Here is a 72,089-nt window from a genome sequence, read left to right as displayed (position 1 = left end):
CTAGTGTTACTAAACTTAGGTGTATGTTAAAGGAAATTTAATCCACAGCTTGCTAATGCCCTTATGTTTAAGTCATCAAAATTGGATTTTGAGTCACCTTGCTTAATAAGTCTCTTCCATTCCCTTTTTCCTTAATTGGGAAGTTGGGCCTCATAGGAGGGGCCACAGATAATATCATATTGTGTTTGGAATTCAGGCTCCTGAGAATTGGTTGGCACCATTTTCTTTATCTACTCTGGAAAGATACTTTATCTTCCCCTACCTTGGAATCACTCTACATACCCCAATGGGCCCTCTATCCTTAGAGCCATTCCTTTCCCCCAAAGATATTTAGTATAAAAAGTTGAATAGGTTAAAAAAAAGTAATCTCACAGTACCTGCTTTTCTCTGCCTTAACTGTTTTCACTTTAAAGAGAAGCAAATCTGAAAATAAAATAGAAATTTTGCAAAGATCTGAACATGATATTACAAACCTTTTCAATGGTTTTCCCCAATATTTTCATAGGCATTGGCTTGAATTAAGTCTTCATTAGTCAATAATAAGGGAAAAAAAAGAGGATATTAATTCACATCTCATCAAAAATGTGTAAAGTATATATTTGGAAAGAAACTGTTAAGCTTAGGACTAGGCTGATGATGAATTTATTTGCAATATTTCTGGTAAATTGTTAGGAATTTTGAAGGTTTTCTGTTGAGCTGTGGTTGGTTGCCCTTTCCTCCACCCCAGCTCCACTGTTTTCAGACACAGCTGTATGTCTCGGAGTTGAGCTTTCATGTAGTTGAGTCTATCGTGCCAGGGAACAGGAGAGATAATCTCTGCTGCCAGTAAAAGAAATTGCTGACTTTGTTACATCTTAAAATTTTATTAGTTTTCATGGAAGTAAGCAACTTGTTTTGCCATATTTGCCTTTTCTGGCCCATTGGCTTTTGATCACATCTCATGGCTTTTTTAGCACATGATGTTTTATTTGCACTGATAAAGTTGTAATCTTGAACATGCAGATGAAGAGGGGGCTGAAGTATCCTATAAATAGGCTGTGATGGGATTTATCTATTATTGCATGGCTGCTATAAAATGTATAATACACATTGGATGACAGGCAGGGTGACAGTGTGGTGGGAGTCCAAGTAGAGAATAAACAACACAGTAATTCAGTAATACTAGCCAGATTAGGGGGGAAAACAACAACAACAAAAAAATCCCCTAATCTCCTTTTTCTTATTTTTAGCATGGAATTTCTGTAATATTCTCTGACTTAAGAGATATCAGATATGGTTTTTCAGGGCCAGCTTTAAAAGCAGAGAATTTTTTATACATACTCCATCATATACAGAAGACTGTGATTTAAGAGTTCTTGACATTTTTTTCCTTTGTTGTCTAAATATCTGCTCCCTCAATTTCCCTTTGTTCCATTGACAATCTTACTTAATTTGTAGTGAATGTGATTAGGAGAATGGCCTCTGTGGTTAAATTTGAATCCTGCTTCAACCATAAACTAACTGTATGATTTTATGCAAACTACTTGACCTATTTGCCTTAGTTCTCTTCTCTGTAACATGGTAAAGAGAGTATTACCCACCATGTAGAGTCATGGTGAAATTTAAGCTCATGGAAAGCAGGAGGGTTCTTGGCCTAGGGTTAATGCTTATTCAATGTTTGCTATTACTGCTATTCTTACTGGCACACATATTTGCTTAGGGAGTTTAAGGGAAACTGGGCCAGTCCATGCTCACATGATTCTAACCTGGTCATGTACGAATTACTAAACTTACTCAAATACTCCTGAACTAAGGATCTGAGATCTCCAAAGGCAAACTCTAAAATCAAGCATTTGGTTATATATCAGGTAGTACCAGTGTAAGCAAACTATTTTATGGTTAAGAAAAGCAGAAATGAGGAGTGCAATCTGGTACTGAGGGAGAGCGGTGGATTATGAGTTGGAAGATGTGCCACCAAAAAAAAAAAAAAAAAAAAAAAGTATGACCTTGGGCAAATCACGTATCCAAACCACGTATCCTTGAATCTCATCAGCCAAATGAGAACGGGAGTGATGAGACCCATGTGTTTCCCAGGGTTATTATGGGATCCTGTTAGAAGAAGCATGGGCAAAAGTAGGCACTCTGAAAAGATGAATGTGCTGTTCAGGCAGGAGGTGATGCAAGTTGAATGACAGAGCAGGTTTCTGCCCATCAATCCTGCATTTCCGCCTGTTACTTCTTCAGTCTGGGATGCTGGAGATGGCCCAATTGCAAATTCTAGGGCATGCATGTGGCCTGTTGATTGCACCAGTGCCTGCCATGGAAAAGGAGCTGGGGTACATTTTTATGTGTCAATTCCAGGCAGATAGTTTTGCTTTGGAAATAAAGAGGCTTTCCTGGGTGAAATGGGACAAATGGATATACCCCAAATCCTCCAAAACAGCGTCCAAATGTTTGAAACATTGTGCCCTTTGATGTCTGAATGATAGCTAGCAATTTTGTGACAGTATTCCTTAGTCAGAGTCGCAGAGTTCAGCAGCCACCCCTTAGAGCCCTGGCAAAGGCAGTTTCTGAAATTGCCAGAATAGAGAGGAGTTAATGTACAGTGCAGTAGAGCAAAGGCCCAGGGAGCCCAGATCCGAGCCAGGAGACAATGAGTGAGAGAGGGAGAGATGAAGAGAGAAGGAGAGAGAGATAGAATGAATATAAGGTGCAGATGAACAAGGAGGACCAGAAACGGGCCTAGGCCACTAATCCAGATGCAGAAATAAGAGGAGGGGGTTCGGTGGGGGCCCTAATCCATCACTCAGCCTGGCTCGGGCAGGGAAGTCACGAGCCTGGCACCAGCCGCTGTGCTCTGGGGCCGCCTCCCCGCCTTGGGCAGCAGAAGGGCTGCAGGCTGAACCGTGACGTCCTGGGCCTGTGCTCCTCAACAGATGGCACTGTAAATCTGAAATATTCCACAGGAGAAAGACAAATGGGAATCAGCCGAGAAGGCTTGGAGCCTGGCATACGGAGTGGAATAAATAGAGGCCCGGCATCCTTATGGAGCCGTTCCTTCCTCCTGCTCTTAAATATCACACTTCTGAAGTCATCTCCCACTGGAACTCCCAGCAGCTGAATAGGTCCATAAACACACTTCTCTCCAGGCAGAAGGAAACCAAAAACCAAGGCGGTACTCCTATAATTTCAGCCCACGGATAGGTGTGGGGATGTTTACCTTGAACTTTGAATAATTTCATCCCCCACCCAGCTCCTGCTGGTGACTCTGCCCTGAGCGCCAGTCCCCAACACTGAGATATAATAAGCGCTTCCCTACTTGTCTTTACTCTTCCCTTCAGGTTTTCTCGAATGTTTGATTCATGCTATATCCAGGGCACTATCATTTATTCATTCACTAGTCATTTACTCCCCCTTTACTGAGCAACTTCTTTATGTGGTACACTGTTCTGAGGGACTGAGGCCAAAGATGACTGTGATGGTGACTTCTCCTGAAGAAGTTCAAATTTGGTTCCATGGGTAGGTATTACACAGACTTTGGAAACCAAATAAAATGGTTAAAAGGGCTACTCTGCAGTTAGAGAAGCTCTGCATGTACTGATAAGATTTGGAGTCCAGTATTATCCTATCAGTGGTCTAATGAGCCTACTTATGACAACTTTCATCTGGGTGTTCCAGAATCTCTGGTTTGGGACTCATACACAGTTTTAAGAAAACATTAAAATGTTTTTACAATGCACATACAGAAAATAAAGTTCATTTCTTACCAATTATGCTGCGGCTTTGCCTGCCTTCTTGAATGTCAACTGCTTTGTTGCCTCTGGATCTTCATGCACACTGCTCTCATTTCACTGAATGCTCTGCCCTTCTTGTATGAACACCTCATTGAAAGCTTTCAGGTGTCAGCATAAATAACATTTCTCCAGGGAGACAGGATGGTGTGGTTGAGTGTAGAGTCTGGAGCAGTCCTGCCAGGATTAAAATTCAAATCTGCTAACTGCTAGCTCTGTGATCTTGGACAAATTCCTTAACCTATCTGTTAGTTTCCTCTTTTAAAAACCGTGGGTTTTTATGATATCTATCCCATAGGATTGTTTGGAGGTTTAAATAAGAAAATATTGTAAAATATTCAGAATAACATTCAATAAATACTAGTTTTTATTGTTCCTTGACCATTATATCTAAGCTGGTTTACTCCTGTTATTCTGTGTTATGCTCCTTTTTGGTTTCCACTACAGCATTTACCATACTTATGTATAGCAACTGTGTAAGGCAATTCTGTATTTATTCACTTGTTAATTATCTGTCTTCCTCACTGGATTCTAAGCTCCACAAAGATCTTTTCCTTACCAAAGTATCCCTAGCACCTAGCATAGTACTTGGATATAGAAAGTGCTAAATAAATATTTCTTGGGGTGCCTCAGTAGCTCATTCAGTGGTTGAATGTCTGCCTTTGGCTCAGGGCATGATCCCAGGGTCCTGGGATGGAGTCCCACATTGGGTTCCCTGCATGGAGCCTGCTTCTCCTTCTGCCTCTGTCTCTGCCTCTCTCTCTGTGTGTCTCTCATGAATGGGTAAAAAAAATCTTTAAAAAAATAAATATAAATAAATAAATAAATATTTGTCAAACAAGTGAATGAGTGAATGAATGAATGAACAAATAAATGAAAGCTAAATCAAAATATCCTTGGATAGTGGGGACATATAGAAGATGCAATGAGAAAGCTTCGTAGTGAGTACAGATTAAAACAAAAATAGTTGAGGATAGATCTTTGAAGTATGGGGCTTGAAATCATTCTGTCCTGGTTTCCCAACAAGGAGAGTTCTGGGGGCCAGACACAATTCCACAAATGTTCCCATGTTGTAATGGGCTTCTGGAGATATTCTGTATATAGCATGAAATATATGTGAAATATAGCATGTCTCAAAAGGAAAAAAAAATACCTCTATCTTTTTCAGATACAGGTGGGAAGGTTGCATTGAATTTTCCTAATGAAAATCAATATCCTAAAAGTTAAATTAAGTTGATGCAACTAAGTATACATTCAGTCCAACTTGCTTATTAGCAAACGCACCCAATCCACCACTGGGAGCCCTGTTGCTAAGTTGCCTCAAGAAACAAATTGATTAATGGATTTTCTTTTTTCTAAACGCCTTTCAAGTTAGCAGGTCAAATAGCTAAGATTTCATTAGGGCTACTCTAGTCAGCGATAGCTGTGCAGTTTGATTTCAAACACCCAATTTATAGATTGTCCTAAGCCCCACAGCATTGATTGTATTTGGGGGATTTTGGAAGCCTATGCATTGTCATTAACTATCTTTAAAGAATTTGGGGGTTGGGAAGGGGAGCTGGAAGCCCTGCCGAGAAGGGCTGTTCAGTGAAATGAAATGGTAGAGCCAACATACTCTTCTTTCCACCCTCAAAACCCCAATAGATATTAAAATTGTCTGTGAATGTCAGTAATGTTTTAAACGAGGACTTCTTAAGTGGGGAATTGGGAACCAACAAAATCCGGTTGCACGCTGATGGGGGATTCGGAAAGAACACAAAAGATGACAGTAAAATCCAATGGCTGAAATTTGATAGGGAGAAGTTTATTTTTGATAACTGAGACTTGTCTTATTTATTTATTTATTTATTTATTTGAGACTTCTCTTATTAAACTGAGTCAAGTCTTCCAACTATCTGCTTCATTTTGGTACCAGCAGGACTTTAAGGGAATAGCATTAGGACAATGAAGGTAAAGATCTATGTATCTATACATGTATTTATCTATAGAGGTATCTGCATCTCTTTATATGTACATCTTTGTCTATAACTCTCTATCTAACCGTACATAGTTGTGGTTCATATCATGAACCAGTGGTAGGTACATAGAAAATGGTTTATTTTTGATGTAGTACTGAAGGAATTGAAACTGGGAAGACAGCTAGAAGACCAGTGTGGAGAAGGAGGACCAGGAAAGGAAGGTGGCTGAAGAAACCCAGAGTAGGAAACCCCAGGATCCAGATGAACTTAATTTTATAAGATAAACCAATATTTGAAACTGTTTCAGAAATTAGAGTTTTCCTCTGAATTTCTAGGTGGAGTTGAAAGTCCATAAATGATAAATTACCAAAGTAGCTTTCTTTAAAGCATAATATCAAGTGCAATTTTTTAAGCTGGAGGAGATCTTATAAATTCTATTTAAACTTATTTAATAAACTTAGAATTTTACATTTATATAGAAGTTGCAGGAATTACAGAGTTCCTATACAATCGGTCCATAGTTTTCCCTATTGTTTTTTTTTTTTTTTTTTTATGATAGTCACACACAGAGAGAGAGAGGCAGAGACATAGGCAGAGGGAGAAGCAGGCTCCATGCACCGGGAGCCCGATGTGAGATTCGATTCCAGGTCTCCAGGATCGTGCCCTGGGCCAAAGGCAGGCGCTAAACCGCTGCGCCACCCAGGGATCCCAAGTTTTCCCTATTGTTGACATTACTATTGTACATTTGTCACACTAATTAACCAATATTAATACAAAGTCTTCTTATTTTGCAGACAAGGAAACTGAGTCCCAGAGGGTTAAATGATTTGTCCCTTGCCATAGCAAGAGGAGAACCAGGACCTGATTTCCTTAACTGTTAGCCAAGGGCTCTTTCTAGTAAATTGTGCTTCTCTATCTTGTGATTTCATACTTTTCTCTGTTATTACTGATGAATCTCTATAAACAAAGCAGAGGCCTTGTGGGTAAAGGTACCCTGCCCCATCGAAGCCTATTCCCTGGGGACACCTGAGGCATCTTTGAGTAACTCTCAAATATGAGTTCCTCAAAGTCTCAAAGGAGGGTAGTTTGGCAATAGCTCAGCAGTTCAGTGGCAGAACTTGTAAGTTAACCATCTGGCACCATCTGCCCTGTGAGGCTGTAGGTGGGACTCTGACTGAACTAAAAGCCAGCATGAGAAGGGAGGTAGATGAGGTACACAGGTCATAGGTGGGACATGCTATTTGGTAAGAAGTGTCTTGTTAATCCTCTGAGATTAAACTGATTAAAGAAAGGGCGAATCACATAAGCATATTTGAGTTCATATAAATCTCCTAACCGCATCTATAATATCTTGTATTCTAGGGAAGATTGACTGAAAGTATATATTTGGATTCTCTATAATGTATCCACTTTCTCTGCTTTCCCCATTCCTAGAAAAAAAATTATTCCTTCCCCTTCCTTATTTTTTCCTTTTACTGGTATGGGCTAGAGGAAAAGGGAGTGAATAAAAGGAAAAGAAAAAAAATGACAGTATGACACAGGCCTAAAGTTGCAGCTCAGAATGAGAAACAGTTGGGTTTAATGCCTAGCATTGCCATACATGAACTGTATGATCTTGAGAGTTATTCAATCTCTCTGTGAAACAGGAATGATAATCTTGTCATGTGCTCCAGTATGTTGCTACAGTAATTAAGTGCAATAATGGATCAAAATAGTTGTGTCCCATGATTGGGACATTGTCAGGTCTTGATAAACATTGGTGGTTATTATTTTTACTAGTACTAGAACTGTTTGTATTATTATCAAAAGGGGAATACATGCATGAGAGTGAATAAGCACCTTTTCAGAAATCAACCTTTTGATTTTAGTAGCCTTCTATGGAATGCTCACCTTTTCCAAAGTACTTGCTTATCCCCTTGAATCTTTTTGATAATTATTTATTTATTTAGTAATAATAATAATGATGCATTCTCTCAAACAGCATGATTAAGTTGCCAAAATTGAATTGACTAGTTTTATTTTATAGAGGTGCTGTGGTTTTTCATTTGTTTGATTTTTTTTTTAATAGTCTAATGCTCTACTAACCAAGATATCTGGACTATGCGATCTTTTTTAAGAACAGAAATATTTGACTTTTGGCAATGTTCTTGAAACCATCATTTATTCAACAAGTATTTACTGAGTCCCCACCATGTGTCAACACTGTTATGGTCATTTGGAACACACAAAACAAAGATCCATGCTGTGAGGCAGAGCTAAGCCTAAGATAACATAATAGTAAATGATATGTCAGAAGTTGGTAAGTGCCATGGAGAAAGAAAAAAAAGTAGGGTAAGGAGAATTGGGAGCACAGAGGTTGGATTTTATTTTGTTTTCTTTTCAATCAAATGTGACCCTCCTAAGACCTCATTGAGCTCTCTAGGCAGGACTGAGTATCTGGAGATAACTAGATGCTGAAAGAGCTATCTTTCCACCACCCTTGACTGTTTCTCCATTCTGTTGCCTTCTGAGGGGTCAGATTTTCCTGTGCTAGCAGCCTATCTCACATACATAGCTTAATTCTTGTCTACTACCAATCCCTGCAGATCCTTTTTTTTTTTTTTTAACAAGTCTGAACCAGGCCCATACAGTTATTCCTACTCAGAACCCAGCCAGAGGCAGATGAAAAATGATGTTCTAGAGCATGAGCAATTTCTCTCCTCTTGGTGGTTTTTCTAGGATTATGAACAAATGAGGGAACTCCATCTGGATGTTAGATGGAGGTCCCTGGGTTTTCTAGCCTCTCTTGTCCGAATCCTAGCTTTCATTCCCAGGTAAGCTTGCCAGAACACTCAGGCTCAAGGTAGTATTATCATTAATCTCCCAACCAGCACTCCTATTAATGTGCCACTGAAGCAACCTATTTTTTTTTTATACCAGTTCTTACCCCTTTGATACACTGGACATGTGTCAAAAAAATCAGAGGCCATCCATATCTTATCTTACATTAGGAAGAGTCATGAGAAATGTCCCTTCATTACCAGGACAGTCATGTCAAAAAGAATCGACTTATTGTCAACGTTTCTAACCTAACAATGTTAATGGAGCCTTTAGACATCCTTTCTCCTCATTTGTTTCTTAGATGCCTATCAAGGAGACAGTTGCACGAGAGTTTCCAAGCTCTGGGGAGCCCTGTGTATGTGTATTAAATGACAGCACTCTAGGCTGCTTATTATAAAGGGATATAGGGGTAGGTGGGAAGATTGAGATGGTGGGGAGGAAACGTGCTTTTGGGAGAGTGCCAGGGTGGTGGGGGACTCCAAGCAAAACCCAGGCTCCAAAGCTAGATATTATTTCTCCCCTCTCCTGTCCTCCCTCTAAAAATTTCCAGAATTGCATAATAAATATATTTACTGAGTGAAGGTAGCCTTTAAGACAGGTCACAGAAATGTTAAAATACTTTTCTCCCTTAATTTATATATATTGTTCATTCCTCCCTGCCTCTCTCCCTACTTTTCTTCTTTCCCTCCTTTCTTTCCTTCCTTTCTTTTCCTGAGGCAGAGGAGGAAATAGGGGAAGAAACCACTGGCTGGAGAATTTTTTAGGGCTTTCAGAAAGTACCTGGCGCTGGGTGGGAGGATTTGCAGGTCAGGGCCAATTTTGGAGGAACCAGCTCTCTGCCAACATGCCGTCGGCCATTCAGTGCTAATCAATAGTAACGAGATGACAGGTTGATATTAGTGAATAAAGCAATAAGCCATTTCCCCTGTAGAAGTTACACAAATGACTTGTCCTAGCAGCATGAAACTATTGGAATTTTTCTAGGAAATGCCCATGGGCTCTTACAGTAAATCTCTTTCATATATGGATAATTCATCCTTCTTTCTCTAAAAACACAATGAATGTGCTCCTTAGGTCTATAAGTCCTAATCAACCCCACTCACAGGCAGTTGAACTCTGTCCAGTCAGCATGATTCAGAGATATAACCGTCAATTGTGTACACAGTACTTTTATAGTCTTCAAGGGGGTATTCACCATTTGGAAGAATGCTCAGCACCCAAATATCTCTCCTCTGTAGAGATCTTTCCTACTCCTGGAGAAAGGTAGTGCTCTGCCTCCCAAGTTGGAAGCTGATAGGATCTAGTTCCTTTCTCAGCAACACTTGGCAACTAAGCAGAGGGCTGATGATCTAGATTCAGCCAACTGGATGTTCCTGCCTGGCCCTTTGGCTTGTGAGCTGGGTATGTAATTTAGATAGAATTATTCATAGTGGTGGATCTAGTGGCAACAGCTGCAACTTTCTGTAGTGATGGCACTGATTTCTAGCAGTGGTTGTATTCTCCATGGGGTGTTTCTTTTGAAAGCAGCTGTAGATCTCTTGGATATAGCTTGTTTTCTTCGTTTTTGAGTTTGATGCTGATACTTTGAGTCACCTGACACCTTTGTAAAAGTACGTTTCCACTTAAGTTAGCCAGAGTTGATTTCTGACCGTTAGAGAAACCTTATCTTGGTTAAGTCTCATTTAGTACTGACAGTATGGGATTCCAGATACCACTTTCTACATTTTATAAAGAAGAAAGCTTAAGTTGAGCAAGGCAAGTAACTTGCTTGTGTTTTTGCTAGTGAGTGGTAGAGTTGACACTTGAAGTGAGCCTGTGAGACCCATGGAGGCAGCGTTCATGGCTTATTTAGTGTAATATGTCCAGGACCTACCTGTGTGAAGGATATGGCAAAGGACCAGACTCTCAAGAATGTTTGCACTCCACATTCAGCCTATTATCTCTTTTTGATGGGCAAGAGACTGTGACCTAGAGTTTATCAGGGCATTTCTAATACAGAGGTGTTTGTCATTTTCCAGGAGAATGGACTTAGGAAAACTGAAGAACAACCACAACCACACCCATCATTTTGTGCAAATCGATCCCATTACTCAGCATTCCTAAAGGGGAGCATAGCTTTAAAGGACACTGTGGGAAGTGGAGACTAAAACATGGGGAGGGTGGAATGGCATTGATTTATGTAGTTTTTAGTGAATGTGCATAGAATGGTGACTCTGTGCCTGTGCTGTGCTAGGCACTTGACATATATCTATCTCCTCTCATTCAGCAACGGTTGGTTAACAATATGATTTAAGTGCTGTTGTTGCCCTTATTTTACAGATGAGGAATCTGAGACTTAGGGAGGTTAAGTTCCTTGCTCCAGATTCACAGCCAGTAAGCCATAGCACCAAGTAAGACTAATGTCATCACCGAAGCTCCTAACTGATATATTGTACCAATGGGGTTTGTTGATATTTAAATCTGGAGTTTGTTGGTGATCATTGCTTTTGTAGCACATTTCATTTTTTAAAAAATGTATAGAATTGCTTATGTAATTCCAAAGATCATGGTCTTTGAAAGAGATATTCCCTTCTCCACTATTTTTATTTTATTTTATTTTATTTTATTTTATTTTTTTGTGAGACAAAGCTGAAATTTGGAAGACTTGGCAAAGAGAGTGTTAATGTGCTAACATCAAATGAATTCCATGGATTTTCTATTCATTAAGGCCCATTTCCCTGCACATAACTCACCTCAGCTTGGTTATACTACTCCAGGGTATGCTAGTAAAAGGGAGAAAAATGGGGAAGCCAGCCAGAAAGAGGTGTTTTTGGCTGCAAAAATCAACTTACACCTACCAACAAAGAAAAACAGAGAGGCTTTGCCAAACAGTAAATATCGAGTTCATTGCCTAAGCCCCAGAAGAAAACGTATTAAGCAATTTATGATACCTTTTTGAGTCTGTGGTCACCTGGTACTACTTGCTTGTGAATTTTGGGAATTGCAATTCAGCAATTGGGAGATGAACTACAGCAAAAATTCTGGTCATTTCACACCTCTGATAAAGTATTGAGGATGACAAAGCATGAGCCCCCTTTGCCTGAGATAATGTACATTTATTTATTCATTCACTGAACTAATTTACTGAGTACCTACTATGTACCAGGCAATCCTTTAGCACTAGGGATAAAACAGTCACCTTGACTTACAATAGTTCTCCCTTATAGAGTCTAGCTAGGGAACATGGATAAAATTAAGAAAACAAATAAATTAATAATTTCAGAGAATGGTAAGTGACTTGAAGAACACCAATCAAGTGCTTTGATGGAGGGTGGCAGATGGAGAAGGAGTAATTGAACTTGGTTAGTCTGGAAGCTCTCCCTGTGCCCTGAATGTTAAGAAAAAGCCAGCCAATCAAAGGTGAAAACATTCTGGACAGGAGGATGAGCAAGTGCAAAGGACCCCATGGAAATGGAACTTGGTGTGTTAGAGAACCAGGAAGAACTGTGGGCCAGAGTTTAGTGAGAGAAGGGAGAGAGGAAAGGGTTGAGGGCAGAGGTCAACAGAGCAAATCATGTAGGGCCTTTGGTCATTCATGTTCAAGAGTCTATTTCTTAACCTAAGAGCAATGAGAGGCACTTGGGAGTATTGAAGAGAAAATATTGATGTCTCATCGACAATGATTGAAGGGTCCTGGAACAGTTTCAGTGCAAGGGTGATGGGGAGAGGCCTAAGAATAAAAGCAGGGAGAAGGATTAGAGCATTGTGGCCAGACTACAGAAGTGTCAGTGTTGTTGGACAGGAGTGTGTATGTCTTAAAATGTGTATTCATAATATTTTTCAACCTTGGCTGCACATTTGAACCACGTTTGAAACTTCTTAGAAATACAGCTACCTAGGATCTATCCCTGAATATTCTGATACAGCAGATCTGGGAAAAGTATCTGTCTTTCAAGAAACAAACAACAGGAGATTCTGAAGTGTAGTAAGGGTTGAGAACCACTGGTTTTAAAATGTTTTCACATTAACTATTTCTTTTGATTGTCTCAGAATCTGTGAGGTAGTTGTTGTTACTGCCCCCATTTCAGGGATGAAGGAATTGAGGTTCACAGAGGGAAAGCAATTTATTTAAGATCACACGGTGAGCAGAAGGCCGCATCCTGTTCTTTGTATTCAAACCCAGTGCTCTTTCTCTTACTCTACTACATATCCCTGAAAGTAGCCAGCAAACAAATTACTGTCTTTAAAAATCCAAGATAGAGAAGGTTGTTCATCAGCAAGCAGCAAACATGGAAATTTGGAGACCAGGTGGGAGCCCATGACTGGAGGGTGGAGTATGGAGGCATTCCTTCACGGTATCATTTAGGAAGGTGGATCAGATGGCATGGAATCTGATGGGGTGGTAAAAGCATGTTTGAGGGGATTCATGGAAGGGAGCCTGGTAGAGATGATTAGGTGTGGGAGATGAAGATCCTTCCATGAACCAATACTCTAGTGGGTGTCTGTTATTTTTTGGCTGTTTAGCATCCATTCCAATTTCTTTTTGGAGAGAGAAAGAGGTGGAAATTTCTTCTCCATTGGCTCCTCTACCAAGATGCTTTAAGCCACTTGGGTTCTAGTTGTTTTGAGCCTGGTTTTGCAACCTTCCTTTGATTCTAGAATACCTCTACACCTTCCAACAAATCCCTTTTTTGCTATAGGTGTCCAGAACCAGTTTCCATTGCTTTCAACAAATTACTCCCATCCCTGTTTGATGTGGTGACCATTTAGAGAAGGAGGTGTGCAGTTCCCTAAGTTGTCAAGCAGGGCTAAATTTGCATTCTCCTATCCCACTTTCTACACTCAACCTCTCTAGATATCTCTCTGGTTTCCACTTTTATAAAGATCACTGACTTTGTCTCTGGGATGCACACTCTTCTCCATTTATATACAGTGAAATGAGTGCCAACAAAGACAGACAATAGATACTCAAGAAGGATCATTCCTTCAAACCATTCTTTATTTAGCAGGTAGAGTGATTTTTTCAAAATGGAAATCATGGCACTCCCAGGCTGAAAACTCTTCAGTAGCTTCCTATTGTATGTAGGATAATAATGAAACCATTAAAGTGCTTACCAGGCCCCAGGAGATGTGATGCTTATAAGGATTCAACTTCATCTTGTCCCATCTTTGATATCTATGCTCCAACCACGTGTGCATTTTTGTAGTTCCAGATAGCTGCCAGAGGGCCTTTGCACATTCTTTTCCTTTACTCAGACTCTTCTTTTCCCATTTTGCCTAGTAAAATCCTTCTTTACACTTCAGAACTACACTGTTTCCCTGGATAAGCTTTATCTGATTATTCTGACTAGGTTAAATCCAAGCTCTCTTCCCCTCCACTCTCTCCTGTCCCTGGTCCCAGGCACCACACCCTAGCATATCTCATTGGAAGCACCAGTCACAATGGCAATCTCACAGTTTGTTTTGTGGTTCCCTATATATGAAGGATGTTTAGGCCACCACTAATCTGTAAATTTTGAGAAAGCAAATCCCATATTGGTTTTTTTTTTTTTTATCATTATGTCCAAAGTTCACAGTACAATGCTTGGTACATAATGATAAAAGTGGTAAGAATAGGAGTTATAGTAACAATACAAGTAGTAGCTACCATTTTTATTCTAGAAGTTATTTTAAGCCCCCTACATGTGTTCTCAACAATCTTGTGAGGTTCCACCATTATTCCCACTTAAATATGGGGAAGCAGATACAAAGAGGCTATATGACTTAATAAAGGTCACACAAGGATGCCTGGGTGGCTCAGTGGTTGAGCATCTGCCTTCGGCTCAGGGTGTGATCCCACAGTCCCGGGATGGAGTCCCACATCGTGCTCCCTGCATGGAACCTGCTTCCCCCTCTGCCTGTGCCTCTGCCTCTCTCACTCTCTGGGTCTCTCATGAATAAATAAATAAATAAATAAATAAATAAATAAATAAATAAAATCTTTTAAAAAAATAAATACAGGTCACACAGCTAAAAAGTATTGGAGCTCAGGTGACAACCAACACCATATGGTTGCAAAGTTGGCACTTTTAACTATAATGTTATCTTTCTTCTGTGTATAATATTTGTTCAATAAGTGTTTACTGAACGAAGAAATGAATGAAAGTATGAAGGAATGAACTCATGACCTCAGAAATCTGGAAATAAAATTCCAGAGACCTGAATTCAGTGCTAACTTTGTGCCTGATCCTTCATCCTTGAAGACCTCTATTCCCTTTGTGTGAACAAGGGGGAGTGAGGCAGACAAATGTTAAGCACATCACTCTGGGACTCTAAGCTGGCATGATTTAAAAGGCCACATCTGGATTCAGCTATGAGACTTTGAAGCCCTAAAACAAAAATGACCAAGGTGTAGAACTTATTCCTTAGATCATAAGGGAATTTGTGGCTCCTGGAGATGAAAGAATAAAAGGGAAGATCATGTGGATGAAACCTACATCATGATTCTGGACCAAGGAGACAGGAAGTTGTAGGCCTTTCTCTGTCCATCATTGTAGGTATTGTGCAAGGTGAGATTTAGGGGACAATTCTCAACAATCCCTTCCTTCTTGAAATATGTTCATTATTAGCAGTTATGAATGCCTGCTGGAGAAACCACAGAGCTAATTTTTCCCTTTCCTAAGGTAGTTATACAAAAGTCTCATTGCATTAATATTTTTGCAATTGTGCTGTAACTGAAGCCATAGAAAACTGCTCACCAGGGATCCTGAACCTTGCAAACAAGGCTCCCTAAGCCTGCATGGAAAATGCAGACGTGCTCTTCTGTTGCTAGTTAAGCTTGCTGGGACATTAATGCATGCCTCCTACAGCATTTTAGACTCAGGCCCCAGACCCAGGCCCCCTTCTCCACCCCCAAAGCTGCCACCAGGGTCCTATGTGCCTCCTAAACACTTGGCTGCAGCACTTGGGACATTTTATTGAGGCAGCTTTACTGGAAGGATCCAATTACAGGGTATAGCAAGTTAGATTCAGTGCCCCGGTTAACAATGCTATGGAGAACACTGAGGTTCCTTTAGCCCTTCCTGGTATAAAAGAAATGAACAGAGTAATGGCAAACAGCCCCTGAGATGGCTGCTGCTGCTGGACATGAACACTCCACTGGGTTTTTAAAAATCTTTATATTTTTATTCATGTATAAAAAGCAATACATGGGGAAAAAAGTCAAACAATAGGAAGTAGAAAGAGTAAAAAGTAAACCTTTCCCTTTTTACCTTTAAAATCGCACATACTTCCCCTGAGGTAAGCACTGTTTTCAGTTGGTTGTATATCCTTCCAGATCTTTATTTATTGCATTTACAAACAAAATTTTATTTGAAAAATTTCTGTCCACATTTTTATGCATCTTTATTCGTACCTTAACAATATGTCAAGGACATTTTCCACATCAGTGCATGTAAGTCTACTTTATTCTTTTTAATTGGTCCTTTGCAATTTCCAATACGTCTCTGCTATACTTCTCTTAACCAATTCCTCTTGTCAATGTATATTTAGATGTATCCAAAATTTTGGCTATTACAAATAATGCTGTGATAAATATCTTTGTAGTTTCTTTGAGTGTACTATGCAGACGTGAAAGTCTCTTTAGGGTAAATTCTAGAGGGTTATTCAGAGTTTTGAATGAAAATACTGTATTTGTTCTGGGATGTTCACGTTTAGGTTTCCTGTAGAGCAGAGATAAACCTTCAGAGAGGTTCATTTTTTTAAATCATATTTAAAAAAATTAAAAAATGCTACCGTCATGTGACAGATCTAAATGTTGCTGTCTTAATACTAGCCTTCAACTCAGCTGTAAACCACAGGTAATTACAGGTGTTAATCTCATAGATATTCTTCTGAAGCTTTTTACACATAAACAAATATGAATGTATTTTCTCATTTCTTCCCTTATCTTTTACATTAAAGGTAACGTATTTCATACACTATTCTGCTCTTGCTATTTTCTCTCACTCATGCATCTGATAAGTCTTTTCGTTTTGTTTTTTTTTTTTGATAAGTCTTTTCATATAAATATACAGAGAGCTTAGCTTCATCATTACTTTTAAAAATTTAGTTAATAGACTTTATTTTTAGAATGGCTTTCGGTTGATAGAAAATTTGAGTCAAACTACTGAGATACAGAGAGCACAGAGTCCCCATATGCTCCCTCTGTTCTCCCCCACATTTCCCTATTATTAACATTATACATTAGGGTATTACATTTATTAAAATTAATGAACCAGTATGTGATGTGAGGCTCAGTCTCAGGACCCTGAGATCATGACCGGAGCCAAAATCAAGAGTCAGACATTTAATTGACTGAGCCACCCAGATACACGGAGGGTTTTTTTTTTTTTTTTTTTTTTTTTGTATTTTGCATACAATTTTTTTATTGAATATGTTTAGCAAATATTTTCTCTGTAACTTGCCATTTCATTTTCATGAAAGTCTTTTGCAGAGCAGAAGATTTAATCTTAATGAAGTCTAACTTACACTTTTTCTTTCATGGATTGTATTTTTTGTGTTATATCTAAAAACTCATCACTGAACCCAAAGTCACCTAGATTTTTTTCTGTTTTCACCTAGAAATTTTATAGTTTTGTAATTTACATTTAGGTCTAAGATGATCCATTTTGAGTTAATTTGTATGAAAAGTACAAGGACCAGACCTATTTCTTCGTGTGTGAATATCCATTTGTTCCAACATGATTTGTTTTAAAAAATAATTCTTTCATTATTGAATTAACCTTTCCTCTTTTATCATGATCAGTTGACTATATTTGTATGAGTCTCTTTCTGGGATCTCTATTATTTTCTATGATCTACTTATTTTTTGCCAATACCACACTGTCTTAATTACTCTAACTTTGTAATTAAGTTTTAAATTGAGGTAGAGTTACTCCTCTGACTATTATTCTTCAGTGTTGGGTTGGCTATTCTGGGTCTTTTACCTTTTTTATATAAAATTTAAAAACACTTTGTTGATATACACAAAGTAATTTACTAGGATTTTATTGGGATTGCAATGAATTTCTAGATCAATTTGAGAAGAATTGACATCTTAATAATGTCGAGTCTTTCTATATATGAATGTGGAATATCTATTTACTTAGATATTTAATTTCTTTCATCAGTTTTGGAATTTTCCTTATATAGATCTTGTATATATTTTGTTGTATTTATACCTAAACATTTCATTTTAATGGGGTGCTAATGTAAGTGGTGCTGTGTTTTAAATTTTAAATTCCAATTATTCATCGCTGGAATATAGCAAAGTGGTTGACTTTTGTATATTAACTTTGTATCCTGCAACCTTGTTGTAATCACTTACTAGGTCCAGATTTTTTTCCAATGATTCTTTGAGGTTTTCTACATAAATACTCAGGGCATCGGGAAACAAAGACAGTTTTGATCCCAGTTGAATGATGGTCCTATTCAGTTCAACTATACGTTCACAGATACTCTACCTGCTGGATCTGTCAATTACTGAGAGGGGTGTTGAAGTCTTCAGATATGATAGCAGATATGTCTATTTCTTCTTGCAGGTCTATCACTTTTTACATATTATATTTTGACACTATTTTTAGGCACATACACAGTAAGGATTGTTATGTCTTCCTGGAGCATTGACCTCTTTATCATTATCTGATACCTTCTTTATCACTGATAATATTCCTTGCTCTGAAGTCTACTTTCTGAAATTAATATAGTTACCCTAGCTTTCCCTTGATTAGTATTAACATGTTTTGTCTTTCTTTATCCCTTGGTTTATCTATGTCTTATGCTTAGTGTAGATTTCTCGTAGACAGCATATAATTGGGTCCTGTTTTTTTTTTTTTTTCTTTAAACTCTTCTCCAACAGTCTTTGTCTTTTTTTGGGTGTATTTATACCATTCACATTTAAAGTGATTATTGAGGGGCACCTGAGTGGCTCAGTCTGTTAAGCATCTGACCCCTGATTTCAGCTCAGGTTATGATCTCAGGATCATGAGATCGAGCCCTGTGTTGGGCTCTGTGCTTAGTGTGAAATCTGCTTGAGATTCTCTCTCTCCTTTCTCCTCTGTCCCTCTCCTCATTTGTGCGCACATGTGCTCTCTCTCTCTCTCTCAAAAATAATAAATACAAAAAAATCTTTAATGATATAAAGTGATTATTGATATATTTGTATCTTTTTTGTTTTCCACTCCTTTTCTTCACTGTTTTTATCATTTCATATAATTTCATTTTCTTTGCTTTCTTAGTATATCCATCATACTTGCTTTTAAAATTCCTTTAGTGGTTTCCCTAAGTTTGCAATACATAATATATTGAAGTTTATTTATATATAGACACTATGTCATGGACATATATATATCTTTTTTATATGCTACATATATAAAAATTAAATATGTTGCTTCATGGGTAATAAGGTTCCTTTATAACACAGTATTCTCAATTCTTCCCTCTTATACCTTATGACATTGCTGTCATTTATTTCATTTATCTACAAATTAGAATCATTGAATATATATTGCTATTATTATTTTGAACAAATTATTATCTATTAGATGAATTAAGAACAAGTAAAAGATTTTATTTTACCTTCTTTATTTCTTCTCTAATGCTCCTTTTTAAATGTTCATCAGAGTTTCATATCATATTTATTTTTCCTAAAGAACTTCTTTTGATGTTTTTTGCAAGCCAGGTTTAATTCCCTCAATTTTTGTTTGTTTGAAAAAGTTTTTATTTCTTCACTTTTGAAGGATAATTATGTTGGCTACAGAGTTCTAGATTGGTGATTTTCTTCTTTCAGCACTTAAATAGCACTATGCTGAGACGGAGTATTTATATTTTAATATTTGATAAGGATAGAATCTTCTCATTGCTCTTGAAAGGTTCTACCCTTCCTTTTCCTCCAAACTTTTACCCGTCATCTTATGTATACACACACATACATATAGAGAGAGGGCAAGGGGGAGCTACCAAACTATCCCTATAAAAAAAACCCTTTTTAAAAAAATTGGGATTACAGTACATTTATAAATTAACAAAGAAGAATTGTTATCTTTATTATTTGAGTCTTTCTGCCCAATAATATGGTGTTTTAATTTATTTTAATGTTATTTTGTACCCTTCATCTCTGTTTTAAAGTTTCTTTTTACTTAGTGTCATATTTTTTAGTTAATTTATCCCCAATAATTTTATTTATGTTGTGCCAGTATAAATATGCTCTTTTCTCATCGTATATTTTAACTAGTTTTTGTTTATGCATATGGTTATACATATAGATTATTGATTTCTCTACACAAAATTTCAATCTTATTATTTCACTCAATGGTTATTTTATAGTCATTTTTAATAATTTTCTTAGGTCTTTTCAGGTATGCAAGTGTTAACTTAAAAAAAGTAGTAGATTAATCTCAGTTCTAATTTTCATACATTTATTTTCTTTCTCTTTTGTAACTGTGTTTTCTGGTACTTCCTATACAATATTAAAGAATAGTGTAATGGTACTGTATGCTTGTCTTGACTGACATTGTAGTGGAAATACTTACTGTTCAGTGGTTCTCACATTAGGGTAATATGAATTCCGGAGAGGGACCTTTGGGAATGTAGAATGACCTTAGGGAATGTCGGTATATATTTTGTTTCTATAATAATTCAGGAAAGTTGCTTCTGGAATTTAGTATGTGAGTGACTCAGGGGTAAAATGTCAATAGAACATTTGTTGAGCAAAATGACTCTCATGCTTTCCAGTGATCATTGGCTTGAGGAAAGATTTTTTTAATCCTATTGGATATTTTTGTTAAGAATGATCAAAGTTTTTGAATGACATTTCAGCATCCATTGAGATGATCACAAAAGATTTGTATACTTTAATCTATGTTAATATGATAGATCATATTAATAGATATCATTTTCTTAGGGAGGGGAGGTAGAGGAGAGGGAGAGAGAGAGAATCTTAAGCAGGCTCCACACTGGGCATGGAGCCTGATGCAGGGCTCAATCTCATAGTCCTGAGAGCATGCTGAGCCAAAATCAAGAGATGAATGCTTAATTGACTGGGGCATGCAGGTATCCCAATAGATATCTTAATATTGAAAATTCCTGTTATTATTAGAATAAACCCCACTTGGTCAGGTGTATTTTTTTAATATGCTATTAGATTGTGTTTGTTAATATTTGTTTAATAAACTTCAATATTAATAAGTGAGTTTGGCCTATAGTTTTCTTATTTGCGTATGTGTATGTGTGTCTATAGGTGCACATGCTTAATATTTGCCAGGTTTTCGTTTCATTTTAGGTAGTGTTAGAATTATTTACTTTTTTAAGATCAGAAGAATTCCCCTGTGAAATCATTTAGACATATAGAGATGCAGGAGTGGAGAATGATTATAACCAAACTAATTTCTCTATGTCTTCTTTGAAAATCAGAGTTTACATTTCTCTATCCTTTCTAGAGTCTGCTTTAGTAAAATATATGTTCCAAGAATATTATCTATTTCATATATGTTTTCAAACTTTTTTTGACATAGATTTGAGCAAAATTTTTTTAAATAAAGATTTTATTTATTCATAAGAGACACAGAGAGAGGCAGAGACATAGGCAGAGGGAGAAGCAGGCTCCCCACAGGGAGCCTGAGGCGGGACTTGATCCTAGGACCCCAAGATCACAACCTGAGCCAAAGGCAGATGCTCAACCACTGAGCCACCCAGGCACCCAAAGCAAATGTTTCTTACTTTTATTTTGTAATTATTACCTTTTATAATTTTATTTAAAAATTTGTTTTTCTCTTTTTCTTGTTTAGGCTAGGTGGTTTATCTTTTATTTTAGTTTCAAAATAACCAGGTTTTGAAAGGTCAAAAGAATACGTATACTCTTCAGGTAAGAAAGGAAAGGATATTTTAAAATACATGTGTCTTTTTATCTGGGCAGAAGAAATACAAGAAGGGCCCACCATAAAGCTAAGCTTAGATTGGTTATCCACAGGGATAGGTAGTAATGGAGGGAAAAGAATGAGGCAATGACAATGGGGTAAGAGAGCTGAGTGGGAACAATACATTACTAAGAATGTTTTTGTATAGCTCTGATGCTTAGAAACATTGTAATACTTAACATACTGAAAAAAAATTGTATCCACCAGAATATGGGTGGAATCCAAAATAGAATATAAAAATCACAAATGAAACTAACTGTATTACATATGAATAACAACCACACTGAGGGGCATGGGGAAGAAAAGAACAAACCTAAGTAACTTTGGAAACAGTATGTTTACACTGTAAGGCTAAAGGCAAAAAGAACTGTACACAAATACTGTATGCTAGGCACTAAATGTGGTTCTCACTGGGATATGGTGAGCAAGCCTGAAACTATGTGTGTACTAGAATTGAACAAATTAATACATGTAGTATATATAGATAATGAAAGAATTCCAGAAAAACAAGTTAAAATAAGGAAAGGGAGAAGGCCATGTGGCGCTAGGTTAAAATTAGAGATATCAATTTGAACTAATAGTTTTTAATATATACAGATAGGTAGATACAGAAGTAAGCATAGATATGTGTGTGTACGCAAGTGTTAGTATACGTACATATATTTCCTAGGTGTGTCCACAGAGAGGAGCTAGACACTCCAGAAGCAATGAGCACACCTAGCACTTCAGCTGTGCTTTCCACAGAACATTCTCCAACAGTGGGAACCAGAGCTTCTTTAAGAAATAGAAGATTTCAAGGATGTAGCATAGAAAATATACAAGATAAGCCTAGGGAAAATTGTGGCTCCAGAAGTAAGGAAATATTTTTAATTGATGGAGACACATTTGAAAGGACACTGGAAACAACTTGAAGAAGCTCCCAGTGTCCAAAACCGAGACAATTTGGACAAGAAAATTAATAATGATAGATTGCATATAATCTGTAAAATAGAATAAATTATCCATGGGTCCCTTTTGATATAAGTAGATGATTGAATGAATAAATTAGGGAGAGGCACAGCTCTTCCTTATAGTAGTATTGTATCAATAAATATAGAAGGAATGATAAAAATAGAAAGCACTATTAGCCAGAGACTACAATAATTATAGTCAAGAACCATCAATGGGTACTGAAATTAATCAGTGAAAGTATTATGAGAAATAAGATATTTACATGGTCTCAAAGTGTTTCCCCACAAGATATTTATTAGCTACAAAGGGAAAAAAATAGTAGCTTTACAATGCAGAAACATAGCATATACCTCCTTACCAAGTTAACATCATCAGTAATGAGACATACAGACATCGGGTATATTCTTGCCAAAGATACAAACTTGAATCTAATTATGAGAAAATACCAGAGAAACCCAAATTGGAGGATGTTCCAGAAAATAGCTAACAAATACTCATCAAAAATGTCAAGGTCATGAAGTTAAGAAAAGACTAGGAATTATCACATATTGGAGGAGACTAAACAACTAAATGCAATGTGAAATTGTGGAATGCATCCTGGGCCAGAAAAAAGATATTTGTGGGAAAACTGACAAGTTTGAATAAAGTATGTAGATTAGTTAATGGTATTGCATTTGTTTAATTGTCTGGTTTCAATAGTTGCATTACAGTTATGCAATATGTTAACATTGGGGAAGTGGAATAATAGGCATACAGGATCTCTATGTACTGATTTTGTAATTTTTCTGCATACCAAAAAGTATTGCAAAATTCAAAGTTAAAAAATAACTTGCTTTTGCCTTTGTCATTAGTTATCTTATTCTTTTGTTATATAACTCATTACTTTCTAGTTTCATTTGTCTTAGCTTCTCGTGCTGTTTGCTTTTGGTTTATTGTTTTATTTATAACTTAAAATCACGTAAAATTCTTTTGTTTTCATTCTTTTTCTTATTGATAGAAGTATTTGAGGCTAAGGATTCACAACTCAAATTTTGAGAAAAGCTAAAGGGCTTTACAATAAATATTTTATTCTCACCATCTGAATTTTACAATTACTATTTTATTGTATTTGCTTTATCACATACTTAGCCATCTATCCATCACTATGTTCATTCTTCAATCCATTTTATTTTTCCATGCATTTAAAAATAAGTAATATCAGTACAAACTGTCCCCCAAATACTTCAGCATGCATATTATTAACCAGAGTTCAATATTTGTTTACCTTTTTTTTTTTTTGAGGTAAAGTTTGCAAACAATGATATAGGTATTTCTCATTGTCTCTTGCTACTGAATAGTGAAGTAGAAAAATCTGAGAGTATTTTTCTCCACCTTATAAGTGATTTAATGTGTTTTACTGACTCCAGAGGATTCTTTCTTTGTCTTTAAAATTCAAGAATTTCTCAGATATTATCATTGTTTATCTTCTCGTATCAATTTTTTCTGGTACATGCTACCATCTTTCAGTGGGTAAATTCAATCACCTCTAAAAAATAAAGTTTTCTTAGATCTTATTTTCCATATGTGTTCTGGTCCATTGCTTTTGTTTTATTGACTATGGACTCCAATTACATGATTGCTGCATTTTCTTATCTTTTTTAAAATCTATCTTTAATCATTAATCCTTTTAAACTCTATTCTATATTGTGTGTCCTTCTTGTTGCTATCTATTATTTCCCTTACTGAACATCCTGCAGTGTCTTTTCTCCCATTTGCTTGTTCAATGGTAGATGGATTTTAGTCTAATTTTTCTTTGTATTTCTTATTGAACTTTCCCAGTTCATGTTTCATCTTCTATAGTCTTATCACCCATCATCTGGCATTCTGTGTCTCTGCTTTGTAGTATTCCTTTGTAGGCATGATTGCCTCATTATTGTTTTTAAATTCATGAAATGAACTCTAGTCACTTTAAACAAAATCTGTTTTTTTTAAAACACTTTTCCAGTGAGTGTTTTTATCTATTGGTGAATTTTGCTGCCCGTCTTCACTTTTTTCCCCACAGTATACTTGCATCAATGCTGTACTTATTCCTTTTTTATTATTTGTCCTTAAACCATTTGGATTTTTCTTGGCTAGATATTTGCAGGAGTTTCCAAGTAGGGATGCTAGATGGTTCTCAAAGTCAGGGACCATGTCTCAAATCTCCAACCAGGAGCAAATACTGAAATAATAGTGTTAAACATAATCAGGTATGAAGGAAAAAATTAAAAAAAAAAAAGAGTTTTCCCTGAATATATTTACACATGGTAGATTTAATAACTGTGTGGTGCTTTTGCTATTGGTAATAAATATGTGTTTAGTTAACATACAAATAAATGGAAAGCTTTGTTATTTGAAGCTGCTTGGGGTCCTTTTATGCACATCTAACACTGTCATTTGCTGGTGTGCAATGATTGAACAATTGAATTCTTGAGTAGAATGGATTATAATAGAAGAAAAAGAGAAAAAGTAAAACTGAAGCTCTTTCTTTTAACCCTATAGATCATCCTCATCAGCACTGGGTGAGGAGTTCTTCTATATTAAGATCCCACTGCAGACGTTTGTATAATTTAATGAAAAAGACAGATCTCATCTTCCAGCTAGTTGACAAATGACATGAAATAATAGTGGATCATTTCTAGCATCAGACCTTAGGTTCTTTATATTTTAAAATCCTCTTTTTAAAAATTTTTAAAAAGATTTATTTATGTATTTCAGAGAGGGAGCATGTGAGCAGGGGGAAGGGCAGAGGGAGAGGGAGACAAGAAGACTTCCCACTGAGTGGGGAGCCCCTCACAGGGCTTGATTCCAGGACCCCAAAATCATGACCTGAGCTGAAACCAAGAGTTGGAGGCCCAGCCGACTGAGCCACCCAGGTGTCCTTATAATCCCCTTTTATGATCTACAATCAACTTAATAGAATGGGCAGAGTTTACTCTCAGTTCCATAAATCCTTGTTGATTATTTTTTAAACAATTAACTTTATGTTTATGCTAAAGGACACATTCTGCAAGCAAATTTAGTTTTTGATTAACAAATTCAATTGAGGTGAGGAAATTCATGGCAGTCTTTTTAGTCTGCCCTTCACTCCATTGTTATTTAGCTCTATAATCATGGTGATGTCCTTCACTGTCTGATTTGGTATCTTAGTATATGAATTTTAAATATAAGAATAAATTCTTTTTAATTTTCTTCTTTAAAATAAAGAAGTCTTATCTTTGCAGTGTTTTCTTATTTGATTTATTCAAGGATAGGAAACACAAGTGAATAACCAGCCACCAGCTGTTTTCAGCTTTTCCAAGATTCAGAATCTTACCTGGGGTGTGAAGAAACAGAGCAGTCTCTTGGTCTGCAGATGAAATAATTACTGAAACTATCACATGCTGGCACTGTGAGCCTCTCCAGTTAGAGCATGTATTGATGCAAAGAATAAAGAACCATACTGGGAAGGCTAGGGTGATCAAAATCTCTCTGGTTCATGGATTAGGAGGTGTCAGACATCTCTTTCTTAAGAGAACTGCGGTTTGTGGACAGAGGGAGTATGCTTTTTTATTTATATGATGGATTTGAGTTTCTGAGATGTGCCTGTATTTAATTTTATGATAAGAAGTAGTCTGATAAGAAAAATCCTTCTCATTATGTTAAAGGCAACACCTGTTTTGCTGGGGAAGGGCAGGAAGGTACAGATGGACCATTTGGCTAATTCAGCTAAGTGGCCAAATCAATGCTCAGTAGCATATTTGAAAGCAACCAGTTTGAAAGTAGAAACTGACTTGTCTAAAAAAAGGGGTGGTGGCAACAAAAGACATCTTTGGAAATTAAATCTGCTTAATATGGCTTAAAAGCATTAAAGATAATAAAATAACAATGCTGTTTCCACAGACCGACTTTCTTGCTAAACCAACACCAAAGCATCATTCGATTTTCCAGATGCAGGGCCTAGTTTTCAAAAGATGGATTCATGTTACTCTGGAAAGCTCCCAAACAAATAATGTCTCTTTATTGGAAGCAAATGAAGAAAAAAGAGGATCTGTAGGGGAGTGAGAGCTACATAATTGTATTAGAGCATAAACTTAGCAGTTCAGATAGGGATCCGTGAGAGAAATAGTTGCCCCGGGTTTGAGCAGAGAGAAACTGCAATCAGAACCACTAGATAGGGTAGACTTATTAGTAAGTGAGAAGATGATGGGGAATAATGCCGAGCCCCAACTCAAGAATTCAGCCAGGATTGGAGTTAAACTAGTTTTGCTGTACTTTGGGGACCTAAAAACCTTGGAGATTGGTTGTCTGGGGAGGGAGGTAGGACAGGTACTTGGTGAGTTGAGAGAATGTAGCTTCTAACAATTCAGGCTCTGGGTTCCAGCATTCTTGGATATAAATTTTGACTCTGCTCTCTTTGGATAAGCAACCTAACCTCTCTGATTTTGTTTTCTTATCTGCAAAAGGGGCTAAAACCTATATTGACTTCATACGATTATGGGGGAGATTAAAAATGGTAATATGTACAAAGCACTTAGCCAATTGCAGAGCATGTGGTTAGAGTAAATAAATGTAAGCTACTATACTATTATATCTAAAATAATAACAATAATAATAGTAAGCCCAAGATTTAAGTTTTAGAGTCTTCCTTGTTTAAAAGGACTATTTCCACTACACAATTTTCTCTTACATATTCATTAATTATTCCATTAGTTTAGTTTTTGGGAAGCTTTCCCCAACATCTCAGTCCCCCAAATAGGACCTATGTCAAAGAATTTGTATTGAAAGCATGCATTTATTTGTCAATTATTCATTTATTCATTCATTCATTCATCCATTCATTAAACAGGCATTTATTGAGAAGCTACCGTGTGCTAGACCCTATTAGGAGACATGTAATAGTAAAAAAGGAAAATTCTTTCATTCTAGGAATTTATGTCATTAAACAAGCATTTATTGAGAAGCTACCGTGTGCTAGACCCTATTAGGAGACACGTAATAGTAAAAAAGGAAAATTCTTTCATTCTAGGAATTTATGTATTGGTAGGGGATATATATATTAAAACAGACTAATTGGACTAGGTTCTGGGTATTTGAGAGGAGAATGGGATTTGGGCAATGGCTTTCTGGAAGAAATAACTATCTAAGTTGAAACCTGAAAGATAAGTAATAATTACTCAGTAGAAGTGGAGTCAGGAATGGATAAGAACAAAGAGAACCATTCCAGGAAGGAGGAGAAGTTAAAGGCAATAATGTAGGTAAGAGAATGGGGCTCTGTCCTGTGTGACTAGATAAGGAATATGAAGAGAGGAGAGTCTAGAGAAATGGGGAGGGATGGAGTTAGATATGAAGGGCTTTGTTAAACACTTTCAAAGAATATTCATTTTACCCTAAGGGCAATGAGAATGGAAAGAGAGAATCCCAACATTTCAATGAAAACTGGTCTACATTTTTTTCGTGTCATTTTAGTTTTAGTTATTCCATTGTTTCCTTACAACAAGTCTAAGATATGGAGGAGGGCAGCTTTCTCTCCCTTTTTGTAGCCAAGGAAACAGTGTCAGAATCATGTCCTCCCAGGTAACTGCCAAATTCTACTTTATAAGGCAACCTGATGATAAAAAGCATCTCTTCCCTTACCCTCCAAAACACGCTATTTCTCCAAATTTAATTGATGGGATGTTGATACTGATACTGTTCAAGGAGAAAAATTTATAGAAGGGCAAGCCCTTTAGGAAGATAGGTGACCTGATATGGGCCCCTATAGCTCCCAAAAATCGTTTGATTCCATGGAGCTCAACATGCCTTGGCCTGCCTTCTCCATTTGGAAGCTCGGGCTGGGTCTGTTCTTGAAACCCATTGAGGAAACCATGTGAAGTTATTTCCATTATTCCCTCAAATTTTCCTCCCTTGGCACAGGGAAACAGTTAAAATGAGTGGGAATTTGAAAAAGGTCCAAGTGCAGCAGTGCATTGATCACAGATATCAGAGAGAGTCCAAAAGCAGTGAGAGCAAGCAATATTTAATCCAGTGATCCATGGCTCTCATCAGGCTCAGGTGACTGTATGTACATACAAACATACATATGTAAGTGAGTAATAACAAACATTAAAAATAGGGCTTTACCAGCTTGGAATTTTTCCAGCAAACAGAATTTTCCTCACTTACCCTCACCCTCTTAATGATTTCTTTCTCCCTTGATTTTTTGTCCTTATGATTCATGAACAAGGATAAAATCATAACAACCTGTGAAAGAGAATGAATAGGAAACAATTGTTATAGGGGACAACTTTTTTTTTTCACTTTTAATGACAAGCTTTTGGTGTGAAAGATGAATTTGGTGTGAATTTCTAGTAACCTGGAAAGCAGAGAACAGGGCTTTGCTTCTAGATATAAAAGTTAGTTTTGTAACCATATAAATAAACACTTGTTTACTTTTGGAAAATTATTTTTAATTTGAAATGATTTTAGATTTGTAGAAGAGCTGCAAAGAATAGTACCTATAGCTTTCATGCAGTGTACACTTACACTAACAGCTAACGTAACCAAGAAACTAATTTTGGTACAATACTATTAACCAAAGTGCGGAACTTATTTAGATTTTACTAGTTTTTTCACCAATGTCCTTTTTCTGTCCCAGGATTTCACACTGCATTTAGCTTTAGGTTTCCTTAGTCATTTCCAATCTGTAACTGTTCCTCTATCTTTCCTAGACTTTCATAACCTTGACACATTTGAAGAGTACTTGCAAATTATTTTGTAGAATATTCTACAATTTGAATTTGTCTAATGTTTTCTCTTGATTATATTGAAATTAGATATTATTGGGAAGAATACAGCAGAGGTGATGTGCCCTATTCCAGGCACATATTAGGGATACATGGTATTAATGTGTGTTATTGGTGATGTTAACCTTGAGTGCTTAGCTAACATCTGTTGTCTGGCTGGCTGGCTGAACTTTCCACTGTAAACCTAATATTTTCCCTTTTGAAGTTACTAAATATTTTTGAAGAGATACTTTGGGATTATACAGATATTCTGTTTCTGCCTAAATTTCTACTCACCGATATAAGCATCCATTGGTGGACCTTGCCTGCAGCAATTATTACTGTGATACTTCAATGGTGATTTTCTTTTTTTTTTTTTTTTTCTTTTTTTAAAATTTTTATTTATTTGTGATACTCACAGAGAGAGAGAGAGAATGAGGCAGAGATACAGGCAGAGGGAGAAGCAGGGTCCATGCACCGGGAGCCCGACGTGGGATTTGATCCCGGGTCTCCAGGATCGCGCCCTGGGCCAAAGGCAGGCGCCAAACCGCTGCGCCACCCAGGGATCCCTTCAATGGTGATTTTCTATTTCAAATATCTCATTCCTTTTATATGCATCAGTTGGAATTCTTCTGTAAGGAAAAGTTTTCACTTCTCCTTCATGCATTTATTTATTTAATATGCTTGTGTACATTTTTGTTACTTGGATTATAATCCAGTATTATTTATTTTGTTGCTTTATGGTTTGAATTTTGGTCATTGGCAGCATTTCCAGATTGGCTTCTGTGTTATTTCCATATGCTATCATTTGGATTTTTATTGTTGTTGTTTGTTTTGTTTTTGAGCACTTGTTTTGAGCACCATTGAAGTGCTCTCCTACTTTCTGGCACCATAAGATACTCAAAGTCTATGGTGCGTATTTCTCTACTTCAGCCCAGAAACCAACCAGGTCTCCAAGAAGCCTGGTTCCTTTTATTGGAGAATGTATAGAGGGCCTGGGTGCTAGGTATGATTATTGCTACTGAAGTCTCACTCTTTCTAGGTTCTCTCAGTAGATGGAGTTAGGAAATATATGTATGTGTACTAATTCATGTGTACATACAGACCTATAGTTATTTATCTATCTATTCCATATTGATATCTTCAACTTTAATCCAGCCCTGTAGGGTTCATTCTATGTCTTCCCTCTTTCCTTATTTTTAACTACTTTCTATGACAGTAAGAAACTTGACTCTCATTACTTACACCATGTATATATTTGTTCAACCTTATACACAAATACAGCGATTCAGAATTTCTACCTTTGTTCCTGTCCTATATAAATTTGTGGCTAAATTATAGTATTCGTGTATAATTCTTTCTGTCTTTAGCCTAATAATACTACCTTCTTAAAACGTTGTTTTCTAGAGTTACTTAGGCCAGCTACATTTGTCTCCAAACACTTCAGTGTGGTTATGTGATTCATTTGAAATCCATTTAAATTTATTTGCCACAGACTGAGTTCCATCTTTCCTGCCACATCCTGGGTTTTTTTTTTTTTTCTTTTACATTTACATGAAGTATGGTAGTTTTATGTTTACCTTTGTAAGAAACCTCCAAACTTTGTAAGAAAACTCCAAACTTAAGAAACTTTCCCAAATGCCCTTTACATTTTGTATTCCCACCAACAATATATGAGAGTTCTAGTTGCTCCACATCATTGCCTAAACTTGGTATTGTATTTGTTGTTGTTGCTTGTTTGTTTTAGCCATTCTACTAAGTATTTGAATTATTAAATCTCATTGTGGTTTTAGTTTGTACTTCCTTAATAGTTAGTGATGTCAGACAATTTTTACTGTGCTTATTTACCATCTATCTCCTGCACTGAAGTGTCTGCTCAGATCTATCACCCATATTTTAAATTAGATTGATTATTTCTTATTATTGAATCTTAGGAGTTCTTTATATATTCTGGTTCCAAGTCCTTTGTCAGAAATGTGAGCTGCAGACATGTGTAGTCTTTGGCCTGTTTTTTCATTCTCTTAAGTTTCTTTCACATAGCAAGAGTAAATTTTAATAAAGTTCAACTTATTTTTTTCTTTTATGGATTATGCTTATGTTGTTATACCTAAACACTTTTGCCTACCCCAGTATCACACATATTTTCTTCTACTTTTTAATAGAAATTTCAAAGTTTTACATTTTACATTTAGGAACATGATACATTTTGAGTTAATTTTTGTATAAGGTATGATGTAAAGGTCAGAGTTCACTTTTTTTTGGACATACAATTATTTAAGAATCATTTGTTGAAAAGACTATCCTAACTTTATAACTGCCTTTGCAACTTTATTAAAAGTCACTTGATTCTATATCTGTGGGTTTGTTTCTGGGCTCTCTGTTATGTTCATTGATTTTTGTTCTATCATCCACCAATATTATATAATCTTGATTTACAGTAGATTTGTACTTCAAAAATGGGTAATGTGAGTCCTCCAACTTTATTCTTATTTCTTAAAAATATTTTGCTTGTTTTAGTTCATTGCTTGTTATATACATTCTTAGATTTTAGAATTAGCTATCATTTTAAAAGTATTTCTGAAAAAAAAACTGCTTGGATTTTTATAGGGATTGCAATGAATCTAAAGATAAAATTGGAGGAGAATTGACATTGAAACAATATTTTCTTTTTCTAGTCAGTTAATATCTTCTATATTTTTTCTTTAAGTATTTGGTAGAAGTTGACAGTGCAACGATCTGGGCCCAGTTTTCTTTTTTGGAAGAATTAGAATTATGAATTCAATTTCTTGAATAGATATAGGACTTTTCAGGTTATCATTTTCTTTCTGTTTTGATGATTTATATCTTTCAAGGAATAGATTCATTTGAAATTTATGGATATGGAATTGTTTGTAGTATTAACTTGCTTTTTGGTTTAAATTAAGTTTTTGTTTAAATTCCACTTAGTTAACATACAGTGTAATATTAGTTTCAGGTGTAGAATTTAGTGATTTAGCACTTACAGGCAACACCCAATGCTCATCACAAGTATCTCTTTACTTTTTTATGTCTGTAGGTTAGACTGTGATAATCCCTCTTTTGTTCCTGATATTGATAATTTGTGTTTTATTTAGGTTAGTTTGGCTAAAGACGTATGAATTTTTATTGAGTTTTTGAAAAGACCACCTTTTGGTTTTATTGATTTTTTTTCTACTGTTTTCCTCTACTTGATTTCATTGATTTTTGCTCTTATATTTAGTTCCTTCTTTTGGTTTACTTTAAGTTTGTTCTTTTTCTAGTTTCTTAAGGTAGTGACTTGAATGATTTGATTCTTTTCTTCAAAAAGCATTAAATACTATTAATTGCCCATTGGCACTATTTAGCTGCATCTCACAAATTTTAATATGTTGTTTTGTATTTGATACAGTTTAAAATATTTTAGGAGGTGCCTGGGTGGCTCAGCAGTTGAGCATCTTTGGCTCAGGGAGTGATCCTGGAGTCCTGGGATCAAGTCGCACATCAGGCTCCCTGCAGGGAGCCTGCTTCTCCCTCTGCTGATGCAGGGCTCAAGAAGGCAGATTCTTAACCAATGGAGTCACCCAGGCACCCCTCTGTGCCTTTATATTTAAAGAGAATTTCTTATATAAAAAAAGACCTTTGTTTTTTTTACCCAGTGTGACAATTCTTGTCTTTTACTTGTTGTGTTTAGATGATATGTGTAAGACTGCATTAAAACCTATCATCTTGTTAGCCTGTTTTCTATTCTTTAGTTCTTTGTCCCTCCCCACTTAATATCTTTTCTGTTGTTAATAAAACATTTTAAAATTATTTCATTTTATCTTTTCTATTGACTTGTGTATAATGCCTCCCTCTTAAAATAATTTTAGTGGATGCTCTTTGGCTTAAAATATACATATTTACTTAGAGTCTAGCTTCAAATAATATATCACTTCATGTGTAGTGTAAGGATTTTTTAAAAAGATTTTATTTATTTATTCATGGGAGACAGATCGAGAGAGGCAGAGACATAGGCAGAGGGAGAATTAGGCTCCATGAGGGGAGCGTGATATGGGACTTGATCCCAGTATCCTGGGATCATGCCCTGAGCCAAAGGCAGATGCTCAACCACTGAGCCACTCAGGCGTCCCAGTGTAAGAATTTTGTAACAATATATTCCAATATTTCTCCTTCCCATCACTTGTGCTTTTACTTTTATGTACACTATAATTGCACAGTGTACTGCTACTATTTTTTCTTTATCAGTTATCTTTTAGAACAATTAAAAGTAAGAAAAAATGAATTCAATTTTACCTTCATTTATCTCATTTCCCATATTCATCATTTCTTTGTGTAATTCCAAGTTGTACTCTGATATGCTTTTCTGCCTAAAGAAAATATTTTTTCCTTCAACTCTGTGAGATATAATTGACATTTAAAAATTGTATACATTTGAAATTTTGCAAGGCGAGATGTCAGCAAGGTGGTGGACCGGAAGGTTCAAATTCTCTCCCGTGAATACAACTAAAATAAGAAATAACTAGAAACTGACAAAAATAGCTCTGGGAGAGCTCTGGACTACAGTGAAAAAACAGCAGAAATTCTAGAAAATATGAAAACTGAGCATTGTGGTATAGAGGGGTATAGGAAGTACTTACTTACATTATGGCAACTCCCAGTCTAGAGCAGCTGAGTGTTAAGATCCCTTCAGAGGGAATTCACCCCATAGGAAAAGGCAAACAAGGGGATCCCAGAAATCCCTGTCACCTTCCTGAACATCTGCATCCTTTGCTACTAAGGACCCCTGCAGTCTTCACTGATGCTGAACTTAACTGATAGAACTGCTTGGAGTCCCTGCCATTACATTTCTTTCCTGTGGCTGGAGGTGTTTCTGTGCTGACACCTGCCCCAAATGGCACAAGTTGTTGCTGCGGTCTACTCTTCTTGACTGGGGTACCATAGTGCCTGCCATCTACAGAATTAGAGTTGCCATTGTTCTACACCCTGCCTAGTGACCTCCACCACTGAGGCTGTGCAGCTGGTGCTCTGAACTCTGCCCCATGGGTCCGAAGTCACAGATGTGACCCACCGTCAGAAGAGCTGGGCTGCTGCTGCTCTACACTCTGTCCCCTGGGGCCTGAACTGGGACTTAGACCTGCTATCCCCAGGGGGTTAGGCTGTTGCTGTGACACACTCCCTGGACCCAGGCTAGTAGTACTCCCTGTCATCCCTGGGCACATACCCATTGCTGCATCCTGTCTCCCCCACCCTCAAGTCACCATGGTGAGCCTCAGAGACCCAGATCCTAGTTTTGGGAGTGATCTACACATGCCTACACCTCAGATTTTGGTGCCAATGCTACAGTAAATGTGCTGTGCCCCAGGCCCCAGATGCCATAGTAATTGCATGAGCCCAGGACCCTAGCCTCATGGCCAGGCACTTCATTTTTTCAAGTTTATCTAGATCTCTCTACTCCTTCCTCCAATACACATATATACTCATAACCTTGTGGTTGTTTAAGACAATTTCCTCAGATAGATCCTTACTTCATCCCCAGCTATCAATGCTAGGAGAGTAACCCCCGTCCCCCACTCCCTCTGTATTTTTCTGCTTGAGTCTCATACAGGTGGCCTGACTTCTTTGAGAAGTGATATACCTCTATTGTCTTACCCCATGCAACACCTCAGAGAGAACCAAGTGTTCCAGCCTACCATTCTAGTGCCATAAGTTGCAGAGACTTAGTCTTAGCAATATGACCTGTTAATTGTGCCCTTTAACAACCCAATTTAGATCTGAGGCTAGAAAAGTTCTGCTCTGTGCTATTATTCCCTTGTCCTTTAGAATCGCAGAATCATAGTGTCTAAGCTTGAAGGAAATATTAAAGGCCAAGCATATAATGATTTTCTACTTCCATTCTGTCACAATAATGGGAAGAACAATGTGAACAGGATAAGAATCTCCCATTGATGTAGGTCCATCAAGTTTACTCACTACAAAGATAATTTGGTTTGTGGGTATGTGCAATTCTTTTTTCCAATATCTTAGCTATTCTATAGCTGTCTAATAGTTTTGATTGCTTATTATCAAGAAACAGACACAGAGACACTTTAATTTATGTATTTAAAAAATAAATTACAAATATTTTTCTATATTAGTAGTAGCACATTACCTGTGATGTACCATATGCATAGTTGTGGTCTTAGCAATGTATGAGAATGCAAAGTTGAAGACTTCTGAACTGGTTTAATTCTTCATCTGAGTTTTGAGACCCCTTTACACTTCTGCCCTTTACACTTCCCCTTTACACTTTATTCACTAATTATTCATCCTCTACTGCATATGTCCAGTGACAAGGGCTCTCACTTCTTCCTGAGGGAACTCCAATTGTCAAAAGCTTAGTCCAGATAAAGCTAAAATCACTCTCTCTGAAAATTTCCCCACCTGATTTTATTGTATATTCTTAGGCTAGATAGAGAATATCTGTGAAGAGATCATGGCACATGGTAGACTTTTGGTTCTTTCCTTGTGGTCTTAGCCAAACCTCTGATGTATCACTGGACTTAGTCTACTTTTGTGTTTTTTTTTTTGTTGTTGTTGTTGTTGTTGTTTTATTTTGTTTTGTTTTAATAGGGAATTCTGCTTGATGATTCAGGCTGATTAGCATTCTAAAGCAGAGATGAAAGAGAACATTTTGGAGCACATCCAACCAAAGAAGCATTTGGAGCTAATCTACTGGGAGAACTTAGAGGTGAGGAAAGCACAGAGCAGATGCCCTTTGCCCTCTCTAAAACATAACTGAATACCAGGATCACCCAAAGGAGCAGTAGAGTCTAAGAAAAAAAAATTCATCTTTATGGAAATGTATTCTGATCCATACCCTGAGGGCAAACAAAATTATTTTCTAGATGCAGCAATAGTTTATAGATAGAGTGACAGAGTTTAAGCCACTGTGTGGTTCAGTGGCTGAGGGTCTGCCTTTGCTCAGGTCGTGATCCCGCGGGTCCTGGGTTCAAGTCCCATATCAAGCTCCCTGCAGGAAACCTGCTTCCCCCTCTGCCTATGTCTCTGCCCCTCCCTCTGTGTCTCTCATGAATAAATAAATAAATAAAATCTTAAAAAATTACAGTGTTAAAGAATCCAGATTTTAGAAAGAGACTGCCTGGGTTTGAATCAAAGCTCTGCCATTACTCCTAATATGATTTTGGACAAGTTCTTTAATCTCTAAATATCAGCCTCTTCATCTGTACACTGGAAATAGTAATAGCACTATGTCATAGGATTATTCTGAGAATTAAATGCGATAAGTTATGTAAAGGATCATTAAAGAGAATTATTATTTATATTTAAAAATTTTACATTAAATTTTTAAAAAAGGTTATTGTATTGAAAATTTCATAGATTAGCTAACTCACTTTTTTATTTCAAAATAAAAAAATTGAAATTTATCTAAGTTGGAAATCAAATTCATTAAATAGCCTCCCTCTTCTCTTTTTGTTCCCTATTGGCTGGTGTTTAGAAGGAAAAGATAGTGTTCTTAATCTCCTCTGGACAGCTCTTTTCAAAGAATGTCAATAACTATGGAAATACTGTATTTAAAACCTAAGGTTTAGGGGCACCTGGGTGACTCAGTCCCTTGAGCATCTAACTCTTGGTTTTGGCTCAGGTAATGATCTTATGGGTCATGATCCCATGGGTTGTGAGATGGAGCCACTGGTGCAGGGCTCTGGGCTCAGCAGTAAATCTGCTTGAAGATTCTCTCCCTATGTTCCTCCCCCCACTTGCACGTGTGTGCTGTCTCTCTTTCAAATAAATAAGTCTTTAAAAAAACCAAAAAACCTAAGGTCTTAATAAGGAATACCCTTATGAGACTGCCAGTTGTAACTTTCTCTACATAGGAATCTAGATGCATGGAACTTTTCTTCTCTATTGTTATATACACAATCTAAAACAATTTTTTTTCTATAACAATTTTTGATTCAACTATTTGGATTAGGAATTCTGTGCAGACATAACCAAAATTGTTGCTGGAGGGAAAATATGAAGAGGACAAAGTAAAGAAAGTCACAGCCTGGGGATAAAAGAAGAATAAAGGGAAAAAACAATTGCACTCTTTATAAAGAGCATTGAGACCAACATTTGAACTACCTCCAATGTTTATTGTGATCTGGGGGCCAATGAAATATATATTCCTTGATAGTGTCTTCCAAATTTTAACTGAGAGGCCAAATTGGTGTCTTATTGTTTGGTATAAGTTGTGCAAAGTATTTCTTTTATTGTGGACTTTTTGTTTTATCTCCTGCCCATTTTCTATTGGGTTGTGTGTTATTTATATTAGATTGCTTTATTGTTCTTCTTGTTGTGTTGTTTATTAAGCTTGTTCTTAGTGGTTTATGAAAACTCTTTACATGTCAAAAAAACAATGCCTTTTCCATGAAGAAATTTTTATATTTCATATAGCTAAATTAATATCATGACATCATTTAAAACATGAATCAGGAAAGCATCAATATGTCTGTAAGTTCTGGAAAATAATTGTGTGTCTATGTGTGTGCATGTTTATTTTATAAAGTTTATTTGCAATATCAGCATGAAATATCACCAAATTAGAACTTATTCCTAATTAAAAGAAATCAAAGAAAAAAATTCTTTTGCTCAATTTTGTTCAATTTTTTTTATTTTTATTCGTTTGGTTTTAAAAAAGCATCTCTTTCTTATGAACCTCTATTAACAGATGTTTTATACATATGTGCTACTTTTATTCTGAGTCCATTAAGAATTTTATTCAAACATTTTAGTTTTAAAAGCATGTCAAGATTGGGTAAAAACTCTGTTAAGAATACCATAGAGTTTATTCTCTGTTTTTCCTTCCAGATATCGTGTTGGGAAACAATAGTATTTTGTTTAAGGAAACTCACTGTATATAATTGCTCCCAAGGTTTTATCTTGAGCCTTTACACTATTTGGGTATATTTAAATGTAATTTCTTGTTTCTCTTATTTTTATCAGTAATGTCTAGCACTATGTTAAACTTAGGATGTTCAATAATACTTATAATACTTATTAACTAGTGAAATTAAATTAAGTGAACTGGTGCGTTATGAGTACTTGTCATTATTAATAATAGTGGAAGTAGTAATTAGGGTCACAGTTTTTAGTATTTCTTTCCTAGGATATAAGAAAAGAAGAAGATATGATCAGTTTCCTAATCTGGAAAATAGGAATATTAATAGCATTTTCCCTATAAGAAAAGAGTGTCCTTTCTCTATTCCCAATAAAATATACAGTGCTCAGCAATGCTCAAGTCACTCCCCAAATCTGCTAAATTAAATCCTTTCCAAAGAAAATTACCTAAATGGAGGGAGGAAAACAACTGTGAGCTATCCACTATTGTGTGCATACTGAGGACCAAGAGAGAAATGCGATTCTTTCTGAGTTGATCACATAGGCATTTAGAAACATTTATTGTCAAGAGTGCTTCAGGAAGAGTTTCCCCTCCATTGTCGTGGTTTATTGGATTATGTGATTTTCATTTTTTCCATCCCCACACTTACCACTTTAAATGCTCCATCCTTCGCAATCAAATGCAATTCTTAAGCTTCATTTAAAAGCAACAATAGTGGTGTTCTATGGAATGGAAAAAGAAAAGGAGGGAAAAAATGGAGAAGGGATCTAATTTACCAGAGCACATCTTAAGAAATGCGAAGATAAACCTGTGTCTTGGAACTCGCATGCTCCAATACAGGGCCCAGTGTAGGTTCACAGGGGTTTGGGTTTTACAGACAGATTTCTGGGAAACGGTTTTGTTAGAACGGAGAGCCACAGAGCCACGGACCTATTGCAAAAGTGTTTGGGGGCTCTGTGACATAACAGCCACTAAAACACTTCCAAGGGCAAGAAATGCCAGAAATAATAAACAAATATCACCAATCTCCCTGGGTTAGGAACAAGCTTTGGAAATGTGAATGTGGTATACAATCTAAGACTCTGGACATAGAAAAAAAACATTTCTTTTATAAAGCCTTGTTTGCTACATCTGCTTCTTGGTTCTTGTCTCTGTCCATGCAGAGGGAAGAGCACTTACAAGCCTGAAGAACCAGGAGTTCATAACCACACTTTGATCTCAACTTATCTTCTCTATGAATCCACAGCTTTGAGAGTCCTCTTAAGATGGCCTGCAATCTGTGATCCTACCTTGAAAGTACAGGGGCAAGATCGCAGCGTTCAATGTAAGCAAATCTTCTCTAAGCAAGTTAAGCTATTTTGAGGACTACATTCTTATGTGAAGTCCTAGACTTTTTGACAATGAGATTATTAACTTTATCACTCTCCCAGGTTCCTCCACCTCCTACCAACCCACCCATTTCCCATACATTTTTTAAATTATTTTTTTAATAATAAATTTATTTTTTATTGGTGTTCAATTTACCAACATACAGAATAACACCCAGTGCTCATCCCATCAAGTCCCCCCTCAGTGCCCGTCACCCATTTACTCCCACCCTCCCCGCCCTCTTCCCCTTCCATCACCCCTAGTTCGTTTCCCAGAGTTAGCAGTCTTTATGTTCTGTCTCCCTTTCTGATATTTCCCTCACATTTCTTCTCCCTTCCCTTATATTCCCTTTCACTATTATTTATATTCCCCAAATGAATGAGAACATATAATGTTTGTCCTTCTCCGACTGACTTACTTCACTCAGCATAATACCCTCCAGTTCCATCCACGTTGAAGCAAATGGTGGGTATTTGTCGTTTCTAATGGCTGAGTAGTATTCCATTGTATACATAGACCACATCTTCTTTATCCACTCATCTTTCGATGGACACCGAGGCTCCTTCCACAGTTTGGCTATTGTGGACATTGCTGCTAGAAACATCGGGGTGCAGGTGTCCCGGCGTTTCATTGCATCTGAATCTTTGGGATAAATCCCCAGCAGTGCAATTGCTGGGTCGTAGGGCAGGTCTATTTTTAACTCTTTGAGGAACCTCCACACAGTTTTCCAGAGTGGCTGCACCAGTTCACATTCCCACTAACAGTGTAAGAGGGTTCCCTTTTCTCCGCATCCTCTCCAACATTTGTTGTTTCCTGCCTTGTTAATTTTCCCCATTTTTAAATTGTTTTAAAACCAGCCTGAGCGGATCCCTGGGTGGCTTAGCTGTTTAGAGCCTGGCTTTGGCCCAGGGCTTGATCCTGGAGTCCTGGGATCAAGTCTCACATTGGGCTCCCTGCTTGGAGCCTGCTTCTCCCTCTGCCTGTATCTCTGCCTTTCTCTTTCTCTGTGTGTGTCTCTCATGAATAAATAAATGAAATATTACAAAAAAAAAAAAAAAAAAAGCCTAAAACCAGCCTAAGATATGCTGACATAGAAGTACAAAATAGAAGATTGTTAGACTAACTCTTGTATCTTAGGATTTTAGAGCTGATTAGGCCCTCGGAGATTTTCTGGTTCAATTTCCTTATTTTAGGAAAGAGCAGCAAAATGACTTCTACCCAAAGATGGGATATTGCCCCTGCTACACCTGTAGCCTCCAGTCCCACCATCTCAGTGCTGTTGACCTAACTGCCAACCCAGGATGCACTCCTTTACCTGAGGGCTTTCCCTGGCCTTCGAAGCTCACTCTGTCCACTCATACGACAGGCCAGAAATGCCTGGGGGAATTACTGCCCCATACTCCAGCAATCTTTGCCTGTAGTAGACAGGCTTTCATAAATAAGTACCCTAGTTTCTTCACCATCAGCTCCCACCTTGCTTATTAAATAATTCTGAGGTATGTGTTCATACCTATACTCACCTTCAGGGTTTCCAGCTAATTATGTTCCACTTGCTCACAATGGATGTGGTAACCCTCCAAGTTACCACCTATACATATAATATATATTATTATATAATAGGTGGTAACTCTAATGTATTATTTATTATAGGTGATATTATACATATTTATTATAGGTGATATTATATATAATATAGTATAATAATCCCCCCTATACTGGCATATTTTCTTTATCAGATCACTTCCCCATCACTCTACCCTGGCTTTCTAGATTGCCTTCCAAATGTCCGTCATTTGCACTGAGATCCTAATCTCAGGTTCTGCTTCCAGGGGAATTCAAAGATAAACCTCTCCACTTTGCACATACTTCTACTTCTTTTTTTCTAACACAAGGTTTCCTAATGATTTGTTTTTGTAGCTGTAGGTCCCACCAGTTAGTAGATTGTTGATGATTGCCAATAGCTTTTCAACTTTGCTTTCTCATGCTTTAGCATAGTCTCCACAGGTAGTAAAATGCAGTATAGGTTCATGGCTATGAATTAAATTGCAAATGCAAGACTTCCCCACTGGTTATTCCAGAGCTGGAAGGAAGTGGCCAGGGCTCCTGACTCCTGTGGTTCTCTCCATTGCAACATCACCCATGCCTTCTGTGGTGGACATTTACTGTTTATGCTCACCCAGCATGCATGCTACCTTGGCCAATCTCAGTCCTCAAGGATAGGACCTCTGATCTAGGTAATTCTTACCTCTGACCATAGTGATTTGCTCAGAGATCCAAACTGATGGAACTTCTGGGGAAGAGAGGCTTGTTTTTTCATTCTCCTTACTTTGTTTTCTCTTTTCTTCTTTGCCTTCTTTCCCTCTCTATCTTTTCCTTCCCTCCCTCTTCTTCACTTCCTTCCTACTTTTCCTTCTTTCCCTCTTTCCTTCCTTCTTTCTTTCTTCTCTCTCTCTCTCTTTTTCTTATTACCAGAGTTACAGAGCTTATAAGTTTAATTAGGCCTAAAGTTTCCGGTGAACAGCAGACTATCAACAGAAGAGAGCCTGCTTATGGTAAAATCAATAGAGGGGAGGTAGATTGAGTGTTTAGAGAGGATGGGAGGTGGGTGGGTGGTAGGAGCTGAATCCTAAAGATGCTTAGTCTTTGGATGCAAACGTGTCTACAGATCTTGAAGTTTTCAACTCTATAAGTTAATATATTACCATTTTTGCTTAAGTCAGTTGAGTTTCTTAGAATCAAGTGCAAACTTTTGCTAAATTACCCACTTTGAACCAGACCCTGGCCAGTACTGGAGACTCAAGGATACACATACTATCACTCTCCACATAGAATTTGCATATTAATGGGTGATTTGAAGAGTAATATAATAACACTGTTCTTTTAATCTTCTTGGCTTCCTTTTTTGGAGCCATCATGTTTCTTCTTTTCTTGACTTTCAGAAAAGACAAAGAAGCTGGCTTATTTTCCTTTCAATTTCCTCAGTCACACAAAACTCCTTTCTAGTACTTTTTTAAGAGGCCAGCATATCCTGGTTGTTTGTTCCATATGATGAATGTCCCCATTGCTTATTAACCTCCAAAATAGGCAGCCCCCACCATTAGGGCTTATGGTCTATATGAGACAACATAAAAACAAGACACATTCTCCTCCATGCACATTTCAAATGAAATGTAACGGAAGAGAAATAAATAAAAATGGGAAAAAAATGCCTTAAATGGTTTATGTTGGAAAATGTTATATGGGCAATAATGGTGCTTATATGGGCTTTGGGCAGAGACTTTGATAATGAAGGTTAAATGAGGGAATGTTGCAAAAAATGTTCACTGTTCATAAAAATAAATCTCTGGTATGAACCAGAATGAAATAAACAGAGTTGCAGGCGCTGGGAGCAGCTGGGGTGACCTCAGCCTCAGGTTGGTAATAGCCAGACTCACTGCAACCACACACTCTCACCTCAGCAGGATTCACTTAGCTCTCCATCACAGAGACATGGAGTTCTACAACCTCGGGGGTGGCTCCTCAGCTGTCTCACTGAAAAACAAAGGCCTTGTCATTTCTGGCACTTTTCATCCTTGGGTCCTAGCAGGGTTTCCAGGAACCCCACCTTTCTAGGTTAAGTATCAGTCCAGGAGTTTCAAATGCAAATGTCCACAGGGGTAGCAGGTTGTGAAAAGTGAAATGGACTTGGAGAGGATAGTGGCAAATTGGAGAAAACATGACCCATTTGAAAGGGTCATCACTACTCAGCTTCAGCTGACAGTGACAATGCTGCCCACTCAGTAGGGTCAGATTTTTCTATTTTTCAAGAGTGAGCTGGAAATCTGAATTTTATATGAATTTTTCTGATTTTTAAATGTGGGTCTCCATTTCTGTTGAATATAAATGTAAATATATATTTGTCATGTGGGTAAGGTAGAGGGCAAAAGAATACATGTTTATGGGATGGAATTGGCTGAGCAGCAACCAATTTTAGTCCCTCACTAAGTGAATACTGAGATTGCAACTATCATTGTTTGGTTTCATTGATTGTTGCTACAGAGCTGTCAGATAAAGGTCTTCCATGCTGCACAGTTCTGGAGGTAATAATTTATATTAGAAATGGCCATTCATTAGCATGTACATGCTGGACATTTTGCTATGAGCTTTACAGGGATTATTTCATTATACTTCCTCTACATTCCTAAAAGGGAAGCACTAATGTTGGCCTACTTTATAGAAGGGGAAACTGAAGTTTCCAGAAATGAGGTAGTTGACCACAGTCATTATATAGGATACCCTGTATACACCATCTTACATCTTCTTGGCTTTGCCACTGATACCAACCAAGGCTACCACTTTACCTCATACACTTCTCCCTGACTTCCTTTGGTGGCTTGGGGATATTAACACATCATGGGGCAACCCTCCACTAATGGGGGCAGGAGTCAATGAATAAAGGCCTTTGTCTCTGTCTGACAGTTTTGATGCACATTCCATAAAATTCCTCCGAAGGTCCTGCTTGAAGTAAGCACTTGCCTACGGCAGTTAATGGTTTCTTGTATTGGTTTTCCCTCCTTCCCTGTTGACTTCTCTGCCTCTCATTTAGGGGGTCACATTCTCCAATAAATTATCTACACATACATCTTCAGTTCAAGCTCTGCTATTGGAAAACCCAAGCTAAGGCGGTAAGTGGTAAAGGTGGAGTTTGAATCTAAGTTTGGCTGGTCCCCAAGTGAATACTTTATCAAATAATCACTAAAGTCTCTATGAGATTCCATTACCAGGTCCTTTGGTATGATTGGTCCTGAAATAAAGTTTTAGAGCAAAGAGGGCTCTAAAAGGATTCTTAAATCAGCAAGAAGAGAGGATGGTGGTGGTGGTGTGGGGGAGTTGGTACACAGAAAACTAATAGGAAAGGGGAAAAGAATGCAATGTAATTTTAGTTCATAGTACATTTTATTTTTCGGCACCTACAAAATGCCTGGCACTGTGCCAACTACTAAGGAAGGCAGCTGGAGCTATGGGAATGAAAATAACCAGGGGAAAGACCTATTTCCAGAGATCTTCAGTGACTTTCAGCAATGATGTCAAGCTCAAATGACTACAGGAGCCAGTAAGAACCCTCAGTTAAACCAGCCTGTTTTTTGTGTATCAAAAAATGCATAGCCTTCACTCCTACAAAGAGCTAGGCTTTAAGTTTTCTTCCATTTTTCTTCCAATATGCAGCTATCTCAGTCTGCCATTCATTTTCCTACTTTAGACAGAGATATGGGTATGACTTCCTTTTATTTTTAAATTAACTAATTGAATTTTTAATTAAGATGTAATTGACACATAACATTGTAAAGGTATAAGGTAAGCAGCATATTGGTTTGATACATTTGCATACTGCAGTATAATTACACTAGCATTAGTGTTAGCTAACACCTCTATCACATCACATAATTATTTCTTTTTTGTGGTGGGAACAATTAAGATCTAGGCTCTTAGCAAGTTTGGAGTTTATTATACAGCATTGTTGACTATAATCACTATGCTGTATATTAAATCTATAGAATTTATTTATCTACTAGATGCAAGTTTCTATTCTTAAGCAACGTCTCCCAAGTTTTCCTACCCCCAACACCTAAACACCATTCTACTTTGTTTTTACAAGTTTGACATATGTTTTATTTTTATATTTTTATATATATTTTATATTTTATAAGATCCACATGTAAGTGATAACATATAGTATTTGTCTTTCTCTGTCTTACTTAGCAAAATACCCTCAAAGTCTATCCATGTTGTTGCAAATGGAGGAACGTCCTTCTTTCTCAAGGAGTATTGTTCCATTTTGTGTATATATATATATATATATATATATATATTTGTGTATATATATATTTATTTATTTATATTTACTGCATCTTTTTTATCAATTTATCTGTTGACAGATACTTAGGTCATTTTCATTATCTTGTAAATGTGAATAACACTATAATGAACATGGGTGTATAGATATTTCTTTAGGATATTGATTTCAGTTCCTTCAGATATGTACCAGGAAGTAAGATTGTTGGATCATATGGTAGTTCAATTTGTAATTTTTTGAGGTAGTGCCATACTGTCTTCTATAATGCTTCTACCATTTTACATTCCCACAACATTGTATAAGGGTTCCCTTTTCTCTATATCCTTGCCAACATTTGTTCTCTCTTGTCTTTGATAGATGTCACTCTAACAGATGTGAGGTGATATTGTGATTTTGATTTACATTTCTCTGATTAGTGATGTTGAACATCTTTTCATATATCTATTGGCCATTTGTATGTCTTCTTTGGTAAAATGCCTATTTAGGTCCTTTGCCTATTTTTAAATTGTATTATTAACTTTTTTGCTATTGAATTGTACTACTTCTTTGTATATTTTGGATATGAAACCTATATCAGATATTTGGTCTGTGAATATTTCCTCTCATTCCATAGGTTGCCATTTCAATTTATTAATTGTCCTTTGCTGTGCAGAAGCCTTTTAGTTTAATGTAATCTCACTTGTTTATTTTAGTTTGGTGTCTTATCTAAGAAATCATTGACAATACCAATGTCAATAATCTTTTCCCCTATGTTTTCTTCTTGGAGTCTTATAGTTTCAGGTCTCACAGTTCAGTCTTTTACCAATTTCAAGTAATTTTTGTGAGTGGTAAAAGATAGTGGTCCAGTTCCTTATTTTGTATATGGATATCTGGTTTTCACAACACCATTTATTGAAGAGACTGTCCTTTCCCCATTGTGTGTTCTTTTTTTAAAAAAAGTTTATTTATTTATTCATGAGAGATGCATAGAGAGAGGCAGAGACATAGGCAAAGGAAGAAGCAGGCTCCCTGCAGGGACTCTATCCCAGGACTCTGGAATCATGACCTGAGCCAAAGGCAGACACTCAACTACTGAGCCACCCAGGTGCCCCCCACATTGTGTGTTTTTGATGCCCTTGTCAATAATCAGTTGAACATATATGCATGGGTTATATCTGGACTCTGTCTTCTGTTCCACTGGTCTATGTGCCTTCTGTTGTTCTGGTCAAATCTAAGGGGAAAAAATCCACAAGGATAATAACAAATGGCAAAATACTTGTCTTTCTGACATGGAAACATGATGGATTCTGGGAACTGGAGTGACTGGCCCCTCTATGAGTTACAACTCAGCTCCAGCTGGCTGTCACTGTACAGGAATGTAGGTCCTATCATGCCAGATCTCCTAATTGTTCAAGAGAAGTCAGAAACTCAGAAACACTTGTGAAATATCCAGATTTTTAAATGTTCACAATGAATTCAGATTTCTTAAAAACAGTAGGCAAGCCAATACTGGCAAAGCAAAGAGAACACATCTGCAAGTTGTATTGTACACACAGGCCACTGGTTTGCTTTCTCTGTTATAGGTTCTGCTCTTTTTCCTCCAAAATCTTTGAGCAGTGTTTTCCTGAGAGAGGTGCAAGACTTGGAGGAGTGCATAGTAACATGGGAAGCCACTGAGTTTTTCACTTAGGATTCTCTTCACTTTCTATCTCTAAAGGAAGTAGTTTAAGACTTATTCATGTATTTTTGTGTGTGTGCATGTATATATGTTTGCTTGTATGTTTGCTAAGGATCCAGAAAGAGACCTAATTTAAAAGAAACAAACAACTACTACATTGGCTTTCCTCAGAAACTATGAAGAAAAACAAATTAATTATCCAAATAGATGTCTTTTGCTGATGGATGGCGATATTTGAACATGGTAAGTAGAATTTCTCAAAAAGTCTTCTTAAATCAGCAAGAAGGGACTATACGACTTTTATTTTTTTCTTTGTATAAAATTATTGTGTCCCTTGACCAGATTTCCGTTGGCCTTGATGATTAGTTGGCTATTTTAGTTGTTCATCGTGTCAGCCTTTAGTAAGAGCCTCTTCTGAATGGGACTCGCTATGTCATAACTGTATAAAATATTCATTAATATGAAGCTTTTAATGGATTTGTTTGGAATGAACTTAAGTGGAGGGAGCCACTACTGATTTGTGGAGCAGGAAGGCTGTTTCAGGACTGTGTCTACCCCAAGTCCTGCCTTGTTGGACAAGCCTTTCCATCTGCCACTGAGCCCATTCTGATAGGGGTTTTCAGGACTAGAAATTCTATTCCTTTTGCATGAATGTGTTCCAACTTCATGTTTTTTATGTTGTGTTCGATGGAGGTATGCTACAGCTTTTCTGAATTATACTAAAGTACTTTTGCCATATAGAATTAATTGCTGAGCATGTGAATGCTCAAGCTCTGAAATTAGACAAATTTAGCTTTGAATCTTGGCTTTGCCATCTACTAATTGTGTGGCCCTCAGGCAAGTATCTTAACATCTCTGAGCCTTAGCTTCATCATCTTTTAAACTAGAGCAATGCTAGTATTTAATTCACACAGTATTTGAAAATTGAATGGGGATAGTTTGCAAGGTAATCTAGTGCCTGAGATGTACTAAAAACTTATTAGCTTTAGGGGTGCCTGGGTGCTTTAGTCAGTTAAGTATCTGCCTTTAGCTCAGGTCATGACCCCAGGGTTCTGGGATAGAGCCTCTTGCTCAGTGGGGAGTCTGCTTCTCTTTCTCTCCCTCCCCCTGACTTGTGCTCACTCTCTCTCTCTTTCTCAAATAAGTAAATGAATAAAATCTTTAAAAAAGCTTATTAAGGTTAGCCATTATTCTCTGGTAGGCATCCAGCTGCTACCACATATCTGGGTCCATTTGAAGTTTGTTTGGAACCTTCTGCTAGACAAATGCTATTTCGTTCCTAATCATGCCAACCCTGACAGTAGAGCAGGTATAACCAAGCACTTAAAATGAATGAAAGAAATACGGACCAGACAGGTTAAATGAAACCATCAAGATTACTGTGCAAGGTGATGATGGGACCTGGGAATAGAATTAAATATTTTGACTCCTTCCTCAGCATTAATTCCAATCTTTTATATCAGATTAAAAGCTTTTCTTTTCTTTTTCTTTTTTGTATCTAGAGTACATCTGAACCTGAAATCATACCATTGTTTTTGTTTTGGCTTTTGTTTTAAAGGGGTGGGGAGGGGCAGAAGGAGAGAGAGAATCTTAAGCAGACTTCCCACTGAGCTCAGAGCCCAATGCAGGGCTTGATCTCACAACCCTGGGATCATGAACTGAGCTGAACAGGAGTTGAATGTTTTAGCTGATTGAGCCACCCAGGCACCCCTGAAATCATGCCATTGTGATCTCTACTATTTAATTTCTGTCTGTGCACCTCTGTACTTTTTAGTCCTGAGCACTCACCTTCTTTCCAACCTTTTGAAATATGGTTACATGAGATAAATAATAATAATAAATCCTCCCTATCTTAACATTACCAACCTCAAAATCTGGACTCTTGAGGCCCATACCAAGCATCCAGCAAGGATGCTGTCCCTTTAGCCAATCCCATGCCATTATCTCCCAGTTCTGAACACTGTGTATATGTTAGGGACCTGTAACCCATTTGGGGAGTGATCTTGGGCAGATGTCTTCACTTTTTGGGTTTTTGTTTCTCTATTCTTAAAGTGGAAAGATTATTAAAGATTATTAATTTATTAATAAGGGAATAATACTTTCCTATAAAGGTATGGAAGACATTTAGCAATGATCAACTTTGCATGTTGCCCTCCGGGGCTGGGTGGGGCTCAGGCTTTATTTTCATAATCTTCAAACTGAAGTCACAAACAATTTTCATAAGATTGCTAGAATAATGAAACAGCTGTTTCTCAGGGAAGGGTCCAGTGAAGTGGCAGGGATGGAGCAACCACATGGGAATGGGCCGGAGGCTGCTTCAAATAGACTCTTCCTTGGTGTCTCAGTCCTGGGAGGGAAAATATGCTCATCAAGATCCTGATTAAGCAGGGATTGCCAACGGCACTCTTTGTAACCAGGCAAACAAGAGCTCCCCCCTCCTTCTTCTGTTCTTAAAACAAAAATCTATCAAGATTTAATCACATTGCTTTATCTCCAGGATCTAACCTCTGAGTGTTCATGAGAACAGTTTGCTTTGTCTCCAGGCCCTAAGGCATGTGCCTCAATGGGAGCCATGGTCCCTTTAGGGCTTTGACTTGAGTAGAAGAAGCAAAGATTGCTTTTTGTTCCCCTTTGACTCTCTTCTGAATTAACATGAAATTGAAGATGACTGTAGTTAGGGGAAAAAAAAAAAAAGGAATGAGAGAGAGAACAATGAGGAAAGGAGCCAGGGAAGAAGACTGGGAAAGCCAGCGTAAAGAGTGTGTCTTAGAACCCAGGGGAAGCTCTGTGTTCATCAAGCTGATAGTTCCCTTCCAGGCCATCAGCAAAATGAAAATGCCTCACCTAACCACATTTAAATCCTTTCATCCGGTCCCAAAAACCTTTCTCTGGCGAGTGCACTTTGGAGTATGAATTCCTCCAAATTGATTATTTTGGTGTATGTGGATGCCATCTCCCACACACCTTTGGTCGCCCTTCCATTGTAATGGACTTTTCTGGGGCTTCATGACTAAATAGTACCAGCACAAAGGGGGCTGCATCTGAATGTGTAATTGAGAAACAACACAGACACTGATGTCTCAGTATTAATTAATGGAATTTGATGTTTATTGCTGTCATGTCAGCCAATCATTTTTTCAGAAAATTAATTAAGTAGTGGGTAGGAGTTTAGCAGCTCCCTACACAAGGCCGAGGGCTGATTGGGAGCCTTTGGGACTAGGGAAGGGAACTACATCTGTGGTTTAAATTGTGTGTGAGCTTTGTCTAAAACCACAGACTTAGATTCTAACTCTGAGAGAATTGAGAGGAATGTGGGGAAGGGGTCTTTGCTGCCTCTCACCTTTAATCACTCCTTACTTTTGTCACTGCGTTGTTCCTTCTTATCTCCTTCCACTGTTTATCCCTGCTCTGTGAGGAGTAAATCTACCTATTTGCCCTCAGAGATCAAGTGTGGAATAAACAGTGGCAAATGAATTCTCATAAGAAAAATCTTGGTAAGGCTTAGTCAGATGCAGTTACCAGATGGCTTGTATTAGACAGAAAGGCCTGGATTTCAGTATTATGTCCTTCTAAAATGTCCCTCATTAGCATTTCTGGATGTTTCTTTCTTTTCTTCTTCCTTCCTCCATCTCTGTTCTTTACTCTTCTTTTTTTCTTTTTTCTTTTTTTCTGGTTGAACAGAAATTACATTCATTTCAAGTTTTTGAATAACATCATTTTCTGATTATGAACTGAAATGACATATATTCATTTAAGAAAATGATTAAAAACAGAAAAATGTAAAAAGTATGCCAAGTAAGGAGTAATAACGTTTGAGTGTTTACCAGGTGACAAGCTCTGTGCTAAATGCTCTATGTATATGATTGCATTTATTCATTTTAACAATCATGTTAAGAAGATACTGTTGTTATCTGTGTTTTGTAGATGAGAAAATTGAAAGATTTAAGTTAAGTAGCTTTTCCAAAGTCTGCTAAGGAGTTAGCACAGACTTTGAACCAAGGCAGTCTGATTCCAAAGTCTATGTTCTTATCATATGCTCTACTGTCTTGCGCTGGGCTGTCTCAAGTGCTAGGCACTTGGGCTAGGCATATACATCAAGATAGAGGCTACCAACTCAGGAGGTCTCCAGTCACTCAGACCAGTTCTCCTGGGAGACATTTATTCTGGAAAACTCACTACCCTCCAAACTCAGGCTCTCTGCTTTATACGCTCAGAGGCCTGTTTTTATAGGAATGAATTAACATTAATTGGATTTGTAGTAACTGCTATGGTACCCAGGATATTAAGATTGTTAGCTTACAAGAGCAAGGCCACAGTCTAGAAGGAGTTGTACTCACCTTTCAGTTCATTCTTACCTTGTAGTAAGGCTGCAGGACAAGCTAACCAACAACTGTTTTCTTGGACTAGGTGCCTGGAATCAGTGCAGGGGAACTCATTTAACTAACTGAGCTATCTTTTCAGTACTACCCCTTTCCTCTCCTCTCTACATCCCTCATTATAAGAGTAATGGAAGAAGAATGGAGAGAAGAATGGAGAATGGAAGAATGGAGAGAAGCCAAGGCCATCTCTCCCCTTTATCAATAGTCCCATTACTTCCTACCCTCCATTTCATGACACATCCTTATGTAGATTTCTTACTACACTGTTAGGTTATAGTCAAGTCGTGTTGGATTGGGAGCCATTCTATCTTCTAAAGGTGGTTTTGTAGATCTCTGCCCAGGTCTGCTAACTGCTCACTTAAAGCTCATCTTTCAAAGGGCTCTATTTTTTAAAAAAATTATTGATGTATACTTTACCTATCATAAAACTTACTCATTTTAAGTGTACAGGTGAGAGAATTTTAGGAAGTTTACGAGGTTGTGCTTGTCATAACACATTCATCAGCTCAATAAGGTCCATAATGCCTGTTTACATAATCTCTGTTCCCATCCCCATTTCAAATAAATAAAATCCTATAGTATTATGGTCTTTTGTGTCTGGCTTCTTTTAGAGGTTACAATAATGTTTTGGAGATCTATCCATTTTGTAGCATGTATCATTATGCATTCCTTTTTATATGTTCTATTGTATGGATATGCCATATTTTGTTGATGGATATTTGAGTTGTTTCCATTTTTTAGCTATTATGAATAATGCTGCTGTGAACATTTATGGTAGGTCTTTGTGTGGCCACATGTTGCCATTTCTCTTGGGCAGATACCAATGAGTGGAATTGCTGGGTTATATGGTAAATTTACATTTAACTTCTTAAGAAGCATCCAACATATTTTCCAAAGTGACTACATCAGAGGGCAGTTTTGTTGCTCGAATTTCCAAGCTATTGGCATATCCATCATGCTAGCTCCTCAGGACTTATAATAAAAAGAATAAAAATGACCCATAATCTTATCCCTATTAACATTTTAATGATATATATATAAAATTATTATTTTAAGTATATTTTATAAACATAAATGTGTAAAACTTTATTTCATATATAATAGAAAATATGTTTATATATGTATATCTGTATTTTATGTCAAAAACTATATGTTTAATACAGATGTGTATATGAAAATTATATAAGAAGATTTTATATATATGCATATACATATACATACTTAGGATCACATTATATTAATAATTGAACTTCTTTGGGATTATAGTCATTTATGTTATTAAATATGAAGTTTTATTTTTAATATCTTTATAATCTCCACATGAATATACCATAATTTTTAAAACCATTGTCCTGTTTTTGAACTTTCAGGTTGTGCTTTTACTCTAAATCGTAATTTAAATATGCTATACTTTTATTTATTTATTTTAAAGATTTTATTTATTTATTCATGAAAGATACACAGAGAGAGGCAGAAGCAGAAACATAAGCAGAGGGAGAGGCAGGCCCCTCAGGGAGCCCGATGCAGGACTTGATCCCAGAACCCTGGGATCACACCCTGAGCTGAAGGCAGATGCTCAACTGCTGAGCCACCCAGGCATCCCTAAATATGCTTTACTTTTAATCTGGGGTGAAATTTTTAGCTGATCTTCTTCTAATGTTTTTCTTTAATATTTTATCCCTATGACCTCTTCACCAAATTTTCCCTCTGTGTTGTCTCTTATGAAGTACATATATGCAGCTTGGTCCCTTTACCAGAGGAATAATTTAGAAAGCAAACTTCTATTTAAAATGTATCCATATCTGGGATGCCTGGGTGGCTCAGTGATTGAGTGCCTGCCTTCAGCTCAGGGAGTGATGCCGGGATCCTGGGATGGAGTCCTATATCAGGCTCCCTGAGGAGCCTGCCTCTCCCTCTGCCTATGTCTCTGCCTCTCTCTCTGTGTGTCTCTCATGAATAAATAAACGAAATCTTTAAATAAAATAAAATAAAAGTGTATCCATTTCTAATAATATCAAAGCTATTGATCAATTCAGTTAAAAAACCAAAAGCAAGTAGGATGGTAAGTGAGGATAGAGAGATTGGCTAAAAATTCTACTCTGTGGTAGAATTTTATTTATACTTTGTCAGAGGATGGTAAAAAGGAGGTTACTTTTTAAGATTCTCACAGAATGTGGACATTTTAAGAATGTCTTAATTTAAAACACTAAAGGCTGCATAATGTCTTTAGTGGTCTTCTAACATACTGCAACCTGTAAACTAGTTTCTACATAAGTCTTCCTACCTCTAGAATAAATCATAAATGCAGGTCTAATCCTGTAGTTGTTTAGTTCTCTCTATACGATCATTCAAGATCCGTCATGATCTCCCACTCTACTGCACAGAACTTACCCAACCTGAGAAATTGTTCTATAAGAAGAGACTCAATCTCTCAACTTTTTTCTTTTGTTAAAAAAATTACAGTGTTATTGAGGTATAATTCAAAAACCAAAAATGTCACCCTTTTAGAGTATATACTTTTGTGGTTTTAAGTACATTCATAGAGTCATGCAGCCATCATCACTATCTAAAGAACATTTTCATTTTTATTACTATGAAAAGAAACTCCAATACCTCCTTGTTCCCCTCTCCCTCTGACTCCTGGCAACCACTAATCTGCTCTCTGCTTCTAAAAATGTGCCTATTCTGGACATTTACATAGACGGAATCATACAGTCTGTGGCTTTTTGTATCTGACTTCTTTTGCTTAGTAAGTTTTTAAGATTCTTCCACATTGTAGCATGTGTCAGTACGTTACCCATTTTCCAGGCCAAATATTTCATTAAATAGTTACACTACTTGGTTTTATTCATCTATCACTTGGTGATTTCACTTTTTGACTATTTGTATAATGCTTCCATGAATACGTATATACAAGATTTTGGTTGACATATTTTGGAAGTTTTTCATACAGCACAGGTTGAGTGAATAGCTATCATTTGGGAAAATAGCAAATTTATATAGTAGAGAATAAGTAAAACTGGAATTAGGTTATGTGTTTCAAAAAGATAACCTGCCTTTGACTTACTTTTTTCTTCTGAAAAGAGTTTATTCCCTTGAAACCTTTCTGTAGCAGTGTGTACAAGGCAAGAATTAGTAACTCCTTGAAGAACTTCCTCGTGCTCAAAATTTTCTAAAAGAGAAGCAATGTCAACAACAAAAAGAGAGAGGGAAAATTTCTTGGAATCAGGAGAGAAATGTTGTGGCAAAATGATTGATCTGTTAAAACTGGGTTGGACCTACTGCTATGTATTTGTTCACTCAGGATGCACTGCTTTTTTTTTTCCTCTTGCTGCTGTTGACCAGAGCTAGAAATGACAGAGATGGTGAGGAGAGAGCTCACCATTCTAAGAGTGACCAACTGAGTACATTCAGAATTAACACACAGGATGAAGTAACTCTCTGATGAGTATGATGCTAACTCTGAAGTATATGGGGGATTTTTTACCCACCAAATTTTCAAGTCTAAACACTATAGTATAATAGAAGACAAAACTACTCAAAAGTACATGGATATAAAATGAGCATGAAGAAAAATTTTCACCACCCATCTCCTCCTCTACGTATCTTCAGCAATTCTCCTTGCTCTCAAATTTGAATGTACATCAAAATAACCTAGAGTGCTTTTAATACATTTATTATTAAGTCCCTCCCCAGACTTTCTGATTCAGTAGATTTCTAACAAATTTCCAGGTAATTTTAATGCTGTTGATATAGGGATATTACTGCAAGAGCCCCTGCTCTAAAATTGCCATGCTAATTTCAACTGTATGCCATAAAATTCCCTTTACCTCAAGGCTGGTTTTATTTGGCTGCATGGATAGCAATCTGGTTAAACAATTCTCCTTGAAAGCTGACTAAGTTTGCTTATTTTTGTATTCACAGTATCTAGTATAAAGACCTGTAAGTAAGTGCTTATGTCTTTGAGTGAATGGATGGAACTAATCTATACTAAGGTATCAGTGATCTGTAGAAACTTAATGTATTACCTTTCTGGGATATTTAAGTTTTAAAGGAAGATCAATATAAAATGAGTTAATCTTTATGTTATGAAAATATCACCAAAAACCACACAACCTAATTTTTAAAATGTATAGAAGTTTTGAGAGACATCTCACCAGAGATGATATTTGGATGGCAACTCAGCATATGAAAAGATATTCAACATTAATCATCAGAGAATTACATTAGAACCATGATGAGATACACAATTCTTGCCTTGTACACACTGCTACACTCCTGTTGGAATAGCTAAAAACAAACAAAAAACCTGGACAATATCAAGTGCTGACAAGGATGTGGAATAGCTGGAACTATCATATGTTGCTAGCAAAAATGCACATGTTACAGTCACATTGGAAAATAGTTTGGCAGTTTCTCATAAAATTAAATTTACTGTATGACCCAGCAATTCTATTCCTAGGTATTTACATAACTGAAATAAAAATCCGTATTCACAAAAGTACTGTACACAAAGGTTGATAGCAGTTTTATTCATAGTCATCAAAAACTGGAAACAATCTAAATGCCCCTCAGCTGGTAAATGGATTAACAAACTGTAGAACATCTCTACAACAGAATATTATTCATCAGAAAAAAAAGAATGTATTAGTGAGACACACAAAAACATGGATGAATTTCAAATGCATTATGCTAAGTGAAAGAAGACTTGAAGGAATACACATGATATGATTGCATTTTATATGACATTATAGAAAAAGGTAAATTAATAGGAACAGAGAATGATCTGTGTCAGAATTTAGGAGTTAGGAGTGGGTGACAACAATGGGTTGGCATGAGAGAATTTGTGGGGGGAGGATGGAAGTGCTTTTATCTTGATTGTTGTAGTGGGTATACACCTATATGGCTTTATTAAAACACATAGTACTATATACCACAAAGAGTGTATTTTATTGCATGCAAATTGTAAGTAACTATTTGAAAAAAATAGTATCACTACAGATCTATTTAGAGAGAAACAGGGTATGAAGCTTGAAGTTTCATGGGTTAGGGGACAGCTGACCTTGGTTAGGTATGGCTTGACCAAGTAGTTGCAGTGAGTGGTTTGCTGTCAGTAACAAGAGCTAGTAAATAGTGATTTAACTTTTTAGGGCATCAAGGAGCACTTAGGAATGCCAGGAAGAGAAGTGGCCAATAAAAGAAATAATCTTTCAGAATAGAAGTGAGGTCATAGTGTAGCTACTTCAGTTGTGAATTGTTTGACGAGAAAGGGGCCAATGACAGATTGATTCTTATGAAGAAGATAGGGAAGGAAAAAAATCCCATAAAGAGTAGAATGAAAATGTTCTTCCTTGAGTGATTATCCAGAGCAGCATTATAGATTCCAAAGGGAATATACTCGGTGGTCCTCACTGAAAATACTCCACCAACCGCCTTATAGACTGCTTGTTCTGTGGAGGAAGCAAATAAGGGTTTAGCTAAGGGTACAAGTCAGAAAGACCTAGATGAATATCAAGTCTGCCTTTTACAAGTTTAGAGCCCTTGTAAAAACCCCTATGCTTTTTTGATTTTTAGTTTCTCCAACTATAAAACAGGGTTAACAATAGCACATGTCTTTGAGTATTGAGAAAATTAAATGAGATAATGCATGTACAGCATTGATAATGCCTGGAAGCACTCAATAGGAAGCACTCAATAATTTACAGTGAGCGTCACATTTCTGCCTGATTTTAGGAACATGCTTATACTTATTTTTTCAAGTTCCTACTTGTATTTAATTTTTTTTTTTGGCAGCCTCTCATCAATAGAAGATTCTCAAGCCTTAGAAGCATCATCTTACTGCCTAGAGTATATATACAGAGAGAGAATTTGAAGAGAGACATCTTATTCCCTTAAACATAAAATCTTTTATACTCAATACAAAGAACCTTCAAAAGCAAGCTGTGACTTCCTCGCTCCAGAACTGGTTAACCTGTTGGGATATTTGGTAGATGAATTCTGCACCACGCTCTTTCCTTTACTACGCAGTAGACTGGGAGGCAGCAGCTGCTCTCTATGCTCTTCTTCCAACACAGAAAACCAATCTCCCAGCACCAGGGGAGACCATTAAAAAGGGAAAAAATGCAAATGTCCAACACTGATTAGTTTTGCCAGCTGCTCTTCTTCCTCCAGAATTAATGGATTGGCCACTGTAGCTGCAAAGTCCATTGGACAGTCTGAGGTTTTTTTTTTTTTTTTTAAAGAAATGGTATTAAAAAATAAATAATCCTTTCTAGGTCAAACCTGTCCAAAAAGTTGACAAATGGAAGGAGGGTTTAAATAAAAAGAAGAGATAGATAATAGATCTTTATTGGACTGTTTCTGAAAATATGTTTGACCCTGGGGAAAGTCTGTTTATTTTAAACACGGGATTACAAACTCAGATATTTTGGAGAGGCCATGGTAGTTATGTAAATGAGTGAGGGAGCATCTGGGTGTGAGGCAATAGGGAATAGGGGTGACTATGGGTCTATTTTTTTACAACTATGAGAAGACATTTGAATAAAAAAGTGTTTCACTTTTTTCTTAACTCTGTTCTGGAAGGGAAAATAAAGAATGTATGATGATAAATGACAATTAGCGCAACCTCAGAGATGTGGAGCAATCTTGGTTCTGATCTTGGTTATATGGTAGACTGAAGAAGTCCATGCCACAACTGAATTGAATAGCTTTTATTTAGCTCTGACCAGCTATTGTTGGTCAAGAATGTGAGGGCAGCTTCGTAAATATTTAGTTATTTAAAAGCACCCTAAATCTCAATTTTGGTGTTTTTTCTCAAAATCACATCCCAGTTCTGACAATTTTAGTGCTGAAAATTCATTCCATTATGAAAAATTATCATCTGGACAAAAACACGACATGTCTTTATGTTACTTTTAGCCAGTGGCTATCAATAGAGACCTCTGTTTGACAACTACTATAGTACAACTTTTTGATAGATGGAGATCAACGGTAGAAACAATGTAAATTATGTTATAAATAATCTCTTACTGATCTTCAAAAGGACTGTGAATTAAAATGGTATTATAAAGTATGAAGTTATTTATTAAAGAATTATTCTAAAAACAAAAGATGGGAGACTAGATATTTACTAATAAGAGATGGCTACATAAATTATATTACAGCCAAACAATACTATGTAGCTATTAAAAATGAGGGAACTCTATCTACAGTACTAACATGAAACACATGCTAAAATACATCATTAAGTAAAAAAAAAGAGTGCAGAAAATTGTGTAAAGCATGCTGCTGTTTTATTTTTTAAAGCATGATATATACATACTATACATACCATATAAATACATATGATATATAAATTATGCCCTATTTAAATAAAATATATAATGATATGTAAGATACAATCTCTGGAAGAATGTGAAATGAAAAATTAACATTGGCAACTCTCTCTTGGAAGAAGCTGGAGCCTGGAGAACTAAGGACAGAAATGGGGGAAATGTACTTTTTCTTTCATGTGTATTTGGTAACATTTGAATTTTTTACCACATGTATATATTTTCCATTCAAAATAAATGCAATTCTAAAAAAACAACTGGGCAGCTTGGGTGGCTCAGAAGTTTAGTGCCACCTTCGGGCCAGGGCATGATCCTGGAGACCCTGGATCGAGTCCCATGTCTGGCTCCCTTCATGGAGCCTGCTTCTCCCTCCACCTGTGTCTCTGCCTCTCTCTCTTTCTCTGTTTCTCATGGGTAAATAAATAAAATCTTGGGCAGCCCCGCTGGCTCAGTGGTTTGGTGGGGTCTTCCGTCCAGGGCATGATCCTGGAGACCTGGGATCGAGTCCAACTTGGGGTCCCTGCTTGAAGCCTACTTTCTCCCTCTGCCTGTGTCTCTGCCTCTCTCTCTCTCTCATGAATAAAAATAAATAAATAAATAAATAATAAAATCTAAAAAAACCCAAAAACAACAACAACAACAACAACAAATTCTAATTCATAGGAAATTGCCTCTTCCAAAAAGGTAGTAGTAGGGTAGGAATGAGTTGTCATAATAGTAAAGAGGGTGGACAATTTTTAGGAAATGCCGTAGCTAGTAGGTGCTTCATCATCTTTCCACCACATGCTTCTGATGGACAATTATGTTGGCTTCAATGGATGGTCACAGATTTTAGTATGAAACAGAACATAGTCACAGAAATTATTAATTTTTATTATCAAACTCAATAGGATCTTATCCACAAAGCACCAAGTGGATACAATGGCAATTCAAGTGCATGGAACTTGCTAGCAGCTGGGTTTTCCTACCATTCTCTCCTTCTTTGTTATCTATGTAGTCTTCTTTGGGATATGCTTATATCCTCAGAAATGTCCCAGTCATGCCCACTTCCTTGTCATGATCCTGAGTTTGGCTCATTTATGAGCATGATTAGTGTCAGCTATTGGCTTTACTAACTGATTTAGTGTTTCCTAGCATATACTTGGATTTGCTTGAGGTTGTCTGGGCTCTGTTGCAAATAAGCACCTCTTGTGAGGATGATGAATGGACTTTCTTCATTTTATTATTTTAATCTTTATATATAGCTAGATAGACATGGATATGGAAATAAATATGAATAAAGATATAGTTTTACATACACATGAAAGAACATCATAGAAACTGACAATGATGACTGCCTTTGGGGAGAGAACCTGAAATGTGCTCTTTTTATGCTCAATAAACTAATTGTGGAATTGACAAACTGTATTTCCTATATGGCAGATGCTACACATAAGATGAGAAAAGGAGAAATGACCTAGTTTGAGATATATAAACTTTATCTGTTGAGGAAAACAGAAATAAGTAAAACTTCTAATTAGTTAAGGGAAAGTTAGATAATTTAATAAGTGATATTAAGACCTTGGGTAACCATGTAAAGAAATGTATATCCCTATCTCACTCCTTTCACCAAAATAAATTTGTGGAGCACAGAGATTGGAATGGTCCTTAAGATCCTTGTCTCTTGGTACTCATACCTTTGGGTAATCCCTTTGGAAGGATCAGTGGCTTTCTTCTAACCATTGGAATGTGATAAAGATGGATTGTATGTGATCACGAATGTGTAATTACATAATGATGTAATGCTCCTCTTGCTAGAGTCTCTCTCTTTTTTACTTTGATGAGAGAGGATGCCATGAATCCTATAGCATCAGGAAATGAATTTGGACAATAGTCTGAGGGGGCTTGCAAGTGAATCTTTCCCCAGTTGAGCTTCTGATGAGAACACAGAACACAGGTTTTGGTTTCTGGCCAAAACCTTCATCAGAGGCTATAAACTCTAAACAAATAATCCAGTTAAATAATGCCCAACTCCTGATCCACAGAAGCTGTAAGATAATAAATGTGTGTTGTTTTAAGCTGCTAAGTTTGTGGTAATTTGTTATCCAGCAATGGAAAACTAACACAGTTCCATATGGACTAATGGATTAATTATAAAAAGGAAAGAAATAAAACATACAAATAACTAAAAGAAAATGTAGTGGAATGCTTTTGTAATCTTGAAGTGCAAACGATACTTCTAAAGAAGAAATAAATCCACAAAACCATACACACACACACACACACACAAAGACTGACAAATTTGACCACATAAAGTGTTTAAAATTCAACATGGAAAAAAATACTATACTATATCTCCTTAATTCTTCAGTGTTTGCAAATAAAGAAACAAAATCATCAATCAAAAGAAAAATGAACCAAAAATATTAACAATAGGTTCAAAGAAAGAGAAACATAAATGTCTTTAGCATTTAAGAAAATGCTTAGCCTTACAATTAAAGAAGTACAAATTTTCAAAAATTAGATTTCATTTTTCACTTGACAGATTCATGAAGATAAAAAACTTGATAACACCAGGGAAACAGATATGCATATGCAATTGCTTGGAATATAAACTGGTGCAACTTTGGATAACATAAATAAAAATTTGTAGCATACATTTGCCAGTCTTTGTGTACAAAGTCACTCAACAGTCATGTCCACACACATGTAGTCTCCTGATCTTTGAATAGTGAATCTAGAAATAACCAAAATACATTGGTAGAAGGCCTATTAAGTAAATTCAGGGGTAGCATACTATGAAAAAATTGTCTTCTGTATATAAGTCATGATAAAAAATAATTTATGTGCTCTATGAAGTTAAAAAATCAACAATTCACACGTTGTATGCAGATATTTTGTTCTAACTTTTTAAAAAGGGTTCATGTACGTGTGTACATTGGAAAATAAGAGTGTACATGAATTTGACTTCAGCCTAGGAAAGCGTCAACATGGGTATGGATAGCTAGACATGCATACCCCTACAATCATATATTCTAGAAAGTAGTAGACAAGATGAAAGATTTAAAAAATTATTATAGTCACAAGAAGGGATGCCTGGGAAAAGAAGACCAGCAAGATAGGGAGGAGTAATCAGATCTTAGAGGTCATTCAGTTAGGGAATCAGTGTATCCTGGTAGTTCATTGTTCTAGCAAGCAGAGAATTCCAGATGTGCCTAATTCTGGAGCAAAAGCTGTTTGTTTTCTGTGAAATCAATGGACAGCAGATACTGTGTTAGGCATTGGGGTGGGGGGTCTAGGGAAGTACAAGAAAGAATAGAAATTGGTCTCTATAGTCTAGCAGAAAAATTTTAAACATGAAATTAAATAAATATTACATATCAGAATATTATATAATAGTATTTGTGTATGCATTGAATTCAAGCTTCTTGTAATAATCTATTCCCTGGAGTCTAAATTTGTCATCAAGTTCTAGGTAGTAGTTTTCACTTACATTCTCTTATTTGATCTTTTCAACTAATTTTTAAGGGAGTCTCAATACTCCTATTTTGTAGGTGGGATTCATACAGGTAAAGCTCTTCTTTTTAAAGACCTTAGAAAGTGGTCTCAGGATCTGGGAGGAAACATGGGGATGAGGGAGAAACATGGGTGCAGAAGATTAAGGAAAGATTGAATCCAGCTATGGAAACCAATTCTTAGATACCTCAACCAGTCTACAAAATAATCTTGCCTCAAACATGCTCATTTTCTGTATCCTCTAGCTTCACAAATATTTTTTTAACTCCTCTTATGAGCTCAGATTGTGGTTCTAGGATATAGGGATAGAGTGAACTAGACAGACATATTTGTTGCTCTCTTTTGAATAGAGTATTCTAGAAAGGTAGATAGAGAATGAGGGAGTAACAAATAAATGTAAGATTCTAGAAGAAGAGATAGAGAATAAGAGTAACACAGAAACAAGATTTTGATAAGTATTTTAAAAAAGAGTGACACAAGACAAGAAGACAGAGATTAGTTGTGGGGAGGAGGAATGGGAAAAGTGGTCTTTTAGATAAAGACTCTATGAGGGGGAGTCATCTGAGGAAAATCTGAATGAAAGAGAGAGCATCATGGGAAAATCTGAGAGAAAAGCTCAAGGGCAAAAGTGGTGGGATAGTCATAAGCTTTCCTTGTTGAGAGAGCAGCAAGGCCTCTAGCATGGATAGGCTGAGGTGGGCACGGGAGAAAGTACAAGGAAATAAGCTCAAAGGGTATGCAGAGGCCAGATCACATAGATTATTGTAGGGCATGATGAGGAGCTTGGATTGTTTCAAAAAGTTGGAAGTAGAGAAGAGATAGATTTTGATTCTTGTTTAGGAAAGATGGCTCTGCAGTGGGGAGAAGAGATGATATGTAAGACTGGAAGCAGGGAGCTGTTAGGAGACCATCTCAGGTGACAGGTGGTGGGAGCTATGAGGAGGGTGGAGGCAGGCATGGGGAAGACAAGTGGCCAGATATTAGAGGTAGAATCTATAGGATTGTTTAATGGATGTGATATACAAGCAATGATGAATAATGAAAAGTATAAGGTTGACTCAGATTTTTGGCCTAAGCAACTAACTAGTGCCAGTCATGAGATGGCAAAGGCCAAACAATTGTACATCTCTGCTTAAGCACTTGCTGATTCCACATCACAGGCAGACTCAGCATGGTCTCTAGGCCCTTCCCATAATCTCCCTGACTTGCCTTTCCAGGCTTATCTCTAGCTCCTCTGTTTTCCTCCCTGTGTTCTCTAGCCACCCCCTTGTTCTCCTGTACACCCTGCTGCTTCTTGCATTTATGCTTTTGCTTATGCTCACTGCTCACTACAGAATTCTTGGTCTCCTTATTGTTCATGCCTCAACTCAGGTATCATGTCCTCAGGAAAGAAGTTTCTGATTTCCCAACTAATATTATACTGTATGTTAACTATTTGGAATTTAAATAAAAATTTGGAGAAAAAAAATGATAAAGAAGACCAGGGTCCAGAGACCTGGACTTGTTCATTGAAACCTCAGAACTGAACTTAGAGGGCAGCCGGGGTGGCTTAGCAGTTTAGCGCCACCTTCCTCCCAGGGCATGATCCTGGAGATCTGGGATGGAGTCCCACCTCAGGTTCTCTGCAGGGAACCTGCTTCTCCCTCTTCCTATGTCTCTGCCTCTCTCTCTCTGTGTGTCTCTCATGAATAAATAAATAAAAATCTTAAAAAAAAGATAAAAAAAAACCAAACTTAGAACTTTGGACTTGGACACTGGAGATCTTGAGAAACTTTGAATATTTACCAAGTAATTTCACTTAACATAATACCCTCTAGTTTCATACACATCATTGCAAATGGCAAGAATTTTTTTTATGCCTAAATAACATTCCCTTGTATATATATACCCAACTTATTTATCTATTTATCAGTTGATGGATATTTGGGCGCTTTCCATAATTTGGGTATTGTTGATGCTGCTACTATAACATCAGGGTACACGTGCTCCTTCGAATCAGTATTTTTGTATCCTTTGGGTAAGTACCTAGTAGTGCAATTGTTGGGTCATAGGGTAGTGCTATTTTTAACTTTCTGAGGAATGTCCATCTGTTTTCCAGAGTGGCTGTACCAGTTTGCATTCCAACAATGTAAGAGGGTTCCCTTTTATCCACATCCTGGCCAACAATTCTAGTTCCCTGTGTTGTTAATTTTAGCCATTCTGACAGGTGTGAGGTGGTGTCTTATGGTTTTGATTTGTATTTCCCTAATGATGAGTGATGTTGAGCATCTTTTCATGTGTCTGTTGTCTATCTGTATGTCTTCATTGGAAAAATGTCCTTTCATTCTTTTGCTCATTTCTTAACTGAGTTATTTATTTTGGGGCTGTTGAGTTTGATTAGTTCTTTAGAGATTTTGGAAACTCTTTATCAAATATGTCATTCACAAATATCTTCTCCTATTCCAAAAGTTACCTTTTAGTTTTGTTGCTTGTTTCCTTCACTGTGTCAAAGCCTTTTATCTTGATGAAGTTCCAATAATTAATATTTGCTTTTGTTTTCCTTGCCTCTGGAGACATGTCTAGTAAGAAATTGCTACAGCTGAGGTCAAAGAGGTTGCTGCCTAAGTTCTCCTCTAGGATTTTGATGGTTTCCTGTCTCACATTTATGTCTTTCATCCATTTTAATTTATTTTGTGCATGGTATGAGAAAGTGGTCCAGTTTCATTCTTTTTATGTTACTGTTCGATTTTCCCAACACCATTTGTTGAAGAGACTGTCTTTTTTCCATTGGATATTCTTTCCTGCTTTGTCGAAGATTAGTTGACCATATAGTTGTGGGTCTATTTCTGGGTTCTCTGTTCTGTTCCACTGATTTATGTGTCTTTTTTTGTGCCAGAACCATACTGTCTTGATGACTACAGTTTTGTGGAATAGCTTGAAGTCTGGAATTGTGCCTTCAGCTTTGCTTTTCTTTTTTAATATGGCTTTGGCTATTTGAGGTCTTTTGTGGTTCCATACGAATTTTAGGATTGTTTGTTCTAGCTTTGCGAAAAATGCTGGTGGAATTCTTTTTTAATTTATTTATTCCTGAGAGATACAGAAAGAGAGAGGCAGAGACAAAGGCAGAGGGAGAAGCAGGCTCCCTGTGGAGAGTCTGAAGCAGGGCTTGATTCTGTAACTTTGGAATCACGCCCTGAGCTGAAGGTAGATGCTCAACCACTGAACCACCCAGGCATTCCTCCTAGTGGTATGTTGATAGGAATTGTATTAAATATGAGGATTGCTTTGGGTAGTATAGACATTTTAACAATATTTTTTCTTCTAATCTGTGAGCATCCCTTAAAACATTTTTGCCCAGATGATAATGCCAGTACATCAGCTTCTTCCCACAGTACTCTTTGTTGTATATTAGAGTTTTGTATGAACATTTACTTAGGTAAAATATCAGAGTCTTTAGTCACTGACAAATACCATGCACTTAATTATAAAAAGGTTTCACATGCAAAGTGACCAGGAGGCATGGGCAGTGTGGAGGGAAACTACAGGATCCTCTAGAGGACATTCATGTACTATACTGTATGACATTTAGCTGTCAACACAACCTACCCATGTGCTTCCTAAGTTTGATCATACCTAAATTCAACCAGTTCATTTTCCTTCTTGCATGTCTGTGGAGTTCACTTCCTGTCTAAATTCTTTTTGACTTGAACTTGGTGATTTGCACTGAGGTACTTCCTTAATGAGGCTACTCTGGAGAAAGGATTAGCTCATTTCTGTTCCAATTTGGGATTTAAAAGAAAATAAATAGTATTTGACAAGCCTTCTTTCCTTCTTTTTTTCCACGTTTTCCAATATAGAACACCTACCATCCATGAAACATCTTGGAAGATGGAAGAGAATAAGAACTGGACCCCGCCCTCAAGGAAACTATGATCAGGTAGGGAATTTGGCATGCACTCATGATGGTAGCTATGATACAAAGGCAAATGTGAGAGATGCCTGGGTAGCTCAGTCAAGTGGGCATTTGCCTTTGGCTCACGTCATGATCCCAGGGTCCTGGGATGGAGCCTTACATCAGGCTCCCTGCTCAGTGGAAAGTCTGCTTCTTCCTCTCCCTCTGCCTGCCACTCCACCTGCTTGTGCTCACTGGTTCTCTCTCTCTCTCTCTCTCTCTCTCTCTAACAATTAAAATACAATCTTAAAAGAAAAGAAGACGAAGGCAAATGTGAAAAAAAGAGGGATAGCACAAGCAAGATTTAGATTTAGGGAGAACTCATGGGAGGGAGACTGGGCTTCTACTGGGTTGATAAAGGATGCCTTCATGAAGCAGGTGGTTTTTGAGCTGTACTAATGGATAAATGAGAGGTTGCCAATATTTTTTTTTTCTCATACGAAATTACCACAGGTCTTATAGAAAAAAAATAGGGAAATGTAAATAAAAGAGGAAAGTGAGATATATATGCTTGTGTGGCTCATTTTGTTGAGCATCTGACTCTTAGTTTTGACTCAGGTCATGATCTCAGGATTGTGAGATCGAGCCCCACGTTGGGCTCTGTGCTCAGTGCAGAGTCTACCAGAGATTCTTTCCCCTTCCCTGTCCCTCACTCTCTACTCCTTCCCCTTGCTCTCTCTCTTTCTCCTTATCTCTCTCTCTCAAATAAGTAAATAAAATCATAAAAGAAGAAGAAAGTGAGTCATGTTTTGTGTTAGATGCAATTACCCCAATATCTTTTCTCTCCTTCTAATTACATAGCCTTGATTACATTCAAGGTGGCAATGTATCCCCCCAAAAAGACTATACTACCCAGAAATAATTGTGACAGACATATTATCCATGAAATTAAATTCTGGCCAATGAGATATAAGTGAAAAGGTGTGGAACCTCCAGGAAGGATCCTTAAGAGAAATGACTTCACTGGGAGATTAGGCCTTCTTGCCCTGACCCATTTTTCTTTCTTGACACCTGGAATATAAAAGTGATGGTTAAATCTCCAGCAGTCAAGGTAGACCAGGAATTCACTTTGAGGACTTCCATATATATTAGTCAGAATAGACTCGTTTATGCTACAATAAGAACAATCCCCAAATCTCAGTGGCTTTATACTTCTTCCACACATAAATGTCTAATAGACTTCAGCAAAGACTGAAGGGCTGACAGTGGGCTGTCACTGGCTGGTGGAGGAAGCCTCCTCTTGACTTGTGCTTTTAAAAAATCACAACAGTATGTGGAAGGGCATATGTAAAGAATTGTGCACTAGCCCTTAAAGCTTCTGCATGCAAGGAATACATGCCACTTCTCCTCACAGTTCATTTGTAAAGCAAGTTATGTGTCTCTCCAAAATTCAAAGGAGGAGGGAAGTGCAATCCTACCATGTGCTTGAAATGATAGAAGAAAAGGCTATTAGTAACTAAAAATAATGACTTCTGTACTATGTGCTAAGATAAGGAGTAGAAAAGTTGGAATGCTCCTGAATTCCTAATGACTTTGAGAATTATACCAATCCTGATTTCTTCCACTTGAATGAATGCACCCCTACATGTTTAAATTATTGTAATTTTTGGTTTTCTGTCACAGGGAGCCAGATCTAATCCTAACAGATTCATTTCTCCCTCACTATTCAGGCAACCAGTATTATTTGATGGATGTACTGGAGGGGAGACATGAGTCTTTGAGTGCCTTCCATGCTTTCAGAAGCTTCTGAGAACCGCAGCCATAGCAGCACCTGGCATGTACATTCCAGGTTTGTGTTATGTGATCATGCCACCCTGCACATGAATAATTGGATCAAGGCTACAGGCACCTGTCTATTGGCTGAGCAGACCACTAGCCATGAAATGGCCTCACCTGATAGCTCTTCCCAGTGCAGGGGCTCCATATTGGGTGATGACTAAGTGAGTGAGTCAGACCCTCCCATTCATGTTTTGAATTTGAGACACACAAATGACAGTAGAAAGACACTGAGAGATCAGCAGAGGCTGAGAGAAGCTGCATTCATTATATCAATCCCTGGACTATCTGACTACCTCTTTCAGAACATTATCACAGTTTTGAAACAGTCAGTAGGGGGTTCAGTTCCCTATGAAGTCTGGCTGTGTCAATGCTGAGATTTTTCTTGCTCTTCCTTTCTTCTTTATGTGCTATACAATAAATTTCCTATAATATGATAAAAAATTAGAGACTGACCAACACAGTGTGTCCTCTTTATATGTTCTATATTGTACCTACTGATGGTTTTTTAAATAGTACTTTCACTTAACCGTATATCATGACCATCCTTCAATGCAATTAAATATTTTTTACAACAGTATATGACTGGTGTATAGTATCCTATAGTATAACTCTATTATTTAATCAATCCCTCACCATTGGATATTTTGGTCATCAACTGTGTTTTTGTGTATTTGTTCTACTTTTATGGTTTTTTTTTTTTAAAGATTTATTTATCTACTCAGAGAGAGAGAAAGGCAGAGACACAGGCAGAGACAGAAGCAGACACCATGCAGGAAGCCCGATGTGGGACTCGATCCCGGGTCTCCAGGATCACACCCCAGGCTGCAGGAGACACCAAACCGCTGCACCACCGGGGCTGCCCTTGTTTTACTTTTATACGCAGCCTCAAACTCAACATCTCAAGTTAAATATTTGCATAAATCCATGATATTTTTATAGGTAGGAGTCTGACAGGAGGATGTTTGGTGAGAAGTGAGACATTTTAATCCAGGGATATGGAATGAAATAAATGCAAAGTTGTAAAGTAGAAAAGCACAAGACATTTCATCAAATAATCAAATTTTGCTAGTGTTGGCTACATATAAAGAGATAGTGGCCAAATTATTTGTAAACTTGAATGCCAAGTTAAGGAACAGCCATTAATGAGGGTGTTTTTTGTATACATAGAAAACCTCAACTATCTTGGGGTGAGTCCCTTTGTCCTCTGCAAGGCTAGTGGTAGTGTTAAAGAGACAATCAGCAGAGGTTAATTTGGCCCATTTCATATTAGTGTAATTCATAATAAATAAGCAAAATTAGGGGATCCCTGGGTGGCTTAGTGGTTTAGCGCCTGCCATTGGCTCAGGGCGTGATCCTGGGATCCTGGGATCAGGTCCTGCATCTGGCTCCCTGCATGGGGCCTGCTTCTCCCTCTGCCTGTGTCTCTGCCTCTCTCTCTCCTTGTGTCTCTCATGAATAAATAAATAAATAAATAAAATCTTTTTAAAAATAAGCAAAATTATCCTTTTGTACTTTGTTTCATGCTTTGTTAAAATAATAAAATACTGTGCTTTTAAGGGGACGTTTTCAGTATAGAAATAATCTAAAGACAAATAAAATTCTCAGTAGCGATAATTCTATTAAGGGTTCATACTACCAGTTCATATTTGTGTCAACTTTTTGAAATTTAAAAAATATGTACATATAAACAGAGTTTCACTGGATTCCCAAAATAGCATAGCCTAATGGAGCCCATTTTACAGACGAAGAAATTGAGGTTAGATGATTTAAAGAAATAGAATGTCAGAGCTAGAATGTCATAGCTTGATTTTTCAGGGTCACCTGAGCCCATGTCTATATTTTCCAGTGGTGACAGCGAGGCTTAGCTCAGCTATTAACCATCATAACACAGTTCTTGCAAAGGAGGTAGGCTTGTGTCCCTTCTGATTTCACATCCTGTGTTCTTTCCCCTTACCATGATGTCATCCAGCCAGTTGGCAGCAGAGTCTGGTTGAGGGACCAGGTAGACTGATTCTAAGTTCAGTGCTTTTTCCAAAAAACAAATAGAAATACTCTTGTCCTATTTTCTTTCCTCAAGGAATTCTTAATCTTTAACAAGAATAAGAATGTTCCAGGAGCTTGTTAAACATGGAGTGCCCCAGGCCCAGCCCCCAGACACTCTCTTTCAGCAGGCCTGGAGTTAGACCCAGGTATGTGTATTTTTAACAAACTCCTCGGGTGATTATAAGAAAGGTGGTATACAGAACAGACTTTAAGAAACACTGCCTGTCCAATTTTGAGCTTGAAATCCTTTGTCTTCTTTTCAAGCATGCCTGTTCTTAGAAATGTGACTTCAGCCCCACCTTGTTGTAACCCCTTATCAGTTCTATGTGTTTTGCAAATTGCATTTGCTCTTCATTTATGGACAAACCAGGTCAGCACTGCCAGGCCAATAAGAGCTGGATTTTCCCTGGCCTCATGCATCAGTGACATATTTGCCAACATCAGCCCAGTTCCGACATCCCTGCAATCGGCAATGGTTGATGATGATGCAGGATACACATGACTCGATTTGCAGAGCCTGCTAAGCTTTCAGGGAAGTCAATAAGAAAAATCTCATTTTGATCTGCAGCTTGAGCTCATTTGATTTGGAAGTTACTGGTGGCAAAAGAAATATGGGGCCCAAGAATGTCTTTTCAAGCCCTTTTCTGACTATAATCATCCTTAAAAAGCAGTTTTCTCCATCTGTCTCTTCCTCTCCTCCTCTGTCTCTAGATTTAGTGTGTCAGCAACAGTGGCAATGGGGGTGGGGGGGAGCAACAACACTCAAGACACTCAAGCTTTCTAGATGATTCTTCTATCTCACTCTGAACAGAGAAGGGTCGAAACAGCGTACAAACTATTCACCCAAACCATTCCTTGCATGACTCCTAGGAAACCCATTTGGCTTTCGTGACTTTTCACACAGGTCTGGGGCTTCCACCTTGAAGAGGTCAGAGAAGAAAAAGTGAATACATCTTGATGCCTTGTGAAGTATCTCTTGAGTAGATGTGCTCCATAAGCTAATGTGTATGTCCAAATGGTTAAGTTTATCTCCTAAATGACTCCACTGAGGTCTATTTATTCTCCCTGCCATTACCCTAATGTCTCCTATAGATTCTATGATATCCTCCTTTCTGGTTTCCCTACTTTCCATTTTTTCCCATTATCCACAGAACAGCCTGGGTGATTTCATATCCCATCCCTCATTATAGCTTCATGGTGGCTTTGCATAAAGATAAAGTCTACACCTGTGTAATCCATTATAATAGTCACCAGCCACACGTGTCTATTGAGCAGTTGAGATGTGATGAATTTGAATTGAAATGAGCTATAAATGTAAACGTCATATTTCAAAGATTTAGTAGGTGGGGCACCTGGGTAGCTCAGTAGTTGAGCATCTGCCTTTGTCTCAGGTCTTGATCCCAGAGTTCCAGGATCAAGTCCTGGATTGGGCTCCCTGCAGGGAGCCTACGTTTCCCTCTGCCTATGTCTCTATGACTTTCTCTGTGTCTCCCATGAATAAATAAATAAAATCTTTTAAAAAACCAACAATGATTTAGTAGGGAAAAAGGATATAAAATATTATATTAATAATTTTGTATTGATTACATATTGAAATAATATTTGAGATATATTGGGTTAACTAAAATATATTGTTAAATTTAACTTCAGCTCTTTTTTACTTTTTAAAATGCAGCTACTAAAAGATTTAAAATTACATAGGCAGCTCACAACTAACATTATGTATCTTGGACAGTGCTGATCTAAATTCTTGAACATGGCTTGCTCCATCTTGCTCTTTTTCCATCTTGCACCCTCATTTTTGCCATATGAATTTCCTTTAATTTCTTGAATTACTCACTCACCCTTTAGTTGTTGAGATTTGGGTGGGCTTCCTTCCTTCCATTATTTCTCTTTCACTAACTCTTACTCATATTTCGGTATGTCTTCTGGATCTCTTTTCTTAGATGTCACTAGCTCTAGGAAGTTGTCCTTAGCTTTATGAGTCCGGCTTAGATACCCCTTCTGTGGATCCAGAAGAATCTCTATACTTTCTCCTCTGAAATACTTTCCACATTCCTTTGGATTTGCTAGAAAAAATCCCACATATGTATAAGGGACATACGCATGTATAAACGTGCCCATTTTACCGAATTGTAGGCTCCATGAAGAGTAGGGCTCTATCTGGCTTATGGATTTTAACCCCAGAGTAGAAAACGCAGTAAATGTTTGTTGAGTAAGTAAG

At 37.2% G+C, this 72,089-nt stretch overlaps 1 long non-coding RNA gene across 1 annotated transcript; it reads left to right on the top strand.

Annotated features, from left to right (window-relative positions):
- Positions 1–46,851: 46,851 nt before the first annotated feature.
- Positions 46,852–68,074, top strand: LOC111095717. The gene is made up of 3 exons (XR_005357629.1): positions 46,852–47,150; positions 65,949–66,028; positions 67,714–68,074. It is a non-coding gene; the product is annotated as an uncharacterized LOC111095717 (long non-coding RNA).
- The last annotated feature ends 4,015 nt before the right edge of the window (positions 68,075–72,089 follow it).

The sequence above is a fragment of the Canis lupus genome, chromosome 4 (assembly GCF_011100685.1).
Source record: "Canis lupus familiaris isolate Mischka breed German Shepherd chromosome 4, alternate assembly UU_Cfam_GSD_1.0, whole genome shotgun sequence".
In the NCBI taxonomy this organism is placed as follows: Eukaryota; Metazoa; Chordata; class Mammalia; order Carnivora; family Canidae; genus Canis; species Canis lupus.
The sequence above is the reverse complement of the archived record's forward strand: the minus strand, read 5'-3'. Positions and strand labels throughout refer to the sequence as shown.